This window comes from Protomyctophum bolini (genome assembly GCF_963924005.1).
Source record: "Protomyctophum bolini genome assembly, chromosome: 22".
Classification (NCBI taxonomy): domain Eukaryota; kingdom Metazoa; phylum Chordata; class Actinopteri; order Myctophiformes; family Myctophidae; genus Protomyctophum; species Protomyctophum bolini.
The window spans coordinates 14689412-14755106 of NC_137883.1; the positions used below are offsets into that span (position 1 = coordinate 14689412).

At 43.1% G+C, this 65695-nt stretch overlaps 7 protein-coding genes across 7 annotated transcripts in view; 4 read left to right on the forward strand and 3 right to left on the reverse strand.

The window, feature by feature from the left end:
* The window catches only part of LOC308309649 (uncharacterized protein), a gene marked incomplete at its 3' end in the record, with an annotated part of 131007 nt that extends 121660 nt beyond the window's left edge, over positions 1-9347 (forward strand). The window contains exons 39-42 of the mRNA XM_080755559.1: positions 5132-5789; positions 6503-6701; positions 7807-7878; positions 9279-9347. Of these exons, the coding sequence (XP_080611685.1) occupies positions 5132-5789; positions 6503-6701; positions 7807-7878; positions 9279-9347 (998 nt within the window). The remainder of the gene's footprint in view (positions 1-5131; positions 5790-6502; positions 6702-7806; positions 7879-9278) is intronic.
* An 8492-nt stretch (positions 9348-17839) lies between these two features.
* On the forward strand, positions 17840-19781 carry LOC308309478 (eukaryotic translation initiation factor 4E-binding protein 1-like). The gene is made up of 3 exons (XM_080755349.1): positions 17840-18182; positions 19241-19432; positions 19612-19781. The coding sequence occupies exons 1-3, from the start codon at positions 18050-18052 to the stop codon at positions 19635-19637; spliced, it is 351 nt and encodes a 116-aa protein (XP_080611475.1). The 5' UTR covers positions 17840-18049; the 3' UTR covers positions 19638-19781.
* A 1686-nt stretch (positions 19782-21467) lies between these two features.
* LOC308309650 (nodal homolog) lies at positions 21468-23191 on the reverse strand (the record flags this gene model as incomplete). Its single annotated transcript, XM_080755560.1, has 3 exons — positions 21468-21620; positions 21765-22537; positions 22861-23191. 3 exons carry the CDS (start codon positions 23189-23191, stop codon positions 21468-21470), a joined length of 1257 nt encoding a protein of 418 aa, XP_080611686.1.
* A 10340-nt stretch (positions 23192-33531) lies between these two features.
* On the reverse strand, positions 33532-34080 carry LOC308309651 (CD9 antigen-like; the record flags this gene model as incomplete). Its single annotated transcript, XM_080755561.1, has 1 exon — positions 33532-34080. The coding sequence occupies one exon, from the start codon at positions 34078-34080 to the stop codon at positions 33532-33534; it is 549 nt and encodes a 182-aa protein (XP_080611687.1).
* Positions 34081-35025: 945 nt separating this feature from the next.
* Positions 35026-41069, forward strand: LOC308310482 (uncharacterized protein). The gene is made up of 3 exons (XM_080756841.1): positions 35026-35136; positions 35565-36044; positions 37276-41069. The coding sequence occupies exons 2-3, from the start codon at positions 35677-35679 to the stop codon at positions 37736-37738; spliced, it is 831 nt and encodes a 276-aa protein (XP_080612967.1). The 5' UTR covers positions 35026-35136; positions 35565-35676; the 3' UTR covers positions 37739-41069.
* A 3531-nt stretch (positions 41070-44600) lies between these two features.
* htr1ab (5-hydroxytryptamine (serotonin) receptor 1A b) lies at positions 44601-45890 on the reverse strand (the record flags this gene model as incomplete). Its single annotated transcript, XM_080755562.1, has 1 exon — positions 44601-45890. The coding sequence occupies one exon, from the start codon at positions 45888-45890 to the stop codon at positions 44601-44603; it is 1290 nt and encodes a 429-aa protein (XP_080611688.1).
* Positions 45891-46907: 1017 nt separating this feature from the next.
* On the forward strand, positions 46908-60648 carry LOC308310225 (E3 ubiquitin-protein ligase RNF180-like). The gene is made up of 8 exons (XM_080756442.1): positions 46908-47013; positions 50031-50202; positions 51514-51609; positions 52181-52712; positions 52889-53208; positions 53573-53704; positions 57218-57425; positions 60482-60648. The coding sequence occupies exons 2-8, from the start codon at positions 50119-50121 to the stop codon at positions 60610-60612; spliced, it is 1503 nt and encodes a 500-aa protein (XP_080612568.1). The 5' UTR covers positions 46908-47013; positions 50031-50118; the 3' UTR covers positions 60613-60648.
* Positions 60649-65695: the final 5047 nt, after the last annotated feature.

Sequence of the window (65695 nt, forward strand, 5' to 3'; positions counted from 1 at the left end):
CACATGCTCATAGTGTCTATTGACTTAATCCACTTCAGTGTTGGAAAAGTTACCCAAAAATGGTAATATATTACGGTACCTATTACTAGTTAGTTTTAATATTACCGTATTACTTTATATTACTCCCTGCCAAAGGTAACTAGTTAGTTACTTTACTTAACTTTTTTGTACCCCCAAAAGTGTCACACTTGACACTACCCAGTTTGTTCCGGACAGTTTAAGGCCTGCCCTTCTGCATCCCATCTTCTTCTGTCGTACTGTATGTCCTGCTCCGATAATTAACACGTACAGGCAGGTGCACATCGTTTCCATATCAGCTCTAGAGTCTAGATCCAGACTGCAAAGCAACTCCATCAAGTTAATTTTGGAAAATATTAACATACCGGTATTAGTAATATTATTACTCAAAATGAATTAGTTTTACAGTATGTATTACTAGTCAGTGGAAAAGGTAATAATATTACTTTCAGTAATAACCTACTTTAGTTATACTTTCCAACACTAATCCACTTATAATAAGATTACAACATCATAAAATTAACATGTCGCTCTGATCAAATTAAATGACTAGTTCACCCATTAATATTTACTTACCTATTATTTAACTAACTATTATTTACTTAAATTATATCTACTTTTATATCTACTTGCATATACCTTGCATATAAATAATGCATTGGTCCAAAAGTGCCCTCAGTTGAGGCTCCATGCTGGATTGTTGTAGTTTTCCAATCTCCCCCGGCAGCCGCCGTGCCTCCGACACACATCACTACGTACTGTACACACCGCCGTGTGAGCAACACATTATACAAAGTGACAAATATGCTGTGATCTTTGCATATGCCTCGTGTGAATGCAACATTACACTATTTCACTCACTGCTATTCTACTTAAAGCAAGATGACTTTTCATGAACTCTATGAATTAGTCTTAGGTACTGTATGTATGTTACCGGCTTAATGGTCATTAGGCTATGCATTCTCTGCTCAACTGTAGTACTGTTGAACCATAATGTTCACTTGTTAGGTACGACTTTGTTTTTTGCAAAAGGATATGTTATAAAAAGAACTGGGACAGGAGATATTGGTTATGGTAGCTTGATGAACAGTTGTCTGAAAAACGTATGTTGCTACATAATTAAAAACTAAAATGACAGATGTTTTCCGGATTGAATGGGAAGTGCAAGATTAACATCTGTGCATAATGTGTACCAAATAATAGATTATTGTTTAGAAACAAAGATATCGGGGTGAAGTATAGTCCTTATTTTTATTTTTTATTTTTCTGCTTATGTTTAGCTGTTACATGTTATCAGAACTCACATCATAAAATAAAAAAATACGAATAAATGTCTCAAATTTGCCCCAAATAAGGAAGCCAGGTAACCTGGCTCAAGCTCCTGAATTGCTAGCCATGGCCATAAAAAATATATTCTTTGTTGCAATTCAAGGGTCTGAAGATTCTGTGTTTCGCAGGGTTTTCTTTCCAGGCCAATCAACATCCTTTGAATAAGACATTTCAAAGCCAGTCAGACAATTCAAAACGATAATGGTGGCGGTAGCATTAATTATCCGATCACATCGATGTACTGTAGCTATCCAGGCTGTTATGACTAGAATAACAGGAATATCAAATATGAAGGGTGTATTTACTAATTGTCCCTTGTTTCGTGGCGTGTTCCCTCCTCCGTGTCATCAGTGTCCATACCCGAGGCGGGGTTGGCGAAACCTTTCTGTGTGGAGTTTGCATGTTCTCCCCGTGTCCCCTAGGGTAGGTACCCTCACAAAAACATGCAGTAATCCTGGTCTCTAAAACTACCTCCCCCTGGCCAGCTGGGGCGCCTGATGGAGGGGAAAGGAACTGGTTGGAATAACGTGTTCCTTCCACGTGCTACGTCTGGCCAGGGAAATTCACAACCGTCGGGTGAAAAGAAGCAGCTTGGACTCCTTATGCATAGAAGGAGGAATAAGGTCAGTCCGCTGCCCCCCCAGGTTGGCAGAGGAAGTGTAGCACCCAGGATTACATTAGATAATTGGCACTGGGTGAAAAAACTGGGTTGTAAAATCGTGGTATAAAGATTATAAGAAAGAAAAAGAGTCTAATCTAGATTCAGCCTTTTATGAAACATCCCACATCTATAAAGTTCATGTAATCAAGGAAATGACCACAGGATTGTTATCAGAGCATTTCTTCTATTAATTATTTGGTATTTCAACCATATACTGATACTATCTAGTATTGGATTCATTGCAAACCTACCACTAGGGAGTGAGCCCAACTCGTTTGCAATGTTTTTTTTAAACCATTATGTCCATAACTAACACCAATTTATTTTATTTTTATAATATTACCAAGGGCATAATTGTTATGATTTTTTTACATATGAAATCATAGTTTATATAGGCATTTAAGCTCCCACCAGCCATTGTGGACGGCATCTTGAAAATGATACCTTTCCATTTTTGAGGGGCACAGCCCCTCCTATATACAGGTTTAATGTTTATTTTTAGTTCAATGTTTGTTTTAAAAAGGCCATTGACAATGAAGGGAACATTTACGTCATCTTGTCCCTAACACAAACATTAAATGATATTAACAATAAATAGAATTTAATGTTTTTTTTGTCACCTTTTGTTTTACATCACCATTACATCAGCTAATCGTAGCAACGTGAGTTAGCATTCAATATATTGGCGCCCCTCACGTCACATGGGTGTGATTTCTTTTGTATCTTATATAGCACACCCAATAATAACAGAATCCGTTGAAAAATCTCTTCTATCAATTATTTTGGGTTTCAACCCTACCTTTGGAGTCACTGCAAACAGACCACTAGGGGGTGCAGCACCAATATGCCCATACTTATACCATACCAAAAATACACTTCACCAAAACTTCACCATAAGCAGAATCTTGATGATGAGTTTCTCCCCAGCTACTTATAATCCCATTTATAATGCATTATAAACATGTTCATATAATGTATCACAACAATACAGTACTATGTACTATAAAATTGTACACTATTACTCAATTCTTCAGTTGGGTAAATTATTACAGCAGTTATCCTGCAAACTTCCCGACAAAGGCATTGTCTAGGTATCTAGGTATCTAGGTGTGTGTGTGTGTGTGTGTGTGTGTGTGTGTGTGTGTAGTTGTTTTGTTTGGGGGGGGGGGTGCATATGCATGTTTTCACTTGCAAGTACAACTGCAAGTGAAACAGCACAGCACTGCGCGTGCTGTTCCTTTTGCAGTGACTGCAAGATGCCGCTCACCTACACCTACGATTTGTGACTAGGGTTGGAACGATAGTAGCTGTGTGATACATACTGGTATTAAGTTTACTTAAATGTAACTAAAAACAATCACTAAATGTAACTAAAAACAATCACTTCATCTACAGTCTGTCGGTCCAGACCGTAGCCTACACCTTGCCTCTTCCTTGATTGGATTGTCACTAAGAAGAGTGACTTAGGTTACAAGACCGGAATATGATTTGAAATGGATCCAAATACTTATACCTGTGATAGGCATACAAAGTGTTGGATTATGTGGATAAAGATCATATGTTTATGGACATTGGTTGCTGTATTTAGCCAGCACCTCAAAACTCCATGGGTACATCAAACTATATTCTTACTGGTCCATAGGCCATTATCATGTGACATGGATGGAAAACTACCCAAACTCCCAATCCAATAATGAACTCATCTGGCACACGGGATTTGGGGGAGACCTATGTCTTTACTGTATCTGTAGATAATTTCTATACATTGTCAGAAATTAACACATGTAACAACATGTGAATTGATTTGTAGGTGATTCTCTTAAAATATCACGAAAATCCACCATACCGATTACTTGTCTTATGTGTGTTGGATATCTTCTGGTACCATTATTTTTATGTCTGAATATTAAATATCGTACCAACCCCACTTGCAACACCTAACACAAGATACACTTCTTCTCCCCTCACAGCGTAACTGTCACTACAGTATGTCACTTTTCTTTTTTATTAAGAAACTTGTCAAAGCCAATGCAGACATCGCCTTATAGAAATGAATGAAGCTCGTTAAACCCCTTTAGCACAATTCCGCTGTGTCCCAATAAATAGACCGCTTCCTTCACCGAACAACAAAAAGTCGTTCGATGTCCCTCGATGGCTACTTTAAAACTAACCAAACAAGTCAACATTGAACAAGGCAAAGGAAGCTCAAGGAAGGAAAGATGTTTTTACTGCTTTCAGTAAGGGTCTGGGCACTGCCCAGGTTATTTTTGATAATGTGTATGACCTTTTAATCTGAAAGTAATGTAAAAACATACTGTGTTGGAATTATTTATCAAGGGTATAGTGGAGTGGGAGTGCTGATTTAAGATCAGTCTGTCTTTCACACCTTGCACACTGGAGCAGCTGCATACGGCCCCTCACAGGTCAGCGGTCCTAAATCATCAACCTCGCTCCCAAACGCTTGATAAAAAAGAAAAACAAAACAAAAAAACCTCTGGTTTCTTCCCTGGCATATACTGTATTGGGACACGGCCGAGTTGCACTGTTTCGTCTCATACGCCAGAGAAACAGTCGTACCCCCAGTGGTGGAAAGTAACTAAATATTTACTTAAGTACTGTACTTGAGTACAATTTTGAGGTACTTTTACTTTACAGGATTATTTGCAATTTTCTATACTTTTACTCCACTACATTTCGGAGCCAAATATTGCACTTTTACTCCACTACAATAATTTGAAAACTTTAGTTACTAGTTACTTTGTGGATTTTGAAAATAGCAGATGTTCAAGCTCACAATCAGCTATTTTTAAAACGCATTTTGAACTTGTGAAATGGGACATCCTGCAATATGAGTAATAATAAACTTTATTTTAGTTCTTTTACTTTTAGTACTTTAAGTATACAGTATTTTGATGCAGATACTTTTGTACTTTTACTCGGGTTACATTTTGAATTCCGGACTTTTACTTGTAACAGAGCACTTTTACTTAAGTAAAACATATTTGAGATATTCTTCCACCACTGGTTCTACTACTACTACCCCCCGGTCCCCCGTCCGTCCTTCCTTCCGCTAGAGCTTGGCTGGGTGTTCTATCTCTCCCCCCATGTCTTTCCCCCTCCCAGGCTACGGGCTGGTGCAGGAGGAGCTGCTGTCCCCGGCCTCCCTGCAGTACAGCCTGCCCTCCCCGCTGGGCGCCGAGCCCTACTGGCAGGAGGTCTCCAGCCTGGAGTGCGCCCCCATCGCCACCACCGAGGAGGACACGCTGATGGAGATGTCGGACAACGTGCAGGTGTGGCCGGCGGGGCTCAGCCCCTCGCTGGTGACGGTGGAGGACTCGTCCCTGGACGGCGGCGGCAGCAGCCGCGGCGGGGACGACAACTCGGAGGAGGGAGCCGCCACGCTCTCCCTGCCCTACAGCAGCCTGGGGCGCCCCGGCAGCGGGGCCAGCGGGGCAGGCAGCTCCATCATGGAGCTGGAGGAGGAGGAGGAGGAGGAGGAGGGGGAAGGGGAGGTAGAGGAGGAGGAGGAAGGGGAGGAGGTGCCGGAGGTGGTGGACAGGGTGAGAGCCAGTGGCGCCGTGCCCAAGGTCAACTTGAATGGCCAGCTGGGAGGTCAGAGGTCGGATGTGCGGAGAGGAGAGGCCGCGGGAGGAGGAGGAGGAGGAGGAGGAGGTGTAGGGATGATGGGTTCAGAGGGGCTTTCTGTCGTTGCAGGCCAGGACGTTTACGCTCAGCTCTGTGAGATGTCGGGACTGACTGCCGAACACAACGGAGACAACAGGTAAACCAATATCACACTTATACAAAAGTGTGTGTGTGGTGTGTGTCTGGTTGTGTTTTGGTTGTCAAAGAAAAATATAATAATCTTGACAAATCTTCTTTTATTGGGGACCACAGCCAAATACATATCTGTTTGGGAGTGCGGCCGCAAGATACCGTTTGGGTATCCAGCTGCCTTGTGTGTAATTAACGGGTAGAGGGTAGTGCCCAGGGATAGTGCAGGGTGTAAAATAGGGCCCTTAAGGTCTCTTATCTATCACCATCCCCATCTTCACTTCAACTACATCATCATATCCGGAAGTTATTCACAAACATCCATGTGTTATGAGCTACTTTCTGTCACGTTTCACAAACATCCATGTGTTATGAGCTACTTTATGTCACGTTTCACAAACATCCATGTGTTATAAACTACTTTATGTCACGTTTCACAAACATCCATGTGTTATAAACTACTTTATGTCACGTTTCACAAACATCCATGTGTTATGAGCTACTTTCTGTCATGGAATTCCATGCAAGTGATAATTATTCAGTGTCAGGGTGTCAGAGTTTGGAAGCGCTCGTTTTCTATAACGCAACGTTCTGCCGCCTCCTGCGTTATGTGCAATTTAGAAATAGGTGGTACGCAGGACTGTTGAGTGATCCCGGTGGAAAAGTGATACATGTGCATACTCTCTAAACCCCCCTCCCTCTCTCTCTCTCTCCATTCAGGGTGGTGGGAGGAGGGGCGTTCCAGCCCTACCTACCACCACCAGATAAGGACTCGTCGGTGCAGGGATGGGTGGCGGCTGCTGCCGGCTCCCTCCACCACCAGACCACCAGGACGTCCTCGTCCTCGTCCTCGTCGGGGCAGGACGCCGGCGGCATCGTCCCGGGGCTGCGCGTGGCCCAGGAGACCCTGCTGACTCCGGTGTGTGACACGGGTTACTCGCATGTGCTGCGCACAGGGCGCCTCCTAGAGGCCGGCACCGCGGCCGCGCAGCCCTATGAGCGGGGCGTGGCCTTCTCCCAGCGGGTGGAGGCGGGGCTACGTGCTTCTTGGGCACAGGAGCGGATGTTGATGAGGCGGGAAATTAAGGTCAGGTTGTCAGCTTTTTGTCACGCCGTCGCCAGCGACCACCCCCCCTCCCCCCCGCCACCGCTTCCTGTTGCCTGGAGGACATTACTTCCTGGTGTCCCATGTTTATGCTTGGCCTCATTTATTTTTCATATTTATTCATTTATTTTGATGATGAATATAAACAATGGCATTCAATTCTTTGAGACACATACAGGTATTTCGGGTGTGGCCGAATCCGCCATTCCTTCATGGGGTGAAAACAACACAGATTACCGCTGGAATTGCATTAGGGAACATTACATGTGGTTACATTTTATACATTTTTTACAACACAAAATGTTTATTTCTCTTACATTGTAGCGAAAAGGCCTTGTGCACACCTACTTGGACAGGTGCGTCGGAGCCGGCAACCAAATGCGAGTCATGAGAAGAAAAGGGTCCCACACACTGTCTTCACTCACGCAGTAGTTTAATTCAGATGACAACGTTTCGGTCTAAACGACCTTAATCAGGTAACTCAGGGTTACCTGATGAAGGTCTGTTTGCATCAAGATTCAAACTGCGATTTAATCACGATTTAAATTGTCACCAGTTTGAATCTATTTGAATCGATTTACAATATATCGTTATATTGCTTACTATTCACTCATACTAGGAGATGACGTATGTGTAGTCGGAAGAATTTGAATTCATCTTCAGCCATCAACTATTTCAATGCAGCCGAATATCGCACATCAGAATTGCATCAGAGGAATGTGTTGTGTGGTTTGGTGCAACACATGCACCATGCACAGGATTTGCCATATCCAGTAGCCAATGTTTTTTTTGTTTGTTTTTTCACATTCATTGATTAAAGAACAGTTCAATCTAATCTAAGTAATGTGAGACATTAATTTCAATTCATTCCTAATCATAAGAAATGTGTGATATTAATTGTGTATAAATGTTTTGACAGAGTGAAGAGAAAGGTGACTATGCAGCTGTGGAGCATTTTGTTGATGAACATGGAAGTGAACTCCCTCGGAAGGCGAGTATAGTAGTTGTTAGGGCTGGGCGATCAAATATCACAATTTATTTGACCAAATACCTTGATATCGACATTGTAATGATAATATAATTGTAACGATATTTATTTTTGTACGTTGTCAAAAATAACAAAAATGGCAGAACTACAGTACAAGCTCACAACAAGCTTGTAAATCGTCTATTTCTGCACATCTCTCCATTTTTCAAAGTATAAAAAACCATGAAAAGAAAAAACTTCTTTTGGCCAATTCCCGTTTGGGATTGCCACAGCGGTTCATCTGTTTCCATCATATCTTCCTATCCTCTGAATCTTCCTCGGTCACTCCAGCCACCTGCATGTCCTCTCTTTCTTCACCGCATCCATAAAGTCTTCCTCTTTGCCTCTTGCGTGGCAGCTTCATCTTCAGCTTCTGTGTCCTAGTAATACAAATCACTAGTCAAATTTCAAACCATCGCAACCTCGCCTCGATAACTTAATCCCCAAACCTTCCAACCTGGGCTGTCCCTACAGATTTTTTACTAATTTCAATAAAAGGAGAGCAAACAAAAGACATGTTACATGTAACATATAAGATTAGCTTTTAAAGGGAGAACCCCCCATTAGAGTCTAGATGCTAGTGGTGGCAGTGCAGATGAATCTCTTTCCTTCTCAACACTAAATGATTGGGACAAGGTGGAGTTGGGGATGGAGGTGGGTTGCATGTTGCATGCTGAAAAGACAATTTTAAGTGTTAATCTTTAAGTGTCAGAAGCACTGATATTTAAAGGAGGAGTCCAATCGCCTGATTGGCTGACTGCAGATTGACTGGCTAGAAGTGCTCACCTCTCAAGCTGTGGATGACAACAGAGATCTTCCTGATTTACACTTAGAGCTACATTAATTCCTGATCCTGTTCATCCCCGTCACTCCCAATGAAGAATCTTGCCCTATCTTCAGTTCTGCCACTTCTAGCCTGTGTATTTGTCAGTGCCACCGTCTCCAAACCGTACATTATAGCTGGCCGTGTACACCTTCCCTTTCACTCTTGCTGGTTAGTTACCCTTCTGTCAGAAATCACTGCTGACATTTATATTGCCATATCACAATATTACGATATCCAAACTCCCAAGTGATATCTCTCATATGACAATATTGATATAATATTGATATTGCCCAGCCCTAGAAGTTGTTTTTACATTATTTGCATTCAGCCATATTCATGTAAACACAGAAACATAGCGAGTTGCAAGAAGGCTAAACACTTAGCACAAGTGGTGGGAAATTAATAACAGCCACACTAACCAAATGATTCTACGTTCTGGTTGTTTCCTGCCCTGCTTGCGTGTCGAGGATTCCTACAGCAGTTAACTGGTCAGAGTCTTGTCTCCTTCCCTCCTCCCTAACTAACCTCCTTGCTCCAGGTGAGGGTGGAGGTGAGAAAGGGTGCTCAGTCAGTGAAGCGTGCCAGTCTGCGGAGAGTAAAACACTGAAACACATACTGCCCAGTCCTCCAGGTATGGGACATACGTGTAGCAAAGCACTTGAGCATCCCAGTGCTTGGGCACAGGACTCTAGGTGGATTTAGTGGTCTCTTCTTGTCCCAAGACCTCAATAGAATGGATGTGCAGCACCCAACTTCACCAGGCATGCTTCTGCTTGTATCCACTGGACATGGCAGATGGCATTTATACAACTAGATACTCATTTTTCTTTATTTTTCTTTAACGTTTCATACCTCCTAAACCTTGTTAACCACATGAACTCTAGCGTCCCTATTCTAGGCAAACATTTGTCCAAAAGAGGTGAACATTCAGAAAGAAATAGCCGCTCTACAACATTGTGAAGCAACAAATAGTGACCTTGTGGATGTACTATTTTCTCTATTTGACTCACAGCAAAGTACATAGGGTTTAAGTGGTTACAGTTGGGACAGTGTTGTCACATAGAACTCTCATATAAGTGTATTTTGTGCTTTGGCAAAGATGTGTTGTGTGTGTCGTGTCACATGAATTAACCGAAACAAGACTAAAGGCCTTTTCAGACAAGGAGCGACTGATGCGCCTAGTAATTCATTTTCAATGAGAGGCGTGAGTTTATTTTGGACGATTTCATTACGCAAGTGTATTTTCACCGGCGTAGTCCTGTAAAATTGTTGCGCGCATGCTCGTTTCGTGCATACGCCCGCGGGCAACTCCCGCACCACTGTGTTACTCACTCCCCGTCAGAAAGGACCTTAAGAGAGTAAATCCACACTAGCAGCCCCTAGACGCCATGTTTGCACTAAAATTGCATGGCAATCTGCCCGTTTGATTTTGAGATATCTTGTGTGCAAGTGGACGTTTTGGCCCATTGGTCAAATGGGCCAAATGAGCACATTGCTGTGCCCATGAGATTCCCTAGGGTAAATCCCATGGGCACAGCATCCTCGCGGGAGCATGAAGGTGCGGGCAGGAACTGGCGGTCAAAAAAGCAAACAGTGGGTCTTGAAATGCTACTACTAGTCATCTGGAAATACACGAGACATTTTAAAGACCACAATTTGAGCTTCAAATAAAGTCATTCATACCCGCGTTAGGCTATCACAGCATATCACTGTTATTGCTAGTACATGTCAATTATTGTGAATTATTGTACATAATGTTTGAACACGTTTTTGTAGGCAAAAGGCAAAAATTTGTCCTGATTATTTTTTTATTTATCTTTCTATATATCATTTATCTTCTTGTGTTTAAATTATTTTGTTTAATTCCATTGAGTGGCTTTGTATCTGTAAACGAGGCATCAGAGGAGTTGTAGATGTGGGTCAACCTAATATATAAATATATACTACAGTTTTGTCGATTGATATGTCTCTCACTCTTTCCATCTTGTAGGGTCGGATATCCACTGCCAAACCATCCTCCGCAAAAACACAACCGGGACGGAGAGCGAAATGAGGGGGAAAGAAATGAGAGAACGGAAGAAGGATGACTGACACAAAGACTAAGAAATGCAAACTACAAAATTACAAATAAAATCATCTTCAAACAGAACATGGAACCCCTACAAATGAGAAGAGGCGGGGAAAAAGAGGAATGGAGTTCTACTTGTAGTTTTGTAACATTTTTAAAGGAAAACAAAAAATCAACTAGACTAGGGCATGATAACTTTTGTATTAAAACAAAAGAAACGTGAGAAGAAAAAAAAACAAAGAAGAAAAAAAAAAGCAACAAAAAGTGCTTCCTGTCAACTGTAATCGCATGATGACTGCCGGTGCATGCCATTTGACCTTTGAACTGTCATTATCTACAGACTGAAGGGGGTACAAGGTTATGGGCCCGTCCCAAGGGCCACATTTTGGACCTTAACCCCCACCCCCCACTCCCCGCGCCCCAAATGGAGTGGTTTGTGACGACTGACAACACTAAAGCTATAAAAAAAAAAGCAACAGTCTTTATTCTCCCTCGATGGATTGCTGTGTATACAGATACGCTTACGCTGAGCCTACCGATGCATCGTTCACCGTCACCGGACCCTTCCTCCCTATTATTCTCTATGTGATATATGCACTCTTATGCTATGTCGTGGAAGTGTGTCGGTGTGCGTATGTGTGCGTATGTGTGTGTGTGTATACTTCTCTACCTACCTACCTGCCGCATGTGTTTCTTGCTTCTGGCTTATTGGCTCTGGCGCCCCCGCCCTATGATTGGTCCGTAGCCCCCCTGTGATGTCATGGCGTGCTGCTCAGGGCTGGAATGAGAAAGCTGCTTGTGTGTGTGTGTGTGTGTGTGTGTGTGCGTGTGCGACGGCGTGTGTGGCATGCTGATGTCTTTCGTTTGTGAACGCTACTGTGCTTTTCCTCTATTGTTTCTTTGGAACCTGTCCCACCTTCGGTTTTTGTTTGACTTTGGTAGAGCGAACTGAATATCTTTGCTCCCTGGGTTCACCAGGGTGATTTTTCAGACACAGAGGATGTTTTATCTGGAAAAGGGGGGTTGGTTTGCTCGATAGCATTGTGTGGCAGCCAATGGATTCTATAACAAATGTCTACACTTTTATTGTCCTAAGATGGCAGATAGGTCATTGTGTGCTTTTTTGTTGTTTTACCTTGTTGGCACTCAGCATGTTTAATCCAAGATCTGGACTTCTTGGTCTCTTGTACTGTGTAGAATGAACACGTCGCACAACAGAAATCCTCTCGTTGGTATGCAGTGAACTCAACACTCCTTTCTAGGGATGCACCGATGTATTGGCCACATATCTGTATCGGGCCGACATTTGCCGTTATCCGTCAATATCGGCAGCGGCAAATAAAAATTAACTCATGGCATTAGCGGATATTTATCTGTCGTTGATATTGGTTATCTGCAGCCTACCAAGCTGTAGATTCTGAACATTTCTTTCTTGAAGTTGTGTTTGTTTCCCTGGCACAAAAGGGGAATATAAAATCAACAAAAACTAAATAAACACATGTATCGGCTATCGGGCTGAATTGTTATTTTAAATCGGTATCGGTATAAGAATTTCCATATCGGTGCATCCTTTCTACTCCTTTCCATCGCCATCTGTACCGCCGACAACATCAAATGTTTTAAACTTGGTGGTGTGCTCTTTCTACTTCTGTGTGCAGTGGCTGGCTGTAGCACCTCACTCACTCGTTCCTGAGATGGTTCAGGGTTTTGGTATGGAAGGCCTTCTTTGTGTGGTGATCTGGTGTCGCCACAGTGGGACTATAGCGTTGTGGTTCAGGAACCCTGCCGTGCAGACAGACAGACAGACAGATTGACAGCACTGTGATTGTTAAGACTTAACACTGACCCCAGACTCGTGAACTGTGGCGACACGCATGCACACACACCATCTTCCAACTGTCCATCGTGTACGATGATGACGACGCTTGCTTCAGGGAGGGGGTTCAGCGATGTCGCCACTGATGCGCCTTGATGTAGCTGTCGAGTCCGCAGGTGGTGCAGGGGAGCGCGGACGTTGGAGGAATGCCGGCTTCCCTCTGGTGTCGCTGGGCATGTCTCGAATCTTCTTTGCTGGTTGCTGTCATGAATTTGTGAGATTGCCCTGGCACAGGTGACCTGCCAGGCTGAGCGGTCAAGTGGCAGGGTTTCAAGCTGCGTGGGGTTGATGGTTGATGATGCTTCAGCAGGTCTTTAGTATAGTCCTTGTAGAGCCTCTTTTGTCCGCCGGCGGCACGCTTTGAGTTGTGCAGTTGGCTGTAGAGGACTTGGCGGGGCAGGCGGTGGTCAGGCATTCGAATGGTGTGTCCTATCCACCGTTTGGCCACGGCTGCTTCCATACAGATGGAATTAGTGCTCTCCAGGATCTCAGTGTAAGGGCGAAAAATAGCCGATCTACAAGCTCGCTTATAGAACTGCTATATTCACTAGTTTGGGGTTCAGGGCAAACATCTGATCTGATTGGGAACCACTTGGTTTATGGTATCTACAGTAGGCTACCACAGCAATAATCACACATATATAACGCATGCACGCACTCACACACACACACACACACACACACACACACACACGAACACAACGTGTGTGTGCGTGTGTGCGCGCGTGTGTGTGTGTGCGTGCGTGCGTGCTTGCGTTTGTGAGTGTGCAACTCCTCTGTTATTTGCCAGTGAGCTCTTGACGTTTGATTCGACTGACCAAAACGTGGAAGTGGAAGTGGAGTGATGAGGCTTTATAGTGATGAGACAGTATGATGATGAGCGTACGTGTTGTTGTAGCAGAGGGGAAGTGGATCAGGAAGGCCCAGAGTAAGATGGCTTTGTTGTTCAGCATATAAACGTAGCAGCATATAAACCAGGATTATGTTCACTTTCATACACTGTCTGTCTGACAACTATGAATGAGTCTATCGCTGCTGATGGGTAAAAAACACAGCAACTGCACTTCTTCTTTTTCCATCTTCTCTCGAGTCAGTTTCAAGGTCAGATATTCATTCGGGCCTTCTAATGAAGCCTGACCTATATATTTGTCGTATGATGGTGCCGTCCCTCGTGCATAAAAATAATACATTGAATATAACCATTCTACAAGCTCACAACACGTCGCCCCGTGATCTGTTTGTAGATTTTCGGTGCTCTACACGTCTTACGTCAGGCCAATGAGATCCAGTTGAAAACATACATTGTATATTTTCTATAACTTGGATATTGGTGAATAAATTAGCAGTATTCTCATTTCTAAACAGATTTGAATGTTACTTGTTTGCAGTCATGTAGTTTTTGTCCACCAGCAGTACTATGAATGAATCGTGTCATAGTAGCATATTACATTTCCTGGATATATATATACACCATATTTATCCCATGAGCACTGTATATATTACTCATATTAGTCATGCACTGTAACTTGAATGAGTAAAGACAATGAATGAATGAATGAATGATCCTAGTTCAGGCACAGATTAATTCACACGTGTTCCGTGCCCTGTATAACTGCACATGAGAGCCTCATCTGTGATCTCGCACATATCATCACATGTTTTCCACTCTTAACGTCACTCAGGTTTTCAGTTTTGCTCTTTCGGGATCCAAGCTTTGCCCTTTTTATTTTTATTTTATTGTTTTATTTATTTATTTTATTTTATTTTACATGAGTGCTTCAGAAAAATGGGATGGGGACAGGAAGGTTATCATTATAAAGTGTGTGTGTGTGTGTGTGTGTGTGTGTGTGTGTGTGTGTGTGTGTGTGTGTGTGTGTGTGTGTGTGTGTGTGTGTGTGTGTGTGTGTGTGTGTGTGTGTGTGTGTGAGTGCGTGTGTGAGTGCGTGTGCGCACATTCAAGTGGTGAGAAACTGGTGGATGTACAACCAAAAAGGGAAGCAGTTTTCTCTGGAAGCCCATTTCTGCTGCTGAGGACAACGTTATGAATTATGAGTTTGTTCTCACTTTATTATCTCACAATAGAGGGTATGCGCAAAAGTGTGTGGCAAAGAGAGTTTAACGTCGTTTAATACAATCAGATAGGACTTTTCTGTTTGCATGTATGGGCTGTCAAGGCCAGAAAGTAGTTTTTTGCCACTCAGTATAGGCGCTCCCACATACCTTCCGGGTATGATGATGATGTCACGCGCATAGCCTCTATTCTGTTTTTTCCTCACAATTGCATATCTGACATTTGTGTGCAGAAACATGAGGTCAAACCTTAAACCCACCCTACTCTATAGACTTGAGGGGCCTAACCTTAGCATGAGGTCAAACCTTAAACACTTGAGGGGCCTAACCTTAGCATGAGGTCAAACCTTAAACACTTGAGGGGCCTAACCTTGGCTTGGTGCCCTTCTTTTTCCCTCTACGACAAATCTTTCCCGACAATAGCTGATCTACAATCTCTGTTGTAAAACTACTATTTCCAAATGTTTATTTTCAAAATTGTACTTAAGTACAGTAGCCTACTTAGGTAAATGTACTTTCCACCACTTCGTGGCAGGCAGCAATGGGCTTCCATATGTTAACTACTGACTCTGCTCAGTAGTTGAGTGGGATGCTTTGGGCTTCCATATGTTAACTACTGACTCTGCTCAGTAGTTGAGTGGGATGCTTTGGGCTTCCATATGTTAACTACTGACTCTGCTCAGTAGTTGAGTGGGATGCTTTGTGGAGAACTGCAGGGACAATTAGCACCTTGTGGTATGAAAGTACGGTATTAGTTCCTATTCAACAGACAACAATGTGAATCATAACCAAAAGCACAGTTCATTGCAATGAATTGTTGCAAACATTGTATTGCAATGAATGCTGTTGTGCTTACTTCTTATATAATATTGTGCTAATATTGTGATATATATTCCAAGTAATCAACACTTTTATTCTGAGATTTGAGTGCAACAGATATAATAATTATTATTAAACATTAAGGGATTAGTTGGATTAATTTACTTAAATGGAATTATTGATAAGAGTGAAACTCTCAAGCAGCACACCCAATTCATGCCACCACAGTTTCTATTATTTAATTTGTTCCTTGACAAAAATAATACAATTAAAAATTATTTAGGCACAATTTTGCAATAAACACTTTGTGTAATCCAATGAGAGCTGGATTATGAAACTAGTATGTAACCATGTTAGAACTGGTTAAGTATATAAGTATATTCCCTGCACAGAAAATGTCAAATATTGATCATGAATTGATCATAATTTGGATTTAAAAAAATATATCCATCAGCAGACATTTGGCTTGCTTAATTAATAAAAAAATGCATATTTGTGTGGCTTAATATTGGTAAACTGCTCCAGTTGGAACAATCTGTTAATACCTGTCCGAAGCTCTGTACTGTGACAAATACAGTGTGTGTGTGTGTGTGTGTGTGTGTGTGTGTGTGTGTGTGTGTGTGTGTGTGTGTGTGTGGGTGTGTGTGTGCGTGCGTGCGTGCATGAATGCGGTTCAGGATTTTGAAACGAGGAGTCGAAAACGTTTTCAAAGTGGATACGACGTGACGCGAAAGGATATTTAACCCAACGAAGATGTATTAAAAAAAGAGCATTGTAAAATGTAAAAAAAAAACTGTTGCGAAGAATCACCCTGTATACTCCCTTTAGAATGGATACATGACAATGTAAACGCAATATCATATTACTCTATCCTAAGGAATGCAACTGCGCACATGCACAAGAAGAAAAGAAAAAAATGTTTTTATGAAAATATATGTATAAATATATGACAAAATCTATTTAATTAGAATGCTATGCACCCTCATAGAGTTGTTCTGGATGTTCTTTAAGCATTATGTAGACTTAACGTTATAGGCAAACACCCACATCATGGGGAATGTAGGGGCTTTGTAGCTATTATCACTCGTTTTCTTTCCTTTTGTATATCGTCCTGGAGAGAGAAAAACTAAACGTGAATAATGTATACAAGCCTTCCAATCAGAAGTCATTCTGACGTGAAGATAATGTATAGATCATCTTACTACCCTGTACACACCAGCTCAAAACCATTTACACACAAATTAATAAACAAACATGTGACATACTGTACCTTCTTGTTGTGAATGATGTGTATTAGAGCATACATGGGTCCTGCAGGTTAATATTCGAATACTGATGTATTATTGATTTCAGCACGTCCTTGAGATGCAGATCAGATTGATTAAATGTCAAGTATGAAGTTATTTTCAATCTGCCATACTGGAAACTACTATTCTCAAGTTTTCATCGTGACACTATAGGCTACTGTACTGATTTACATATTTACCGCAATGACACAAATGTAAGTAATGTAATTCAGGGGTGCCTTGGCTTGGGTGAAAAGGTTATTTACAGGGGTGACCTATAGAGACAAAAGAGTTTGAGAACCACTGGTACAGTATTACACCAAATAACCTGCCAGTAATACTATGTGGTTAACATAAGTGGGTCTGTCAGTGTTGCCAGATTGTGAGAGAGAAATAAGCAACCAGGTATGAATACAAGCCCAAAAGAAGCGAGCCCTTGCCCCTTTACCATTAAACGTGCACATACAGTATAGGCTATTATCTGATAATAGCTAATCTAAAATCTATAAATTTAAAAATGATGTGGAATCTTTTAAACATTTTACCAACGCCAATCTTGGGGGGTTGCATGAATGTTTTCAGATGGGAGTCCGCAGACAATATTAATTTGGGGGTCCTTGACTTGAAAATTCAACACTGCATGGTTTAAACGGCAACAGCAAGAAACAAGCCCCAAAACCAGCAACTAGCAATATTTACAACCAACTTCACAGAAAAAACAAGCCCATAAAAAGTCGCTTATAATAAGCGGACATGGCAACACTGGTCACTGTACGTGTGTACAGTATGTACACTATATAGTTACCACCAGAGTAATCTAGTAAAAGATCAAAGCGTGTCGCTACTCTCCTACTCTGGTTACTACAGTAGGAGTAAGAATGACGACGCGCCCTCTCTCTCAGCCAATCAGAAGCTGGTCCGTCCCTCGATCACGCTGTTTACACGGAAGCCTCTCTGGGTTGTTTTGGAGAGCGTGTGTGGGGAACACGTGGTAGCTCGAGTGATACGCGAGTGACAGCAGCAGGTCGGAACGTCAGATCTCCAAAACTTTCCCACAGAAGGAGCACCGTCTTTTATTTGTGTCTACGTGGTCTGGTAGCGTGTTAGTAGTCTACTAAGGGTATATACTATAGGCGTTTGAGACGGTGCAGTGTTGTTGTTGCTGCCTGTTAACAGCTATTATATAGGACATGTCAACTCAGACCACCACCACAAGTCAGGCCATTCCTGCCACCAGACGAGTTCTCATCCACGATGCGGCTCTGATGCCCCAGGATTACTCCACTACCCCTGGAGGAACTCTTTTCAGCACCACCCCGGGAGGTAGGCTAAGAATCCCAGCTGCCAGCTGTGTGTGTGTGTGTGTGTGTGTGTGTGTGTGTGTGTGTGTGTGTGTGTCCGGAACTCAAAATGTACTTGAGTAAAAGTGCATGTATAAAACATCTGGTGGAAAAAAGCAGATCTACGAGCTCACAATGCACATTGTGAGCTTGTAAAAGTATTGGATATTGTAAATGCTCCAGTAAAGTAAAAGTACCTCAAAATGTTACTTAAGTACAGTACGTGCTTGAGTAAATGTACTTAGTTACTTTTTATCTAAAAATACCTGTCACTTTCCACCACTTAGCACAGTAGTAGCCTATTAGTGAATGTCAGAATTCAGAGAACCAAATGTTAAGGCAGACCACATAGATACTGTATATTTAATGTAGACTATAGTATTTGTCAGTATTTTGGCAGTTTCTCCTATTGTAGTAGCTACATCGTATTTATATATCCTGCCCTAGGCTACATGCACCTTTTAACAAACTGCAGATGTAGCCTATTTGCTAGTCCAAAGGCTCACTGTCACTTACAGTAGGCCTATTTTAAATTAGCATGAATGAACTCAATTCATTGAAGGCAAAACGCTTAACATGTAATTGTATTACTGTGTGTTTTTTTAACTTCTGTTATAGCTTGAGTCACACACTGCTATTGTGCAATTCAAAGTCGTCACATGCTACTGTATCTTGATTCTTATATAACCTACAGTCAGTTCACATTTTGTTTTGGAATGTGTCCAGCTCTAAAACATCTCACATGAATGGTTTCCTTTATTACTGCAGTGCTAAGAAACTGATGGCAGAAAAAGTTGTTATTCGTGTTCACATGCGCTCCATTGAATAAACTTTATACAACTTATTTTAAAGGTATTGTCAAGTAGGCTGTTGAAACAGTTGGACATGACATTCAATTTGCAACGGGATGCCACAATCCTCTGAAAAGTGCCCATGGTGAAAGTGGTGCAATGTAAATACATAAATAAATAATCATCTTCCATTTTATTTTCTGCCCCCCCTGTGTGAATCCTGCAAACGACTGAACTTCCTGCAACCCAGGAACCAGAATCATCTATGACAGGAAGTTCCTGCTGCAGTGTCGACTGTCTCCCCTGGCGTCCACGCCGCCCATCCTGCCTGATATCCCAGGCGTCACAAGGCCACTGAAACCTGACTGCTCCAGCTCCACACTGCCAGACACCGTTGCCCACCACGATTCAAACCACAGCCCCCTGCCAGATGAAAGTACAGGTACATTTCTCACTGCACTATATATTGTATTTTTGTGCAGGGTTAGAATTAGAATAGGCTAGGGTTATGGTGTACAGTGGTGATGGTTAAGATTAGGGTTAATAGAGGGCGAATTGAATATAACTGTACGTGTGTGTCCCTCTGCATTCGTGTTTACTAAATTAATTTTCTTTCCCCAGATGCCCAGTTTGAAATGGATATTTGAAGAATCAGCTACAACATGCCTTGCTAAGCAAGACAATTACTTGTACAGTATTTTTATTTGTGTATGGAATGATTTATTAAGCATAAATAAAATCAGTGACAGTCCCAACAGAGTCAGAGACGTGTTTGCATGGTGATTAATGATAATAAGTAAGTAATAAACTGTAAGACGACAATGTAATATCAACATGACCAAAACACACTCTGCCCCATTTCTTTCCTACCGGCGGTTCTTGTATTCGTTTTACTGAGGTTATACGGTTAGGAATACTTTTGAGTTTAGGCATAGTTTTACTGAGGTTAGGTTGAGGAATAAGGTTAGGTTAAGTATTAGTTTTACTGAGGTTGCATTTAGGAATACCCTGTGCAGATTTTACCCGCCTTCTTAGTCTTTCTATTGACATAAACACATACTAGAAATATCCTCAGGTTTGAAAAGGTTTCATAGACCCCACGGTTATTAAAGCTGTTGTTTGTGTAAACTAAGTTTTACATGAGTGATTTATTCAACGTGTCCTGGCTGGGCCGAAAATAGCAGATCTATAGATTTATAAGCTCACAAAGTGCTGCTTTTGTTGCTGTTTTCAGTTCATGATAATGTTGTACGACAGAGTTGGCTTCAACATCACCCTCTGTACTTCTGGGTTCAATGAAAAAAACTGAACTCCACATGTCGTCAACATGACTAATGTTGTGACAAGTTGTGACTTTGTTGTGATCTTTAAAGCAGTGAACTATTATATTTTGCTGCAGATGTTTCCGCGGTGTGAGGACTGAAGTAGAAGTGACCTGCACAGTACTGCACATAAAAACAGCAATAAAAAGTACCACATCCTTTTACAGCTAACCTTTTTGTGAGGTTGACTCAAACACAAATTGTATAGGGATGCTATGCTTGCAACAGGGGAATAACGGTTGTTTTGTGTACTGTCTGTGTGTTTGTGTAGTAAGTAACCATATTATTCTCATTATTCTCCTTTCCTTACCGGTGGAACAGCTGTGTCCGAGCTAGGACAGAGAGAAATAGTGCTGTTTTGCAAAATAGTTCATGGGCAGCAGTGACTCAGGAGCCCCAGGACCCCGTTTGGGGTTTAAGTGAACTAAACCCAACTTGCAATTAAGACACATTACATATAAGACATAATTAAGTATTTATTTCATGGTCAAAATTGCATTACATAGCAGAAAAGATAATAAAGCGCTTGTTATATTACAATTGTTAATTCATAATTTACATAAGTCATTGGCATGTCTTCAAACCTTATGGAGACACAAAAATGTACAGGAGTCTGGTCATTTTGACCTTTAGTGCATCTTGTCTTGTTGGTGTCTGTATTTGTCACTTCCTGGCGCCTCAAACATCGAACATCAAAACCCAGAAGAATCCTAAGGAGCAGTGTTATCTAACATGGCATAATAAATACATTAATTGGGCTAACTACCCATAAGCATAATTAGTTTGTTGTCACAATTTAACACCTGTGATGTATTTGTTCCCTGCTATCCAAATCCAAAGCCCAGTGTCCAGCAGCATATGGTTTGTCCTTCTCTGCCCTGCCCCGCTGCAGTGATCCGTTCTACCTGGTGTCACACTGACCATCTTTGTAAAGTGCATGTACTTCCATGTTGGGCCCTGTTGGGTGTCTCAAGCTTCATAGGCCTTGTTTTGCCGAACTCAGTCATGCTCTATGTGGCCGGCAAACACGACAGGCCTGTGGCCGCCCACATGTGGCTTCAGACCACAATTGGCCTATGGATTAGCAGACACAAGTTCTCTGTAGACCTATGGGTAAAGGCCTAGTAGTGGATTTACAAGGGCATAAGATCCCTTCTAATGACAGCCACACTCTTGAACCACCATGCCCTCGTGCTGCCTCATCACCATCTTCCCGTTTTCAAAGTACAGCATGGATAGCGAGTCCAGGCGGGTTGGCACACAGGATGGGCATGGTACCCTGTCTGGATGGTGAAGCTTCAGTAGACTCTGGAGAGGGAGAAAGAGAGGAAAAAAGCACTGAGTTACAATCAACATCCACATTGGCAGAAATCATGGTAGAAATAACTTGCAGCAACGAAATTCATTATAGTTGAACAAAAACAACAACATTGCACTCTTCAACGATCTTACCTGCATGTATGCGTGATTCGTTGGCGTGAAGGTCTCGTCGACCGGAGAAGGGCAGCTCCCCTCACAGCGGTAGGCGTTGTAGCGTTTGGGATAGATGATCCAATCGCTCCAGCCCAGTTGGTCAAAGTCCACCCACATGTCCACTTTCCGGCAGAGAGGTCCCGCCTCGCTCTTTTCTTTCTCCAAGGGGGATTCCACGGGAGCCGCCCCGGCGACTCTCTCTTTCTCGTGGCCGTGCCTCTTGGTTCGCCGCGCCCCACGATGCCTCGCCTCGGGTCCGGCGGCCCCGTCCCTGTCCTGCAGGGTGACGTATTTGGACTGCTCCGCCGTGTGGATGAGGGTGGTGGCTCCTCGCTGGCCTCTCGGGCTCTGGCTCTGCTTGGAGAAGACCACCATCATGACCCGGTCGGCCGTGAGGTGCTCCACCAACACCTCTTCATCCTCCTGAACCCCCTCCGGGACGTCCTCTCGTGGTGGTCCGGGCGCAGCGGGGTTACCACCCTGCCCCAGCCAGCCGAGGAGCAGCCCGGTGACATCGATCACCTTCCAGGAGGAGGATGAGGGCGTGGAGCTGGGCGTGGCGGAGGCGCGGCCCAGGAACTGCCTGGTCGTGTGCTCCTGGCCTCTCTGGGCGTGGTAGACGTCCACGGTGGCATGGGCGGACTGGCTGAAGGCAGGCAGGCGGATGCGGAGCTCCGACAGCTGCACTGCCTCGCTGGCAGCCATGGACATGTCGAAGGTGACTGACCACCTCTCGCCGTTCTGTTGACAACCTTAGAGGAGAAAAGAAGAAAGATATTAGTCTTTTGGCCATATTTATTTGTGAACAAAAAAATGTGTGAAGCAGGCCTAATATTGGCTCATGGTGGTTTGCTCCGCTATAAGATGCATAAAATGAAGATTAGTAGGCTATATATTTTTTTAATTAATGCAATAACTTGCACTCTTGCAGTAGGCAATAAAATAACATTTATCGCGTTTAGTTAACGTCCGTCAAATGTAGGCTACTTAAATGATATGAACAAATACAATTCTAAACAGTACACCTGACCTGAATATAATAATTATCTCCAATATGCCTATAATGACTACTTACTTTCAGCGACGAGGTTGACCACGGAGTCGGCGTGATGCAGACGCGGGTTATCCTCGCTCTTCGTGCGGCTGGCGCTTGGGGCAGCAACGGCCCTGTCGTCGGCCAGCAAGGTCCTGTAGAGCTGCATCATGTACATGGGCAGTCCGCCGTGGGAGTGCCCGTGGCCGTGCACAGCGCGGTGGCCGTGGCCGGGCCGGGAGGAGAGTCCCCGCATTCTGTGCATGAGAGCGTCCCTATGCTGGCTCCTCGGGTAGCTCTCCGTGCCGGGTGGAAGACACACCAAAACCACCAGAAGCACGCAGAGGAAAGCCAAAGTTGGTCCTCCTGCCATTATTATTCCACGATATAGCTCCAAAAATGTGAGATCCAAATAGTAGTAGACTAGTAGTCAAGCACAGAAATAATCCAAAGTAGCCCAAATAGCTTTAGTCCGAATTCCTTTATAGTTGAAAAAGTGATGCTGGTGGAAGTATAGCTAGAAGACGAGGAGAGGTCCTTGCCTTGTCGCTGTCTGGTATGGACTGATGCTGTGAGCTGGACTTTAGAGAGGTAAGCCCCTACCTTATATAAGCCCATCATTGTAGGACTTCAGTCAAAGCCACGGGCCTTTGAAGTGACCGTGTGATCCGTGGCTGTACAGATAGACCTCAAAGGGTTGCTCGTATCGAAACCAATCGGCCATTGAAGATGTGTGAAAACTCTAATACAAGCTTGGACTGATTGTCGTTGTTGTGCATATTAGGGATCCTTTTGATATGGACACATGACAATAATATTAGTTAAGCAGATTATACCTGGACACAAAGCGCTGATTAATTGGGGACCAACGCAGGAGTTAATCATGAGTTTGGAAAACCACCTCCTAAACTAATTATAGGCTACGACTCTATAAACGAGCCTTTTGCTAAAAATAAATAAATTGATGTTGGCTTTTCTATGGGACTAATAATTGACATGTTTTCTCCTGGGATTATTTCTTTTTTTGCCAATTAACATTTTCATGAGACTTTATTTTTGCCTTTTAATATCAATCATGAATCATCGTATCATTTTCATAACCATTCGGACGAATCGTAAAATTATCTCGATCTTCATATCGTATAGGATGTGTAATGTGTTCGCTTTCATTTTCTTATAATGGCTTATATGATTGGAAACTGTCTATATATAGGAAATATAAGACTATAGGCTGCGGCATATGGATTTATTATGGTCAATAACGGGCTAATTCATAAAATGTAATAAACTGTTCTGTGCTTTGTTTTTGTGCTGAAACAATAATAAGCATTAATTTAATAACAGGTTTCACTGATTCCGAATTTTATATTGTCTCATTCCTAACTATTATTTCAATAGGAAACAGATCTGTGATATTATGATGTTAAAGTTCAAAGGCTGCGTTCTTATGTCAGAAAAATCACAAGAACGACATCATATAATTTATACAGCAACAATGTGTTTACCTAAAAACGAATGTTATTAACTAGCCTATATGTAATAAAAAATAAACACATTTGATAATATTGACAATATAATATTGTTCACTTCTGTCCAAAAAAAAACAGTGACAGTGACAAACATCTGACACTGCCCCCATCATGAGTTTATCATTGCATCATTATAGCTTGCAACCAATTTTTGCATAGCATATATAGATTCGATTTTTTTTAATAATAACATGACCACAGCATGAGCGTGAGCATTAAAGCTATATTAGCTGCGTGAATTCTTATAGCTAAGAATAGTGTTTGCTTGAGCATACAACTTTCATACAACTTTCATCATCACCAGTCATTTGATCAATGATCAGTAAAAGTGACTAAACTATTTAATTCTATTCCAGACCTCAAGGCTATATTGTCTGACAATTTGAACACCGGAAAGTTATTAAAAGGCGTTTGTCCTCTTTGGTACATTAGTCATTGTATTTTATGTCGTTGCATGCACCATGCCTACATAGAATTATATGAGCTATACTGGGACTGAGGACCGCATGCAGGTCATCTACGTCAGGTGGTTCACAAGTGTTCACAACTGTAATACAAAACGGATTCCTTTTGATGTATACCTTTTGATTGTGTTGAGGTGCACAATAAAGGTTATGCAGTGCATTGTGTGAATGAGACTTCAGTCAGAACTGTCCATTTAAGTTCTTTGATTGTGCAACATGAAACGGACTTGATCCCTCACTGTGTGCTCTTAATTGGTTTTGTTTGATTAGGATGAAAGAATATAGGATCAACATTGCAGCTTAATAGGTTAAAGTGGTTAAAGTTTCATCCACTTTTGATCAATTGATCAATTGCTAATTCAGTTTCATCATGAAGCAATTGATCAATCATCTTGTACTTATTTTGATACAAATCATTTAATTAGAAAAGATATAGAGAAGACAACGTGTGATTTGGTTGATTAGACACTGTCACATTTGCACTCATTACATGCTTATGTTTTATCCTTGTAGTAGGCCTATATCCTTATTGCATACATTTAAATTGGATTACAATACCTTATGTAGGCTATAGGCTTTTGACTATTTTTGTTGTGTGGACAATAGAAATGCTGAGTATAAGGCTAGGCGTGGTATTTGTGTATGTTCTCAAACATTTTCATATAGGCTAAACAGATCTCTCAGATTAATATGTAAGGCTATTTGGCCGCGGACCCCAATCTAAAAATATTGTATTACAAGGGGGTCCCCGGACCCCACTTAGGCCTAATGTTGACCAACTGAATCCTTTTCACTCTCACACCGTTTTAACTTCATCCTGGCCACTGTGTGCAGTATGTCTAAATGTGGCACACAAATGTCCCACTATAGTAGTGGGCCATTACCCGGGCTAAATCCCGTACCCGTGTCTTAAATTGGTTCATGTTGCCATTTTATTATGCTGACTGACTATTGTAACCTGTATTGTGAATAGGCATAGGCCTAGCATATCCCCTAACTTGAGAGTTGACAGTTCCACTTCCAAATAGGCTACTGTGTTTCCAACAACACCCGGCCTAATTAATAGGTGTTGATGAAGCACGCGCAATACATGAATCACGTGATATGGTCGCGGCGAGATCAAACTATATCCTTGTTGAGTTTGCCTGAGAGAACAACAGCCCATTGAGTAGAGGTCGTGTTTTTATTCCCCCTACTCAGTCTGGATGTATAGCGCCGCGGTCCTTCCTACATGTGTGGATGGCAGTTCAATGCTGCTGGTGGCGTTGCTGCATGCTGCTCCTTTTTAACAGTGTTACATTTAATACAACTTTAAAGCATCATCACATGTCATGAGGCCTATAGTTCCGTACGAGGCAGCGGGTGGAAGTTGCCCAACAGTCCCTATAGTCTGGAGTGAGTGGATGGGTGTCACTGTCGATGGAGGATCTTCAGCCTGCGGATCGAGAGCCTCTTTGAAGACGGTGTACTGCAGGCTGGCAGCTGCTGACATGATGTGACCACTGACCAGCTCAGAGAGATCCTCGCTTGTGCTGTGTGAACCCAAGGAACAAGCTCCGTTGTAGGTTCCAAACCAAACGGAGCTAAGGAACATGAAGATGCTGTGATGTGAGTGCCTGAGTGGAATAGGCCTATTTCTATTTTCCTTTTCTGCGAGTGGAGTTGAGTTTGAGACTACGCGTGTTTGCTATTATTTGCTATTGCTATTGTTCAATTGAACAACCACAAGACTGATTCAATTAATTGTTAAACTGAACTGAAGTAGTAGTTGTAGTGATAGTGTTTGGCCACTGAATGTTCTATCATAGTTTCCTATCGTTCATTGTAGCGGCAGCCTACATTAAAATTAAATACAAAAAATAGTTCGACAATCGACGTATCTGAATTTGGTCTATAAGTACAATTGTCATTCACAAGGAACTTTACTTTCCATTTCAGAGATTATACTGTAGGCTATGCCTCCTCATAAACCACTGTCAACACAAAATATAGCCCCATTTATCCAGCAGGGGGCAGTATGATTCAACCATCTAATGGTAGGTGAAGATTAGATGAGAACAGCACCTTCATTAGTGTCTCTCTCAAATCTCTCTCTCTCTCTCTCTCTCTCTCTCTCTCTCTCTCTCTCTCTCTCTCTCTCTCTCTCTCTCTCTCTCTCTCTGTGTCAAGCCCATGGCATAATTCACAGATGTTTAGTTTTGGGTGTGCGTGTCTACACTGAGTTCCAAAGTCTGCACACTAACCAGCTTGTAAAGCTCCCAGTCAAGGCCAAGGCTTTATTCAATTATAACATAGCCAAGTTGGCTTTCACCCAAGGCTTTATTATATTAATATACATCCTTGACTGGGATTACATTGTGCTGACTTCTATTTTTTATATTGCCTTATCCACTTGGTGCTGCACCTGCTATCCAGCAGATGTGCCATTCTATTCTTTCCTTAGGTTAGTGTCTACAGTTCCCAGTGGTGGGAAGTAACTAAGTACATTTTCTGAAGTATCATGCACTTATAAGTACATTTTTTAGGTATTCTTTACTTTACTGGAGTGTTCCAATTGTCAATACTTGTACTTCTACTGCACTACATCTCTTACTGCACATCTCAGAGGCAAATGTACTTTTATTATTGATTGATTGATTGATTGAAGTAGCCTATGTATTAACAGTTTTCAGAATGGGTACATTTCACATGAAAGCAGCACAACTCAATACAAAGACTGTTACTGTGGACGACACAGTGATAAAGCATTTTTACAACAGGGTCCAGCATTTTCAATTAATCAGAAATTACAAAACATACATTAACCACATCAGCCCTGTATACATTTTGGCCATTTGAAAATAGCCGATCGTACATTGTGAGCTTGTAGATCTGCTATTTTCAAGAGATGTTTACATTTTAAAACTTTAAAGGGACCTTCTGCATAATGCCTACTTTTCAGTACTTAAGTAGCCTACATTTAAGTACAATACTTTGGCAATTTTAGTCAAGTACATTTTGAATTCCAGACTTTTACTTAGGATATTTCTATATTGCAGTATTGATACTTTTACTCAAGTAAAACATTTGAGTAGGTTACTTTTTCCACCACTGACAGGTCCTATAACTTCACAAATCTAAGCATATAAACTTGATGTGTGATCTAACAGGCTCTGTCTTTGATCATTGATCAATGCAATGCACTATACTTAATACACACTTGCTCTTCTGATGTTAGTTTGACTTTCATCTGGTTAATTTTGGTTAATTTGTAACTGTAAATGCTTCACTAATTGCTTTGGCTTAGATCAGTGATTCTTAACCTTTGTAATTTTAAGGACCAAATGTATTAAGGTTTGATATGCAGATTTATTTTTATTTTTTAAACTATTACTCTGAGAGAGTATACACAAATGGGACCAAATATACCCTTAAAGGTCCAGAGGCATGTTGTATAACAAATCAAGTTTATGATACGAACACAAAATTATTTTCCAGACTGTTATGCACCTTCGTAAACTAACAGACAAAAATCTTTTTTTTCTTCTTACACACATCCAATATTTTATTCTCTCTCTCTCTCTCTCTCTCTCTCTCTCTCTCTCTCTCTCTCTCTCTCTCTCTCTCTGCTTTGGTTGATTAGACACTGTGTCACTGTCACATTTGCACTCATTTATTACATACATTTTAATTGGATTACAATACATGATGTAGGCTATAAGCTTTTCACTATTTTAGTTGTGTGCATGTGGACAATTTCTTAGAAATGTTGAGTAAGGTGTGGTGTTTTGTGTGTATTTGCCAGCTATCTACAGCAGTGTTCTCAAACATTTTCATATAGGCTAAAAAGGAGTCTCAGTCAGATTAATATGTAAGGCTATTTGGCCGCTGACTCCAATCTAAAAAACAATTATTACATGGGGGTCTGTGTTTGCTTTATTGTGTGATCTACTGTAGCCTAGGAGGCTACGTGACTTAGGTGCATTTTATGATTTCTATAATGTTGACCAACTGAATCTCTCTCTCTCTCTCTCTCTCTCTCTTTTTTTTACAATTGTTTTCTCTTATCCTCTTTTCAATACAGTAGCAAATAATATCTCACATTTATTTTATTTTTTGCATTGAGTAGATTTGACAGCAGGAATAACCAACCACAAGTTCCACAACACATAATGTGTTAAGCATCGGTTAAGCATCTGACATAATTTATGTCAGATGCTTAACCGGTGGCGGTGGTATCCTTATTCCAGGCTTGTCACAATAAAGTGAAAATAGCTGATCTACAAGCTCACATTGTGTCACAACACTACAGCGAGGGGATTTATATAGAACAACATCAAGGCAATATCCAATGTGCTTTACAGTTACATCAAACAAAGGGACACAATTACACAAAAAAGCACAATTAGAATGCATAAGTGAGTACATTATATTTATATGGCACACTTCACAGAGAGATCTTACACAGTGCTTTACAAAAGAAGTCCAAATTAACATATACCGTATACAGAAAAGTAAGATTCATATGGTTAATGTTTTGAGCATGTGTCCGTATTATTATTATTATTATTATTATTTAAAGGAAAGCTTGAGCACTGCCATTAGTATATTGGTTATGATATTGATTATTCTAAGCAAGTAGACATCAGGCTTAATGAGCCTGATTGTTTGCTTAGCCTTACACTGTTTGTTACTGTATATTAATGGCATTGGATCATCATTGTACTGGATAATTGAACATGCCATAGCAGCCATAATGTACTGTATATTATACACTGATTAGAGGCAGAGACTACTACACTTTGATTGTGAGCAATAACCCAATCCTGTAATGCTTGAATTTCCCCTCTGGGATCCATGAAGTCTCATAATCTCATTTAGCACTCATGCCAGAATCCATAGGTAGGAGGGCTTCTACCATTTTTGGATTGGCACTTTGGCAGCGATGGTTGCAATGCTTTTAGTGAGGCATATAGTGAATTATGCCTGTCATACTCAAGTTAGGCCTGTCATACAATTATTACATAATCATCTAATCGCAATCATTTGAGATAATCACAATTATTTTGTCATAATCGTCTCCATGTTGAAATATTTTGAATACATCTTTTTAAACATATGTCAACATATTGATTTTTCTTTACAACATAGTATTTTCAAAGCAATTATTCACATATATGTTTCCCCCCACAACCACAAACAACAAACGGCACAAATACTAAACAAAATCTTGAAAGAAACATCAGGTAATGTCCATAAATAAATAAAATGTAATAATAATAATAATAACAAAAAAACACACATATATATATATATATATATATACATATAGTTAAACAAACGCATGCACAATGTCCCATCACAGTTCCTTACCCCCACCCTACAGCTGACTACTCCAATTAACCACAATACATCCAAAGCCTCTTCAATATCGCCTTGCTTAATGAAGTCCAAGAACTTCTCCCATATCTTATAGAAAGGAAGGTTTCTTCCTAATTACATACGTTAGTTTGTGCCAAACTGGTCGTTAAATTCCTCAGCCAAAAGCCGATCGTAGGGGCATTGACATTCTTCCAATATAGCGCAATTGAGCGTCTGGCCTGTAACAGGCAAAGCTCAGTCATTTTTTTCCCTTTACTATTTAGTATACAATTTAATGGATAAATACTGAGTATACATAATTTAGAACAAAGAGGAACTGGACCTGACGTAATCTGAGATATAATGGACCACAGACCTCCAGAATGTTTTAATCTCCTCATATTCCCATAAGCAATGGAATAGTGTACCTTTATGATCACTACATTTATAACATAAATCAGGAATGTTAGGATCTCATTTATTTACTTTCACCGGGGTTATATACGTTCTCATTATCTGAATTAGTCTTAATCTAGTATTGATAGTTTGTGTTTGTGCCTTGGAACATATTAAACCCCAATCAATTTCTGAGATTTCCACTTGAAGGTCCTGTATCCATTTTTGTCTTATCAAAGTCATCTTTATGAAATCCTTACTGTATAGGCTACCATACATTTGTGAGACCAACCCCTTTCCTAAACAATCCTGTGTGGAAAACCTCTCAAGCACGGTTAAAGGAGGTTGTTTTGTATTTCTGACACATGTAATAATACAATTTCTGATTTGCAAGTATTTTTGAAGTGGTTTTGCGGTACATTATATCTCCTCCTCAGCCCCTCAAAAGACATTATATTGCCATTCTCATATAGATCCACCACTTTCTTTAAGCCTTTATTACTTAAAGCACCAAAAGTAAAAGTACTCATTATAAAGAATGTTTGCAAAATGTATACAAATCTTTTGCAAATAGCAGATCTATGATGCGACACACTGTGATCTTGTAGAAATACTCCAGTAAAGTAAAAGTGCCTCAACATGTTATGTATAGTAAATGTACTTAGATCACTACATCTGCAGCGATTCATTCCATGAGTGGGTGATGATGGGATCGAACGACCCGGCCGTATAAATATACAGTATATACAGCCAGCCTTCTACCTCATTCAGACACATGATTTCTCTGGAGGCTGGCTGCAGAGAACATTGTCTTTTCTAGGAATACACTCTATACAGTCATTCCAGAGGCAAGGGTTGTATGTCTGGCAGGCCCCCCCCCCCACACACACACACACACACAGACACTGATGGTTGCAATCAGTGGAAGAAGACAGAGAGGGCCGCTTAAGAGGCTAGCTCGTCAGCCCTGATAAGACTTCTTGTATTGAGTCTGATTGGGTTGGAATACTTGGAAGGTCCAGGGGGGTGGGTGTGTGTGTGTGTGTGTGTGTGTGTGTGTGTGTGTGTGTGTGTGTGTGTGTGTGTGTGGGGTTTGAAGAGGTGGTCTGGCACAGGCACAGGTTGCGCTTATAGTGATTATGCTTTTAGTTTTTCAGGTTTGATGACCCTTAAGCTTCCCGGTCCTATCCTTCCTGGTGCAGATGACTAGACCCCATGGTGGTGTCTCCCCATGTCAGGGGTTATGTGAAAAGAAAACACACTCGCACCCCTCTGCCTGGCGTTATAGGGGGTCCTAAAAAATATGGACCCAGGGGCCCTTGTGGGGGTTAGTCCATGCCTGTTGTGCAACATTCTGTGTCGTGTGTCGCTGTGCGACGTTGCGTGTTGTTCTTCAGTTTGTTGTGAAGCGCTGATTGACATCAGCCAGACAGTCACTATTCAGATGAAACAAAAACATTAATGTTTATGAGTGGGTGCTGAGGACTATAGGGTTCAATTAAAGGCAGAAAACAGACCTGCCCCATTCATGTTAGTTTCAACAGTGCTTTTTCTGTCCGTAATTTCGCCTTACATTGCCTGTGAGAAAACCCCAAAACACAGTCAACGTGAACAAGCACAACAATTATTAAAGCACAGAAGCTTAGAGAACCAGAAATACATTTCAAATGAAATCAAAATACATTCTAAACGATTCATCCCTGTCGGCTTGGAACTCGGATGGTGTGCTAGTTGACACGCGAGACCATTTTGTGCTGTGTGTGTGTGTGTGTGTGTGTGTGTGTCAGTGTGTGTGTGGGTGTGTGTGGGGGGGGGTGGTTGGTCTGAGGTTCAGCTACCAAGTGGTGTTCAGTGTTTCTCTCCAACAAGAGACAAGAACAGCGACACCAATTTCCATCCAGGCCAGCCGATGATTGCCATCGAGTGTCTTCAACGATGCACTTTTGCACTCCACTCGCCCATCAAGTCTCTATGCACTGGCGCCCTCTGTGCGACATGATTGTTCATCAAGTGATTCTCTCTACCACCATATTTGATATAAACACAACGCACAACAAAGACTTAGTAATGCATACAATAAGAATAAACATGTGCTCAATTTGTTAAAATACTACTTAGATGTAAAGCAAATGGCAACAATAGGCAATCTACAAAGTCACTTCACAAATCGCAAATCGTGTGCATCAGTTCAGTGATAGCCTGGAACCAGGAGTTCAATACTTTTATTAATCCGTATTTTACCGGATCAGATTAGGATTTTGGGAGTTCAAAACGAAAGATCTGGATTGGGTAACACGCCAGGTTCGCTGCTCACAGACAGACAGATGGACAGGGGCAAAAACATCATTTCTACCAGCCTCCCTTTGGACCTGCAGGCGCACATCAAAAAATCAAGAATGACACGTGTCATTATCTGCTGGTGCAACAAGCGCTGTCTCCATTGTGCATCTTTCGCCCTCTTTTTTTCTAATATTATAATTTTTGAGTGTTGCAACCACTCCGCTTTGTGTGTCTCTGGCTGTGTCCCTGGGTCCCTGTGTCCAAGCACGTTTTTGTAACATGCATGTTTCTCTGTCACAACCGCCCGGCCGTTATTTTCGTACTTTATTTTCGTACTTTTGTTGGTTCAATCACTGCTTTGTTATGGCTGGCACAAAATACATTTTGTGCCAGGTGTGCCTCACTTGACACTTGCCTGATGGTGCCTGATGACCCACAAGCATGACTTTTACTGCTGTAAACAAGTTGTTGTTACTGCTGTTGTATTCGGCTACTAACTGACCGGCCAGTGAGGAGCCCCCACTGAGAGGACGTAAAGCCTTCGTCCAACTCCCTGCAGACAACCTGTAATAATACGTACAGTGAAAATTATCAGCCTCTCCGCCCGGGTTCCCGGGCCAATTGTGTTCGCATGGACACTCGACAAAGCCAGATGCACCACAGTGGATTCGAAGCCCCGGCTTCAGTGGTGGCAGACAGGCATTTTACCATGGTGCCCCTCGAGCACTTTTCTTGATATTTCTGATGAGCATAATGGTAAACATCAAGGCTGCGAGCAAAACGGCTCCAGTTCCAAAGAAGATGCCCATGACCACAGACGCTTTGCTCTCAATGTCACTTGCAATGACTGCAGGGCAGGCGGGCATGATCTCCCAGATCCCGCTCGGTTTGAGGCAAGTCTGTTTAACCTGGTTGAAGTCCCCCACCCCCAGCATGCCACAGCAATGGAACGCACTGTGGAAGCGCGTGAGAGTGACGGCAATGGCCGGGTCATTCTCGGCCAAGTACAGAGCATAAACAGTGCTGTAGAACTCCAACAGCTGTGCTTCAACCTCATGCCTTCTGAGATAGGCGAGCCCTCCGAGTACTGCCACGGACCCAGCCAGGAGGGCCAGCAGAGCGGCGAACAATTCAATGCCCCGTCGATTCTCCTTGTGGGCACTAAAGGCTCCGAAGGCAACCACACCCAGCAACACCGAACCCAGTGTAATCAGCACAGTCGCACCAATGACAAATGCACTTGTGTTGACCATTGCGATTTCAAAAAAGCCTTTGGTGCTATTGCTGAATCTCAGCCACAAGCCAAGAGACAACATGGTAATCCCCTCCAAAAACAACACAGTGTTGAGAATGAGGAGGATCCATTTGAATAGCTTGCTGCATGCACCCAGTGCCATAATGATAAAGATCTTTCCTTCTTTTGTTCTCTGTCTCCTCTCAAGCGTCCTGGGACGGTCTCTATCACAAACAACAAAAAGCTTATTAGCCACTGCTGGAACAACAAATTGCTTAGAAACCTTCTAATTTAAAGCTAAAGGGCATATGTTGTGATGTCGTTGCATAATGATGTGATGTCATTATTACGCACAATGACCAAACTGGTCGAGGCCACCTCGGCAAAAGATATTATTTGAACTGCTGATCCAAAGGTGATGCGGCGAGTTGGAACTCTGTCGGCTGCAAATGCCCATATATGGAGTACCCTGATGTCATCAATAACCCCTAAACGACGACTGTGTCAAATTTGGCACATACCAGTAAAAAAAGAAATGTAGCGTATAAAATTAAAATTTGTAAAATCTTTAAAATATCTTTCAATATTTATAATATAATAAATGTAACAAATGCTCAAGCCAGAAAGTTTTTTTAAACTTGTTTGTCATGTGGTGGTTCTTTTCTATAATAATTTTCACAGAATGTTTACATAGGAGAGGATATAGCACTCCCTCAAAAAAGAAAACAATGAGGGGGGGTGTATGAAATGTGCACGAGGGCCTGAGTCAGAGGGTGGAGGCTTGTGTTCCACCTCACTCTGAGCTATCCAGAGTAGACTCCCACCAAACACAACCTTGACCAGTTTCCTGTAACCATGGTGATGAGGAGCCGTGTCCAATCAGATCTCTGTGTTGTGTGTCGGGGAAGTGCACGGTTTCCTGCCCGTTTGGCTGATTTCCTCCCATTGGTGAAAGCTTGGAATTCTTTCATTGGTCCAGGAAAACGGCAGCATGAAAAATGAAACTGTTGCAACATTTATTCATTGACTTTTTCAAATAAACCTTGAATACAACCATCAGTTCAATGTGATTCATGTAAGTAATTTTTTTTTTTTTTATGTATGCAAACTTGCATGTTTTATATCTGGGTGAGCAACCGTACCTCTTTTTAATCTAGCAGGTTTTTTATCTGTATATTTGGCTATGGAGGTGATCAATTGAGTTGATCAAAAACAACCATTGTTTGATGTGCATAGAACTTTATTATTCATATTAAATAATTGACTCGTTCTGTTCGTTTTTTTTATTTCTTTATATTTATGTATTCTGTTGCTTATATTTTAATTAGCAGCCTACACGCTATGATAAGATGTAAATGCAATAGAGTTTTTATTTTATTAATCTTTTTCACATCAGCCTTGGGAAATGGCTAAGTGATAATAGGGGATTTAAGTTAAATAAAAATCAGTTAAAGGTAAGAAAACGTATACAATTTAAATTATTTTCTTTTTTACATCTCACAGCATATCAAGCAGCTTCCATAGGCAATTTAGGCATGCATGCCATGCCATGGGGTGTTTATTATCCGCATCAGACAGCCCTTCTTAAAAGCAGCGTCCACCAGCAGGATTAAACATGTCGACAACAGTTCAGGCTGGCACCAGTCAGGTCACCAGCAGCAGCACTGCTCTCCAAATCCCTCCCCAGCCGGAGTACGAGTCGCTCAGTGGGAGGAACCGGAACCAGCACCCGGTCCTCCTGGTGATGGACACAGCCGCAGTCCGTCCGGTCGTCCCTCCTCGGGGCATCATCAATCCTAAAAGCCGGGGGATGGACGGCTCCCTGGAGGCCCAGACGCCACGCCCCCCCAGGGCCTGTAGTAACACCCCGGGGCCTACTGGACCCTGCTGGAGCATGGACGAGAAGGTGGCCTTGGTTCTGGTGACCGTGGCCGGAGCTTTGATCCTTCTGCTGCTGTACAGACTCCTCCAGATGAGGCACAGGCAAGTATATTGTATGCACTGTCAAACGCCACCCTTTTGTGTCTCTCCACCTCTTCTCTTCAGTAATACTTCACCTGTGTATGTTTACGTTGTGTTTGTTACATTGCAGCCAGTGACTTGTGTTGCGTTGTGTTATGTCGGCACTAGCCGACAACCGGGGGGGTTATGGGGGCTGTCACACGCACAGCATGTGCATTGTTTTGAGCCGTGCTGCCGCCCCAATGCACATAATGTTGTTGACATCACCAGACATCATCGTTGTGATGAGGCACCGCTCAGTTCACACGAGTGTGATTCTTTAAATGACCCACAGAAGCTGAAGTCCTTGTCATGTTGTCTGTCTGTCTCAGTCTCTCCTGTTACACAGACCACCACTGACCACTGAGGAAAGACACCAAATGTTTTTTTTAAACTGGCAGTCTTGACCCCTTCAATGGTGTTCTGTGGTGCTCTGTTGTGCTATTGGGTTGTATTATGTCATGTTATTTTGTGTTTGTCTTGTGTAGTCTTTCCGTGTCATGTTGTGGATGTCGTGTTGCGTCGTATCGTGTCGTGTTGTCATGTTTCATCATGCTGTGTTTTGTCATCTCATGTTATGTCATGACAATAGAGCGTCAGTCAGGCGCCAGGCCCAGGAAATAGAGCGTCACAGTCAGACGCCAGGCCCAGGAAATGAATCCAAATGCATTTTTCCCATAGACATTTCAATTTTTTAAATATTTATAATGTATTTATTTATTTAAAGACCTTACAAGCGTCGTACAAAGCCAACTCGAGTCGTGACAAATCATGACAACAAACACAATATTTTGGACCAAACAAATAATTACAAAGAAGAAAAACCAAAGTGTTGTAACCTGCCGTTTTTTTCAACAATAAAGATTGTGTTTATTGTCATGATTTGTCACGAAAAGAGTTGGCTTTGTCCGCGGCGTAAATGTCTTTAAATAAATACTTTCTGAAAAGTCTATAAGGAAAATGAACAGGGATTTATTTTCCGGGTCTCTTAAGTGGGCGGGACTGCGACGCTCAATAATGTCTAGAGACAGACTGTTGAACGAAGAGGGCACTGTTTTTCCTTTTTTTTGCCGATGGGTATCGAGATTGAGTTATGACATTTTATCGTATGTTGTGTCCTGTCGAGTCGGGTTGTAGTAGTAGTCATGTCACGTTTTGAGTTTTACCGTGTTGTGTCGATTCATGCTGTGTTCTGTTCTGTCCCGTTTCAAAGGTTGAAACTGGCCAGGGCCAGGAACGCTCTGCAGTACTACAGCTTCTACCATGCCGCCACATATACGCTTCAAGACCCGGGAGGACTGCCTCACACGTTGCCTGCCAAGAACGGGGACATCCCAGAGGCTATTCCGACGGGCCAAACGGTAACCGAGGCAGCGACGCCTGTCGCCATCGCCCCGCTGCCATCCCCGCCGTCGCTGCCCTTACCCCCTCCTCCCGTGCTCCCTCCTCCTCCTCTCCACCCTCCACCTCCTCTCCATCCTCCAACTCCTCCTGTCCGGATGAGCCTCCCTCTGCAGCTTCCCGTCATCCACACCACCCCGCCCAGCCCCCACCTGTCCTGGGGAGCCAGCTCGGACGCCGACGTCTACTCCCGCATAGGGGTGTTCCGGCCGTCGCGTCTCTCCAGCCTGTCGGGCCGAACACATGTCATCCTGTTTGAGCACTCTTCCCTGTGACTGCTCCCCCTGTGTGTCTCTCTCTCTCTCTCTCTCAGGGCACGGAACTCCATTTAAAGGACAACAAATCCCAGGAAAAAGAGAAAAAAGAATGAGTCTAAAGCCAAATTCCAATACCCAAAATCTCGGCCGCTTGCACACTCACTCGATCACTCCAACATGGCAGTGTTATGGTGACATTGGTGACCTGCCAAAATATGTGACCATCTTGTGGAATTCACACAACTTACATGGAGGTCTTTAAATACGTGGCCTAAATACTGGTTGAACTCTGCAAATAAACAAACTATTTACATTCAGACACTGACATTATGTGATTGTCTACTACAGTACGATTGTCACATATTTCAGCAGGTCACCAATTTCACCATAATACCACCATGCTGGAGTGACTGGAGTGTGAGTGAGAATTCTTTAGTATTGGAATTTTGCTTATGGTTAATCACCCGGAGAATGAAGGACATCATTAAAGACAAGATACTGAACAAGAACAAAATCTTCTACTGCTGCTATGGCAAATTAATTTCCCTCTGGATTATTATAACCACTTGAACCCTCTCTAGACTTGGACCAGAGTTGGCTCTGTACATGGACCGCTTTTTTTTCTCCATCTACACCAAATCGCTGTAGACAGCACTTATGTTATGCATATTCAATGTACTGTAAAAAGATCTAGATTCAGACCTATGCGCTCTCATTTCTAAATTTGAAGAGTCGTGCAGCACTAGTTGGCTGTCCAATTCATTTTAGTTACTCTTTTTCGTAACTTGTTTTTGCTACAAGAGAGACTTAAGAGAGGTTTAAGTCAAGCACTGACTGTGATGTTTAAAACCATGTGGCTAGGGGCCACATTTTGAATGGAGTAATGTTCAGCAACTAAAGACAATAAATATTATTTAATGGAAAATGTTGAATTGTGCGAGAAAATAGAGATTCACATTTGAGCAAGAATCATGCAGCACTAGTGTACAGTGGGTACAGCAGTGTCACACACACACACACACACGCACAGGGGCGAGTGCGCGCACACACACACACACACACACACACACACACAGGCACAGACTAACAAAACAAAGGCCCGAGAAAATGGGAAGGTCTTAGGCCTGCTCAAAAATGAGTGAACTTTGGCCATTACGGAAAAAGAAAGTGAACAATATTAATATAGAAAACTGAAGTTCATCCTTTAGTATCTGCAAAATAGAAAGCTTATATCTGTAAACGTTTTATCGTTTTAACAGTCATCACAAAGAAATAAAGAGGCATATAGATGCAGTAGGCCTACTTGGTTTTTATGTAGTGTTCTTCTTTCTTTTAAAACGGGGATAATTCTGACGTTTTGGATATTTGCAATATGTGACTATTGTAACCTGTTGGTAGAGCATGGTGACTAAACTTACTTTGATCATTTTGCCAGCAAAAGACAAAAATACAATAACAGGTCATGATCATCAATAATTTTGTAAGAGATTAGGCCTAATGGTTTTCCAAGAGAGGCTGTCATTTTAGAATAATTTGTTATGTCCTATGTATCTCTCTGTTAGGCTGTCTAGACAGTCTCAACAAGATACCGTAGTGGTTTATTTGTTTGTCTTCTTGTGGTTTGTTCAGTTTTCTAAGTGCTGCCCTAATGGTTGTAAAGTAACTAGTCAATACTCCTCACTGCCTTTTTAAACCTGTACGTCCTTCTGGTCTAAGAACTGCTGTGGATCGTCATTAGAGACAAATATAAAGGATATAGCTCATAGCTCAGGTCTCGTGAAACTGAGCATGCTGAATCCAGCATTGCATTTAAGAATGCTCCAATTAAAAAAGATATCCTTTAAAATGGTAAATGGTGCATTTACTTATGTAGCATATTGTAGCGTACTGTAGCTATCCAGCCGCTCTACCGGCCACTCTACCCCTGAGCCACTGCCACTTTATAGCTTATCGATTGGATTAAAGCTCAACCTTAAACTCGTAGGCTTTCCGCAATTTGGCCACTTTCTTCCTTAATAGTGATATATGTATTCCTATTCTTAATATATTGTATCGTCTTGTCTTGTTCTTGTATAATATAATGACAGAAATCCAGTATCATCCAAAATCTGTTACGGCTGACCTCGTGATATCCTTAGAAGGGAGGCATTTCCTGAGGTGGTTTTCCTTGAAAGGGACACTGTTGATTTCACTCCCTTCTGTGTTTCCTTTCATTCTCTCTGTTTCTTTTTCTCTACTTAAAGGGAGATGAAACTCCCACTTCTGTTTCCTTTGAGTCCATCCTGCTAGTTGCTTTGAAGAGAGCAGCAGTTGGAAAGGGAAGGGAAGCTGCAGGCATAGGAAATATCAGTATCTCAATTGTTTTACTTACGTAAAAGTATTGCAATGTAGATTACATGTGGTTAATCTGTTACAAGTTGAAGTCCCATATTCAAAACGTACTTGAGTGAAAGTACTTCAAGTATCAGCATAATGAAAATTAAAATCTCAAGTTTTCAAATAATTGTAGTGGAGTAAAAGCACAATATTTGGCTCTGAGATGTAGCGGAGTAGAAGTAAAAGCATAGAAAATTGGAAATACTAAAGTAAAAGTACCTCAAAATTGTACTTACTGTAAGTACAGTTTAGTAAATGTACTTAGTTACTGTTCACCACTGGGAAATATCTCTACCCACATAACTGTTATAGTGGGTGCTTGAACATTTTGGATACTGTGGTCATTTCCTTGGACAAAAGTCAAGTGGTTTGGGCCATACGCTGTTGTTGTTGTTGTTGCATGTTGAAAATAGCAGATCTACAAGTCCACATCCACAATGTGTCACAGAATCAATAAAGGCGATGCACATATACTTGCCAGAATATTTCTACCAGTAGAGTTCCATTGAGCGACACATGGAAACACTTTTTAAATTATGCATGTGCAAATGTGAAACGAAGACTAAAAGGTTATGTTTCAGCATAGAAGAGTTAGCCTATATAAATAAACAATTATTGACTGAGAGCATACTGAGTTTGGCCTCTGTCTCTCTATTCTAAAAGCCTGCTAATTCAATCTAAACATGCATGTGACACGTCAGACGCTATAGCATTGAATGTCCAAAGCAGGAATATGAGCAGGAATAAGAGTCAAATGAGACAATGTAAACGTGTTTTCTGTGTATAAAATGATAATTTGATCAAAACTATTTTTATGTCAGTTATAGGCCTATCATTTTCAGTGGTTATCACATTATCCAAATGCCTAATTTCAGAACTGAACACAATCCTTTGTTTGAGCCACGGCCCAGGCCAATACTTGTGTATATTTAAAAGCAAGTATAGGTCCACTGAGCACTTTGTACTAAGTACAAAATTGACCGAGCAACATCCACTTGTAGTTAAGTTGAGTAATATTTTTAAGTATGCTTTGACTCAAGTACTGGAGGTACTGCATGGAGTTGAATCACTTTGTTCACCACTGATCAAGTATAGGCCTATCAGGCAGGATGTCATTGACTTGCCCGGCCAGCACAAAGCTATAGAGTTAAAAGCCGGCTTGTGCAGAGTTGAGTCACAGTTTGTTGTTGACCATTTTCTTGTATCATACATTTGAGCCCAGCTCCAGTCCAGTGCGGTATAATGACTTTGTTTGCTTCACAAAAGCCCTCTGCAGAGATGCATGGTAATTGCATCTGCCGTGCTCTGGCATTCTTCTTATCTCTGCAGTGAAAGCGAGAGCAAATGGGTGCTTTGAGCGTTGCTCACAGTGCCTGTGTGTCCTCTGTGCGATGCCAAAACAAGTGTTTTATTTGTGTATACTGTACCCAGGTGGCAATGAACATTTAGAGAGGAGTGTTTGTGGTCCACGAATACTGCTGCTTCCTACTTCCTATTCTCATATTGTCAAAAGGTACTGAAAAGGTTAAAAGGTTAAAACCTTACCAGCCAAATTGCTCCATGGGCATATATATACACATGATCCAATAAGACTGTCACTAGACACAAATACATCATAATCATACATTGTGTTATTGATGGCAATGTATGTGTGCATTAACTTAATGTATTCCTAAACAATGGATTTTTTGCTATGAGAAGATGTTACAGATTGTTTTTCTAAACGATGATCAATTTTGCATCTAGGCCAACAAAAAGATTGACTAACATGATGTCCTTAAAATGTAGATGATATTATTAGACAATAAAATAAATGCTTTGACTTTAATGTGCAGGAGACAAAGCTGAACACAATGATTTAGGATATTCATTCACATAATTAATTCATAAACATTTTGTTAAATGTAAATAAACATTTTGTTTCATTTGTTCTTCACCATTAATTCTTCATTCTTGTTTTCACAGTTCTGTCTAGGGCCTCAGTCCTACTCCTCCTCCCAGCCAACACTCCCCACTGACAGGTAGTTACCCCCTTACATCAAAAGGGCGTGTGAGCTCAAACCCACAATTCAACATTTAGGTTTTAAGATGTTGATATTCATTTTGTATTCAACCTTAGGACTCCAAATCACACCTTGGAAAGCATGAGTGTCTATTTCAAACAAAGTGTTTTTTGACAGGGGGGGGGGGGGGTCATATTTTGACAGCAGGAATTGCCCCCCAGTAATAGGATGTTGATATTCATTCATCAGCCAACACTCCCCACTGACAGGTAGTACCCCCCCCAGAGAGGACGTATAGGGCCTTAGTCCTATACTCCTCCCAGACAACACTCCCCACTGACAGGTAGTTACCCCCCCCCCCCCCCCCTCCAGATAGGACGTATAGGGCCTTAGTCCTATACTCCTCCCAGCCAACACTCCCCACTGACAGGTAGTTACCCCCCCCCCTCCAGATAGGACGTATAGGGCCTTAGTCCTATACTCCTCCCAGCCAACACTCCCCACTGACAGGTAGTACCCCCCCCCCTCCAGATAGGACGTATAGGGCTATAGTCCTACTCCTCCCAGCCAACACTCCCCACTGACAGGTAGTTACCCCCCCCCCCCCCCCCAGAGAGGACGTATAGGGCTATAGTCCTCCTCCTCCCAGCCAACACTTACTTGTAACAGAGTATGTCTATATTGCAGTATTGATACTTTCACATACACATACTTTTTCCACCACTGCCCTAGCTATACTGTATAGGGCAGGCTACTCTAATCAAGTAGAGTCATAGCTTTGATCTTCTGCATGAGTCATGGCTGAGTGACATCAAGAAGACAGCTAGGGCAACTGTAGCAGTGCACCTGCAGAAGTTTTCAAACACCAGACATCGTGTGTATGTCACTCACCATCCCTTTGAAGCTTCCACTTACCTGTAGTATACACACAAACCAACTAAAAGCGCTGCAGGTTGCTGATGTGGAGTGCAGTGGCGGTGGCCAGCATGTAATAATGCCCAATTTATGCTCTTGTTGCCACATGTCACGTGCACACGCTTGTGCGCACACACGCACACACTGTCCTGCACCCCTGACCATATAGATACACGCATTTTACAAGTTATAATATATGTTAGTTATACGTTGTACACATCATTCAGAGTATAGGCCTATACAACTGCTACACCATATAGGCCTATACTTAAAATCACACCCATGTGAAGTGAGTGGTGCAACTCCTTGTGGGGTCGGGGGTGGAAGTTCCAGACCCACAGGAACACCCAGGGAGCCTCCCCGTGTCCGAAACGGTTGAGAAATGACAGAGTATACCGTGTGGGGGTCCCTCTATTGTATCCTCTATACTGTACTGTACTGTCACTGTACTGTACTGTACTGGCACACCCGAAATCACCATACAGTTAATATGTGCGTGTGTGTTTGTGTGTGTGTTAGGTTGCGCACAGGTGGTGAAAAACAACCATGCTGTTTTCGTGCTCAGACGCACCCAACCACCCACCCACACATGACATATAGCTCCGTAAGGGAGTGGTTGCACCACTCAAACATATTTAGGCTATATGTAGGCTTATATCTGTTCTAATTGCCACATTTTGTGAACATAAATGGGGTTTTGTGTATTCTGCAGAATGAATTGAAACTAAATGAAAGGATCTTGCTAAATGCTGTCGATTTAAACACTTGGGGGCAGATTCCTTCATGTTTTTGAGGGCCCCTCCTATATATACAGGTTTAATGTTTGTTTTAAGTTCAATGTTTGTTTTAAAAACGCCATTGACAATAAAGGGAAAATTTGGTATGTCATGTTGTCCCTAACACAAACATTAAATGCCATTAACAATAAAGACAATTTAATGTTTGTGTTAGCACTGTTTGTTTTATATCACCATTACATCACCATATCAACATGAGTTAGACTTTAATATATTAGCGCCCCTCATCTGCTTCTGTTCTGAATCTGAAATCTCTTTTGAAATGTGATTTATATAGGTCTCCTTCATGTTACAAGGCAGATAATTCAGGTTTGTTATTGTATTTAGTTAATTATGCTGCTGCTTGGCCTGTCTTATATGGTGCCTATCATCAATTCAAATCAATATATAATGTAAATAATTAGGGGGGGGGGGGGCATAAGGGCATTGCTACAACAACCGAAAGAAAAACACTGAACACATGGTGGATGGAACAAACTTATTGTGTCGCTTATTTTATTTGATGGATTTTAATGGCCTAAGTTGACTCTTAATAAACACCATGAACCACATTTGAAAAAGCAGGATGAGTGGCGTGGATTTTCAGTCCAATAATCACAACTGTATCTAAGACAGATATCTATATATTGGCGATGATGGATAATGTTCCAATCAATCAAGCACTTCCAAAAGAATCAATCAAGTCATTTTAAGGAGGTGCACAATTTGCTTATTTTGCGCTGTGGTATAATATAGGTCGTTGTTATTATGTACAAACAAAAAGCCCGTTCCATACGCACTGCGCTCTCATCATGGTCTACAGTAATGACACTTGATTATTTTTTTGAACGCGCTTTGGAAGTCTTTGTTGAAGTACGCGTAAATGATGGGGTTCAGTAGAGAGTTGGAGTAGCCCAGCCAGTTGATCACGTCCGCCAGCCAGCGGGGCATGTAGCAGGACTCCAGGCAGAAGGGCATCACCAGCGCCACGATGAAAAACGGCAACCAGCACAGGATGAAGGTGCCCATGATGATGCCCAGTGTTTTCACCGTCTTGCGCTCCCGCGCCATCGCTATCTTCCTCTTCGCCTCTGTCGCCTTCTCGTGTCTGCTCTCGAAGAGAGGGCCGGAGTTGATCGGCGTGTCGGGCAGCGGAAGGTTGTCTTTCGAGTGACCGTGGTGCACTTCGATTATCTCCAGAGATTCGCCGTCGTCGGCGTGATGCCTCACCGCGCCGTTTACGCACAGAGGCAGCGGCTTGGGTTCTACGCTGCTGCTTTTCCAGCTCGTCTTAGACGACGCGTCCACGCCGCCTCCGCCGGTCTTCTTACGGAAGAGAGCCGGGGAGAGCGCCGGTGGGCAAGAGTCGGACGTCACTTTCTTTCTCTCCGTTTTGCGCACGGTTCTCCTGATTCGAAACCTCGCCGCTTTGAAGATCCGCCCGTATAGGACCAGCATGAGAATCAGCGGGATGTAGAACGCCGCGAACGTGGAGTATATCGTGTACCAGGGGTCTTGCCGTATCTCGCACTGCCTGGGGTTGGCGCGGTCCTCCGCCACGCTGCCGGGCTGGGAGCGCATGATCAGCATGGGCGGGATGGAGATGGAGAAACCCACCAGCCACGTGGCGCCGATGAGCGCCGCCGCGCGACGCGGCGTCCGCTTCTTCATGTAGTCGATGGGCTCGGTGATCGCCCAGTATCTGTCCAGCGCGATGGCGGACAGGTGCAGGATGGAGGAGGTGCAACACAGCACGTCCAGGGAGATGAAGATGTCGCAGGACACCTGGCCCAGAGTCCACCGGTTCAACACCTGGTTGAAGGCCGCCATGGGCAGCACCAGCACGGACACCATCAGGTCGGTGACGGCCAGCGAGCCGATCAGGTAGTTAGCCACGCTCTGGAGCGACCTCTCCAAGCCGATGGCCGCTATGACGCACGCGTTCCCGAATATGGCGCACAGAAGCAGCGCTACGAGCAGGAAAGACGTGATTATTTGGTAGCTCAGTTTCACTTCTTCCTCCTGCTCGGCTGATGCTCCTGATGTTTGGTTCAAAAGGTTGTAGGGTTGAGCCGTCGTGTTGTTTGTTGTTCCATCCATGTTGGTATAGCGCAACGAACGCGCGCAGCCTGGCTCAGGTAGCAGCAACCGGTGCAGTGCGCACAGCCCCGCGCCACGTATCAGAGCGCATGATGGAATGTGTGAGCATCTCCATGCCGTCCGTGCGCGCCAGCGGAGTGCAAACTCTGTTTCGGTGGGTGGCGACGAGTGATGATCGTGTGTATTTATATATCACATGGTGCATAGGCTATACGTCAACTGCCTGACTGACTGTCTGAATGCCTGACTGCCTGACTGCCTGACTTGCCTGACTGACTGACTGACTGACTGACTGACTGACTGACTGACTGCCTGCCTGCCTGCCTGACTGACTGACTGCCTGCCTGACTGACTGTATTCTAGGCTATACAGGGCGATATAGTTTTAAGCAATATGTTTCGTGTCAACTCTTACATTTACATTTAGGCTATCAATATACAGCATAATATAGGTTACAAAGACTTGGTTATGTGGACAGTTGGTTTAGTTGTGTGGTTTAGTCTGTTATCTTATCCATGTGAAACAGAATCTATATATAATTATCAATAGTTTATAGATCATACTGTACAATACATTACCATGCTGAGGTTTGGATCAGCACCATGGTCAGCGCCGGTGTTGCTAGGTGCGAGCGTGCTGCCACCTGCTGTTGGCAAGCCTATATTCATTTATGGAGTTGGTCAGCCTAATCCAATGTTTTCAAAGTGGGGTTCAGCCGTTCAGGGACTCTTGCGGGGGTTGCAAATGGAGCCTTTCCATAACTTGTGGGTGTTTAATCTAGCTGTAAACTAGCCTTGATAAAACTGTCTGAAGGCCGTCTTGATCCAGGGCAGGGCTAGATGTAAGCAAGATGAAAAAGATTGCAATTAAATCATTAAGAATTGGTGCTAAGACTATTAAAAAGACTGCATACAGATTGAAAGTGCCCAGTACTCTTCATTTTAAGCATGGAAAACCTGCCTGTATTTTGGTCCAGTTGACTTTCCGTAGCTGCTCTGTTCCAGTGACGTCACCACCTGTGTGTGTGGAAGTGGACATGATCACAACTTGATGTTTTGTTTTTTTAAAAGCCTTTCTCTCTAGATTCCCGGTGGTTTTGGGAGGATTACTTTTAAACACCCCGGTAAGTGACTTGTTGTGTGCACGAAGAAGACGTGTCGCCCTCGTTCTTATTGTAACAATCTGTTGTGATCTTTTACCCTCTGCACGGGTCTTATTCCACCGTAACGTATAGGGCTAGTGCGCACCGAAAATAGCAGATCTACAAGCTCACTGCCGTCGCGGTGAGCTTGTAGATCTGCTATTTTTCTAAGTCTAAGAAGTAGACCTACCGTATTTTACGGTACATCGGGCTTTTGCTTTTAAATATAGCCCATAATACAGGATCCCTCGACCATGCATCATTTATAGCTTACTTTTAAGTTATTGTTGCCACAAATATGTGGCTTTAGGATATGTTATTCCACTGGTTCTCAACTTCTCAACGTCAGGGTCCGGGGACCGGGGGACCACTAGCCCTGAAACATGACTGCCATGAAGAACCATGGCTAGGGGACCACTAGCTCTGATCCATAGCCTTCTACTGCTTCTACGATTCTGCCCTGCGCAGAGAGCTATGGACCAGAGCTAGGGGACCACCAGACCATTGGCCCAAATGGACTCTTATGGCCGGGTGACGGGTCTGTTACTTAATGATCTATATGATGTTTCTACATAGTAGTAGTCACTAGTCATTAAAGGCTACAAATGACCCCAATGGAAACAGACCTTGTATCGATCTGTACTTAGTTCCCTGTGCCTTTTTCTGCAAACTGTTCAAATCAACCAATCAATCAAATGGAATGGAACCAAATAATATAGTTCCATTTTGTATACTCTCAGAAGTCAGAACACAGGATTTTACAGTGGGGTCCCATATTTTTTAATTCATAGGATACATAGATACGGTAATAATTAATTTGGCCTATTAAATGTACTTTGAGAGACTGAGAGTCACTGTGTTACTCGTCCCTAGCTAAATAATGTAGTTAGGAATCAAATGGATGGACTCTTATGAATCTGTAACTCGTCTCGGAGAGAACCAAATTGACCTGTTAGGGTCCATTTGGTTCCATTTGTAGAGTTAAATTAACATTACACATTAGCCTCGGACACCCAGGCGATTTTATTTTACAATATAAATTGGGGGTCCCACCCAGAGATAGAAATGCCACTAATAGGTCCAAGGCCTAATGCATGTCAAACTGGGGGTACCTGAAATTAAAATGGTTGAGAATCTCTGATGGAGCCGTAAACAATCTTCTCTCATGGGGGTCCCTGGTAGCCTGACACTCAGCCTGAATTTTCATTTCGTTTCACTCGCCTGAGCCATGAACATATTTTTTTAATGGCCGTGGCTAGCGATTCAGGGGCTGGAGCCAGGCTAGGTCCTGACTCCCTAGCTTATCTTTTCAAATGGGGGTCCGTTGGATTAAGGGTCAATTTGGGGGTCCTTGACATGAAAACGTTTGAGAACCACTGCCTCAGCCCATTAATCATGCAAACTTAGTTACCCGGGTCATTTCCTCGTTGTGCTCATGTTTTTGTTGCAGTTCAGGCTTTGCTTGTTATTTTACCACAATTAAAATGTAATGGCATGTCATTTTAGTTTACCTGGTATCCTATAGTTTCAATGTAACCTACAGATTATTATATTGTACTTTAGACTGATGCTAGGTTATTGGTTTATCCTAGTTTACCGAGGCACTGCTGCACTCTGTCTATGCATTTGATGTGTGTTTATCTTCTTGAATTGTTTTTTACTTGTCAGCAGTTAGACTGCTGAACAAGGGCTAAGTCTGATGACATTGAACTGAATTTGTGTTTTAATAGAGACTGCTTTTTATAATTCTACTCATACATTCATTACCTATTACCTAAACTTGGCTTCACTTTTTGGAACCAAGTAACCACAGTATACTGCTAATCAAATTACAACTACATACTCTGTATGTAGTTGTAATGTGATTTGTAATTTGTAAATCTGTGCCTGGTCTGCTGGGACCAGACTACACAGATGACCATATCTCTTACGTCATCACTGAGAGCTAGTCATACGTATACACACCATGTACTCTGGTCCCAGTTCTCAACGATGACGTAATGTTGTAACTGGTCCCAGCAAACCAGGCACAGACTTACGGTTGAAAAAAACTTGGCTTCACTTTTTGGAACCAAGTAACCACAGTATACTGCTAATCAAATTACAATGTAATGTGATTTGTAATTCGTAAATCTGTGCCTGGTCTGCTGGGACCAGACTACACAGATGACCATATCTCTTACGTCATCACTGAGAGCTAGTCATACATATACACACCGTGTACTCTGGTCCCAGCTCTCAACGATGACGTAATGTGGTATCTGGTGGGACCAGATTACACAGATGACCATTTCTCTTACGTCATCACTGAGAGCTAGTCATACATATACACACCATGTACTCTGGTCCCAGCTCTCAACGATGACGTAATGTGGTAACTGGTCCCAGCAAACCAGGCACAGACTTACCGTTTAAAAAAACTTGGCTGTCACTTTTTGGAACCAAGTAACCACAGTATACTGCTAATCAAATTACAACTACATACTCTGTATGAGAGCCCACGGTAATACACACCATGTACTCTGGTCCCAGCTCTCAACGATGACGTAATGTGGTATCTGGTGGGACCAGATTACACAGATGACCATTTCTGATGACGTAAGTCATACAACATTATGTTTCTGGATTGTATAAAAATCACGCAAATGTCAAAAAGTTAACCATTAAGCTTAACGTCGTTGTAGTATATAACTAACTAAACCAAACAGAACTTTAGGATAAAGGACAGAAATCCATACCATTTCAGAGAAGAGAATTTTTCTACAGAACTGACTACGCAGACTACTTTCTCTCTCGAAAGTACTTGCGCGCTCTGCTTGCGCACTAGTAGGCCATTTATGGCCTACTAGTGTGCAACAAGCAAGTATGCACTCGGCAGAGTGCAGTTCTAGTTTTAACTGCAATGATGAGCCTGCACAACTACGAATTTCACCCACCTTACTTGTAATGTGATGTGACAATATCTGCTAAGTGTGTACATTGTGAATTGTAGCCTACAGGTCAGGACCATCCATCGTCGACCGCTTATCCGTAGTTGGGTCGTGGCGGGGGCAACATCTCCACCAGAGAACTCCAGACTACCATTCCATGGAGGGCCTAATAAGTGAGTTGTCCACACTGCGCTGCAGGAGATGTCGCAAAGCCTTCCTAGACTCCTCCTGCCTGCATCTGGTGAGTGACACATTCTTTATTAGATAAATAGATAGATACCTTTATTATCCCATTGGGGAAAAATCAGTCGCCCAGAGCAGTTAAGGTTACAGCTTACAGGTAAGAGACAGTATGAAAAAGAAAAAGTACTGTTGTGTACAGCAAAATGAGCAAATACGAGGTAAAATAAAACAAAAAGAAGCATCATCAATAATACAGAGCAAAGGTAAACGAAGGTAAAAATGAAATAAGGTGTCCATTACAGCCAGTCAGTGCGTAATATGTTATGATAGATTTTTCTTTGCTATGTGTTGTTTTGTTGTGGGTGTTTTGAACAGACTGAAGATGAATATCCTTCGGGACAATAAAGATTATTATTATAAGTGTCTCACTGTATCTTGTCATAAAAACCAAAAAATAAAGCTTGATAATTGAAGGTGCTCACAGTGAGAAACAGCATTAATGTTATAGCTGGCCAAGTTACGTGTGCCCAGAAATGTGGCTTTCAATTGGCTTCGTGGAATTGGAGGAACCAGGTTATTTTCCGTCATTCACATACAGTTACAGGGTTAGGGTAGAGGAGCGCAGTATAGAGCTCCATTCTGCACGCACGCACGTGCGCGCACACACACACACACACACCACACCACACCACGCACACGTACCTGCACACGCACACACCACACACCAAACACACGTATGTGCACACGCACACACACAGACTGATATTCCGCGCATCACCGGAGTGTCTGTCTTTGACCTGTAACATAATGTATTACTATGTTATTAAATGGCTGTTTATACAGTAGCACCATTCTTAAGGTTCTGCTTTGTAATAGTGAGATGTTTGTATCAGGAACAACAGGAACAACCGAGATTTCCAAGAATGATATAGCCCAGGTGGATGATCCCCAACTAAATTATGGAGAGTTTGTAACCAAATGGACACTTATAGATCAAGAGTTACATTATTTTTTAAACATCTGCATTACTACATTTACAAGAGGTCTACACAAAAACTGGCATTGGTGTTTTACGAAAAAACAAGGCTTCCCGTCATGCACCTGTAACCGACTGTAGTTCAGTGTGAACCTCAACAGTGCCACTTTAGGTCAGCCAGGGGTATTGCGGTACTGAAACATACATACATACATATGGACAGGCATACATAGCTGTGCATAGGAGATGGTGTGCCACCGCTCTAAAAAAGTTTTGGGTCTGAGAGGCAAAATCTCATCCGTGGCTTAATGCTGAATAAATAATGGGCCATGGTATCAAAAGGGTTGAAAACCACTGATACCGATGTTTAGAGATGTTTTCCTCTTCAAACAGCTGGCAGCCACAGATGAGAGTGCAGCTTCCCTGTGCAGCGTTTGGCACGTGAACCTTGACAAGCTGCCAGAATGGATACTGATGTCTGTTCAACAGGTAAGTGTGTTCACCATAGCGGTGGCAACAGTTAATCGAACTACAATATATAACAGATAGCCATCTGAAAGCAAATGTGAGTAGCCTTTCCAGATCGGATCAAAACATGTTATACAACTTATTGTATGTGGAATTTACATTACCTGACATTATTATTTTTCATTTTATATAACTGAATTACTTATTATCATTGTCAATAATACTCTGAAGTTGTCAAATACAAAAAATGCCTATTTTTACAACTGAATTAACGTAACCTACGTGTTTTGGCGCTTGTCGCTTGCCGACAATTAACGTACGCTACGTTTTTCGGTGGGCTAACTGTTAATAAACAGAAGGTGCATTTGCACGTTGGGATACCAATTTCATCCAATCAGGAGACAGAACTCATACAGGATGAATAAGTGAAATTACAAGTGATGACACGAAGAAAAGAGCAGACAGAATTGGATGTAGAACACTATAAAAGTGAACGTTAGCTAGAGTTCATGTGGTTAAGGTGTTTTGCGCAAGTGAATGCAAGCCAGTTAAGTGTGGCAAATGATTGTTTTAGTAACTCTGTCTCTCTTAGGCCCAGTGGACTGTGGGGAAGTTGAACTGCCAGAGTTGCAGTGCTCGTCTGGGCGGCTTCAACTTCATCAACCACGCCAGCCGGTGCCCCTGTGGCCAGATGAACACCGCCATCCACATCAGCAAGAGCCGTGTGGATCTTGACCACAGACACTCTGTCCAGCCGAGCAGGCCCGGCAGGCGGCAGGGAGAACAACAGGGTTGTCTGCGGGGCCAACAGCAAGGCGCATGCCGCCGCAACGAGCAGGACAGCCCACAACTCCACAGGAACGTATCGGCCGGATCACAGTTTGGCTCTGCCGCCGGGTCCCACGTCGTGAACCCTCAGACACCCATCATCACGCCCCACGCCGGGGACTCCTCACGCCGGTCGATGGACGCCAGTGAGGCAGCGCAGTCGCTTCTCCTAAACGTCTCCTCAATGTCCAGCGTCTCTAGTGGGAGGAGGTGCATGTTAGGTGACGACGCCTCCTCAAGTGGCCCTTTGGATCCGTGCCCGGCATGTCCTGCTGTGGACAAGACGCACTCGATGAGTAGGCCTGTCATAATTGTTACATAAGCTTGTATTCGTGTCGTAGATCAACTGTTTCTGCTATTTTGTCAATTATTTTGGAAGGAAAGAATGATTAAATATGTCAGTGATTTCATTGTATAGCGGTAGCCCATTTAAGTTATTTGTCTTATCTGGCCAAATGTGTAATCGGGACAGCCCTATCGATGATGACAGGGACGGTCCAATGTGTCCCACGTACTTCGCCAGCGGCGCATCGCAGAACGCAGCGGATTGACGGCGTCACCGATGATGCGTTGGACAGCGTTCCCCGTCGCTGGGCCGTTCCTAGAGGGAGACGCTCCACGCTGGATCAGGAGCACACATCGTCCACCACCGTGGAGGGTGTCGTCGTGTCCTCGCCACTCCTTCCAGCGCCTCCCGAGAAGGCTGCTGACTCGCCCATGTTCCTGCGAGGGACGACCATCGCCGACAGCATCGGGGAGGAGGCGGGACACGAGCAGGAGGAGCAAGTGTTGGTAATAATAAGAATAATAATGCTTTTTATTTATAACTAACTACTAACTATATTATAGTTATATTATATAGCTATATTATAGTTATAGTTTTATAAAAGAAAATAAAACTTTATTGTCCATTAAATTTACATAAAATGGAAATTTGTCTTTGGCACACCGGCAGTCAGTTACAACAATAAAACATTACATAAAATAGCTATATTATTATAGCAACTAACTAACTTTCACCAAGGGAACAATAAAGTTAAATTATTAACTTAATTAATTAATTAATAATAGTCATTTATCTTCTCTTCGCATTGTACCAAGCACCTTATTTGTATTTTGTGGTGCACAATTTCCAAAGCTCTGCTCTTCCACTCAGCCCCAGCAGCAGCCCTCTGGCATCTCCTCAGCGGCACCAAACAGGCTGAACAAGAGGGAAAGGAACCGTCTGAAGAGCTACAGGAGGAAGCAGAGACGAAGGGAACGCTGGCTCCACAGTCAGCTGGAGCAGGTGAGACACCAGGCCAGGTCCTGGTCTTCTAACCAGTGGTGGAAGAAGTACTCACAATCTTTACCTGACACCAGATTCTACAAAAAAACGTATCGGTGGTGCTCAAACCTTTTCATGTCAAGGACCCCCAGAATTATCTGTATTTGGCCGCGGATGCTCATCTGAAAATATGTTGTTCCAGGGACCCCCAGAATTAAATATATGAGGCCGTATAGGTCGTAGCACGGCACTCAGTGCCACACTATGAGCTTGTAGATCTGCTATTTGTCAATAGCTAAAGTTTAAAATAATGGTTTAATGTGGTTAAGTGACACATTCGTTCCCGGTCTTAACAGGTAAAAGTATCAATACTGCAATGTAGAAATACTCTGTTACAAGTAAATGTCCAGAATTCAAAATGTACTTGAGTTAAAAATACAAAAGTATTGGCTTCAAAATGTACTTAATGTACCAAAAGTAGAAAGTACTCATTATGTTGAATGTCCCGTTTAACAAGTTTTGTGATCTTTTGACATGACACATTGTGAGCTTGTAGCTACAGTATGTGTTTTGTAAGAATAATAATGAATAATATATTTTGTAATAATTATCAAAATCTACAAAGTAACTGTAGTAACTAAAGTCGTCAAATAATTGTAGTGGAGTAAAATTACAATAATGCCTATTTGCCAAGTACAGTACTTGACTACATGTACTTAGTTACTTTCCACGGCTTCTAACAACTGGTTTTGTGCCGAGAACAGGGCTAAATGTCACACAAGAATTACGCCTTTGCAACTTGAAAATGTGGTTCTGTGTATATCAAGGGATTAGAACATAGACCGTTGAAAATGTACACTGTTCAGGTTGGTGGTTCTGTGTATAAAATGTACACTGTTCAGGTTGGTGGTTCTGTGTATATCAAGGGATTAGAACATAGACCGTTGCAGTAGTGGCGTATTAAAACTTAAACACACCATAGCAGCAGTTGATGAATTGTTGATGGCTTATACACATAAAACATACCATACAGGTCCAAGTTCACTGTCTTTCAGCAGACTGGCAGAGTACAGTATGGGGCTTGCCTATATCTTAGATTAGATATTATTGATGGATAGCACGAAGCTTAAGGTGCTGTTTCCACCAAAAGTGTTTTCTTCTTTGTATCTTCTTTTGTTTGTTTGTGTAAATGGTGATGTGCTTTGGAGCTCATGTCCTGAGTGGTACACATGCACCTCTTCCAAAAGATGTTAGACACCGAGATGCTCTGTGCTAGGAAGAGGAGTGCTCCGGTGTGTCTTTACCTTAGATGTACTGTATTTGGTTGGGAATTGGGATTGAGCAGGCCTTGTCAGTCAGACTGTCTACACTGAAGGGAACTCTGGATGTCTGTCTTTCTCTTTTGTGCACAGCGCAAAAAAGACACACCACAATTACACCCATACTGAGTCTACCACACAGATTGGTTAAAATATGAATTGCTGCTATAAGAATTAATCGCCAAGCATTCTAGATAACATGTCTCTGACTAAAGCCATTTGGATTCTGACCAGAGAATTACAAAATCCCCCCTCTGCTTGGCCCAAGCCAAGGACAGCCATCTACATGATAGGCTGTTCTCATTTGTGATGTGGGAACTGGGAATGGAATCAAGGATAGATATTAGATAGATAGCATAAACACACCAGCTGCAGAATCTCATGGCCAACTACTAAGAGGTTTTCAAACTTTTGTCAAAGTTATTAACGCTGTTGTAATTGTTGTTATTGTTGGTTTTGAATGCAACATTTTGTGTGGCACCAAGTACTAACTTGTAAATTGCGTTTTAGTTAATAGTTTTGAACATTTTAGAAAAGTTCTGAAAACTTTAAAAAAAATTGTGCCTGACAGGGTGGGTGTGGTTAAACGTTCAGAGACGGGAATTCCTGTGAAGTGATTACTCCTTCAGAGTTCTGTTGTCAAGGGCTTTGTGTTGGCAATACATACTTATCTTAAGTAGAGAGTACGTGCAGGACAGAGAACATAATGTAGATACAATACATGACTATTGTAGAAAGAGAAGACGATGGAGCAGCTTGGACAATTTAAGCCTTTTTATTTAGGTGCTAGTATAAAAATAAATGACTAACGTTTCGACCTATACGGTCTTCATCAGAGTCATGTCATTGCGACAGTAGGTCACAGATTACTATAAAAACCTGTCAGTCGATACGTCAGTCACGCCACCATATATGGCCGTCAGTCCGTTATGCCTTGTGACACGTCACGCCACCATATATGGTCGTCAGTCCCTCACGCGTGATTATGAATCCCACCAACGTTCGCAACAGGCATAGTTTTACTGAGATTAGGGTTAGGTTTAGGTTTAGGTTTAGGTATAGTTTTACTGAGGTTAGGTTTATGTTTCTGGAGGAAACCGGCCAGCAACTCTACATCTGACCTCAAACCAATCGGCTCCATATATGGAGCTGACCTGTTCTGACATGCCATATGTTGATCCTACCCCACCCGTCCTTCCTCTTCCATGTCTCCCTTTTGACTGATACCTGTCCATTCAAACTCTAGACTGGCCTGCCCCAAAGTTATTAGTGTAGCCGCGCCCGGCAGCCGGCGAAAACTAGAGTTCTCAACAGGCCTGAAAATGAAGGCCCGACCCTACCTGGGCCCTCATCAAACCCTGTACACTCAAGACACTGCCTCTGCTGCCACCCTTAGATCTCCATATGTGGAACTGACCTGTTCTGACATTCCATAATGTTGATGTGATTGTGACCTCATCAAACCCTGTACACTCAAGACCCGCTCCATATATGGCAGGACCTCATCAAACCCTGTACACTCAAGACACTGCCCCAGCTGCCACCCTTATACCTCCATATTGATTGTTGATCTGACCTCATCAAATCCTGTATACTCAAGATGCTCCAGATGCTCCATATGGCCAGTACAGAATTCATTCCATAAGTTGATCTGACCCCCCATGCCAAAGCGCCAGCGCTCGCCCAGCAGTCTGCCGTCACCCAGGCGGATACGTGCACGTCTCACCCTCAGGGTGTCTACTGGTGTCATTAGACTCATTACTCTGACCAAGCCCATATGTATAGGTCAACACGTTAGTAATTTCTTTTTATACTAGCACCTAAATAAAAGGCTTAAATTGTCCGAGCTGCTCCAGTGTCTTCTCCTTCTTCTAGAACTGTTGCTGCGTCAACTTGGTAGATTCCTTTTGTTCTCACAGAACTATACTTGCAGGGTGAATTATCTTGTTTGAATTTACTTAATTATAATGTTGATAAAGGTAGCCACAATTGACAACCAGAATTACATTTTCAACCACATTTTCAAACCAGCCTATTTTGAGCATGTCATATGGTATTTATTTTTGATACATTTTTAAAAGATAGGAAAAAAGTAGATCTACAAGCTCACAAAGCATCACACGATGACACCATGTCTATTTGTGTTGTTTGTTAACACCATCGCGTGTGCATGCATGCATGATTGCATGTGTGTGTGTGTGTGTGTGATACACAGAATAGCTTGTTGACTGACAGCGAAGAGGAGGACAGAGAAGGCTACACGTGCGCCGTGTGTTTGGAGGTCTACTACAGCCCGTACAGCTGCCATCCCTGCGGCCATGTGTTCTGTGAGCAGTGCCTCCGCACCCTGGCCAAGAACCGGAGCACCAACACCCCCTGCCCGCTGTGTCGCACCCTCATCTCCAGCACCCTCTTCCAGAAAGGTCAGCATCCTCCTCCTCTAGGACAGACGGAAAGTACATATTTGCATTGGTGGAAAAAGTACTGACGTCGAAATTAAAAAAAAAAGTCTTCTAAATAGACCTACAAGACCTACAAGTTCACAGCGCACCACTCTGTGGCGCGCTATGAGCTTGTAGATCTGCTATTTTTCAATAGCTAAATTATAACATAATGTTTAAAACACCAAAAGGGGTTCCCGTACAAAATGGGTTAAGTAAAAGTACTGCAATATAGAAATACTCTCCGTTACAAGTAAAAGTCCGGAATTCAAAATTTACTTGAGTGAAAGTACACAAATATTGGCATCAGAATGTACTTAAATTACCAAAAGTAAATCAGTACTCACTATGCAAAAGTAAAAGTACAATATTTGGATCCAAAATGTAGTGGAGCAGAAGTAAAAGTATTGGAAGTTGGAATTACTCAAGTAAAGCACATACTTTCCACCACTGCATATTTGTAATGCTGGTTTTGGTGTGGGACGGAGGCTCCTACGTTTACAGTAGGGATGGTTTTGGTGTGGGACGGAGGCTCCTACGTTTACAGTAGGGATGGTTTTGGTGTGGGACGGAGGCTCCTACGTTTACAGTAGGGATGGTTTTGGTGTGGGACGGAGGCTCCTACGTTTACAGTAGGGATGGTTTTGGTGTGGGACGGAGGCTCCTACGTTTACAGTAGGGATGGTGTGGGACGGAGGCTCCTACGTTTACAGTAGGGATGGTTTTGGTGTGGGACGGAGGCTCCTACGTTTACAGTAGGGATGGTTTTGGTGTGGGACGGAGGCTCCTACGTTTACAGTAGGGATGGTTTTGGTGTGGGACGGAGGCTCCTACGTTTACAGTAGGGATGGTTTTGGTGTGGGACGGAGGCTCCTACGTTTACAGTAGGGATGGTTTTGGTGTGGGACGGAGGCTCCTACGTTTACAGTAGGGATGGTTTTGGTGTGGGACGGAGGCTCCTACGTTTACAGTAGGGATGGTGTGGGACGGAGGCTCCTACGTTTACAGTAGGGATGGTTTTGGTGTGGGACGGAGGCTCCTACGTTTACAGTAGGGATGGTTTTGGTGTGGGACGGAGGCTCCTACGTTTACAGTAGGGATGGTGTGGGACGGAGGCTCCTACGTTTACAGTAGGGATGGTTTTGGTGTGGGACGGAGGCTCCTACGTTTACAGTAGGGATGGTTTTGGTGTGGGACGGAGGCTCCTACGTTTACAGTAGGGATGGTTTTGGTGTGGGACGGAGGCTCCTACGTTTACAGTAGGGATGGTTTTGGTGTGGGACGGAGGCTCCTACGTTTACAGTAGGGATGGTTTTGGTGTGGGACGGAGGCTCCTACGTTTACAGTAGGGATGGTTTTGGTGTGGGACGGAGGCTCCTACGTTTACAGTAGGGATGGTGTGGGACGGAGGCTCCTACGTTTACAGTAGGGATGGTTTTGGTGTGGGACGGAGGCTCCTACGTTTACAGTAGGGATGGTTTTGGTGTGGGACGGAGGCTCCTACGTTTACAGTAGGGATGGTGTGGGACGGAGGCTCCTACGTTTACAGTAGGGATGGTTTTGGTGTGGGACGGAGGCTCCTACGTTTACAGTAGGGATGGTTTTGGTGTGGGACGGAGGCTCCTACGTTTACAGTAGGGGTGGTTTTGGTGTGGGACGGAGGCTCCTACGTTTACAGTAGGGATGGTTTTGGTGTGGGACGGAGGCTCCTACGTTTACAGTAGGGATGGTTTTGGTGTGGGACGGAGGCTCCTACGTTTACAGTAGGGATGGTTTTGGTGTGGGACGGAGGCTCCTACGTTTACAGTAGGGATGGTTTTGGTGTGGGACGGAGGCTCCTACGTTTACAGTAGGGATGGTTTTGGTGTGGGACGGAGGCTCCTACGTTTACAGTAGGGTGGTTTTGGTGTGGGACGGAGGCTCCTACGTTTACAGTAGGGATGGTTTTGGTGTGGGACGGAGGCTCCTACGTTTACAGTAGGGATGGTTTTGGTGTGGGACGGAGGCTCCTACGTTTACAGTAGGGGTGGTTTTGGTGTGGGACGGAGGCTCCTACGTTTACAGTAGGGATGGTTTTGGTGTGGGACGGAGGCTCCTACGTTTACAGTAGGGATGGTTTTGGTGTGGGACGGAGGCTCCTACGTTTACAGTAGGGATGGTTTTGGTGTGGGACGGAGGCTCCTACGTTTACAGTAGGGATGGTTTTGGTGTGGGACGGAGGCTCCTACGTTTACAGTAGGGATGGTTTTGGTGTGGGACGGAGGCTCCTACGTTTACAGTAGGGATGGTGTGGGACGGAGGCTCCTACGTTTACAGTAGGGATGGTGTGGGACGGAGGCTCCTACGTTTACAGTAGGGATGGTGTGGGACGGAGGCTCCTACGTTTACAGTAGGGATGCCACAGTCTACCATTTGGCGGTCCTTGCCATGCAACAGCCTATAGGAATTAGTGTCACAGCGAATTAGACCATATCAGGGTCATCATATGAGCATCCCTAACAATGGATGCCAAAACAATGGGATCATTTCCATTTTTATGTGTTTTTATATCAAAAGTCCATAAAATTTTAAAACGTGATGTCCAGTAAGAATAAAAATGAAATTTGATTTAATTCACCTGTTTTATTCCCATTGCTGCGCGTCCGTCCAAACACTGTTGCTTCTGATTACAGAATTACTCCGTTTTTAATTCAAGATGTCATTAAAGATGACATCGTCGGTGTATTACTCGTTTTAAATGTAATCATCACGCTACAATATGTATCTGAAAACATTATAGGTTAGAAATAAGCCACGAGCGTTGCTGCCCGTCTCTCTGTGACTTTGTAAACAAACAAATAAGCACCCGCGATGTTCTGATTGGTTCAAAACCACACAGCTTTCCAGAGTGAAACTTCAAAATAAAATGCCCGTATTTCACTAGGTTTTTAGCACGGAAGTAAATGTTATGTTTTTTTGAGCGATCAATATTTTCATATCTATGGAATTAATTATCAGTTTGGACGTTCTGTGAATGAGACGTTTCCATTCCCTTTCAGACCTCAACCAGACAGTGAAGACCTTCTTCCCTAAGATCTACAATGTCCGCAAGCAGACCTTCCAGAAAGCCAGCTGTGCCAAGTGGCCTCTGCCCAGCTGTCGGAAACGCTTCCGGATCTTCTGGGGTTAGATGTGATTTTAAAATACAAACATCTTGGCAGATGTCTTACAGTATGTTCTGGAGCACCAGGAGTCTTCACTGTGGGGGGGGGGGGAGAGAGCTAGAGAGAGAGAGAGAGAGAGAGAGAGGGGGGGGGGGGGGCATGGCTGAGTGGTCAACTCTCTGTTGGGGCAGAGAGAGAGAGAGGGGCGTGGCTGAGTGGTCAACTCTCTGTTGGGGCAGAGAGAGAGAGAGGGGCGTGGCTGAGTGGTCAACTCTCTGTTGGGGCAGAGAGAGAGAGAGAGAGAGGGGCGTGGCTGAGTGGTGAACTCTCTGTTGGGGCAGAGAGAGAGAGAGGGGCGTGGCTGAGTGGTCAACTCTCTGTTGGGGCAGAGAGAGAGAGAGAGAGAGGGGCGTGGCTGAGTGGTCAACTCTCTTGTTTTGTATTTCACTCTAACCTCACATGTCACTGTGTGTGACTCCAGGCTACCAGAGACAAGCGGCGGGGGGGCGGCGCTGGCACATGGGCCAGATGGCGGGGGGCTTCACCCTGGACGCTCTGGACCTGGCCGACATGCGAGGATGGCTCTTCGACATCGACCTGGTCGTCATCTACATCCACTCGGTCAACTGGATCCTGGTCTTCCTGCTGCTTTGCTTCCTCCTCTACTTCTTCTTCTCGTGATGAAGGGCCGACGATCCGCGGCGCAGAGGTGTGTTTTTTAAAGTTAGGGGTGAGAGACCCCCGGACGAGGCATTAATAATACAAAATGACTGTCATTCGGTTCACTTAAAATGATTAACAATATTGTCCTAGTCCATAGTGGCACAGTGGTGAAGTTCCTGCCCAACGATCCTTATCCAACTACCAACGACCTCAGAGGACCCACAGAATATAAGCATATTACTAAGCGGAGGAAAATAAACTAACAAGGATATTAGCTCGCAGTGTGCCTGCCCGACTCTGTATCACAAATTTACCGGTGGTGACTTCTCGGACACATCCCGCTTAAAACACAAAAAGCCAGAAAGATCGTGAGGCCACGCTTTCACGGTCTGTACTCATACTGAAAGTCTAGATCAAGTGGGCTTTCCTTTCTGCTCCATGGGAGGTTTCTGTCCTTCCTGACTGGGATTTGAATTCTCCACAGTGCCTCTGGCTCCCTTCCGTGGTGGGTGTGAATGAAGCCGGTTTGAGGAGGGTACTCTTTGTACACTGTGCATGTGTTACGTTCTCCTAGTGAAACTCCTCACTGTCAGGTGAAAATAAATGGCTGGTGCCTCCATGCGTCAGATTAAGACATGTGGTTGTCTGCAGTAAATGGTAAATGGTGCATTTATATAGCACTTTTTATCCAAAGCACTTTACATATACTGCACATTACACACACACATTCACACACCGGTGGCGGAGGAAACCTGCACAGCGGGAGCAATTAGGGGTTCAGCGTCTTGCTCAAGGACACTTCGGGCTTTATTTTCGTTCAAAACAGTAAACAGTAAATAGACTATTTGGGGATTTAGCATTGGGGAAGAGGCGTTCCCGCACTAAAGTGGCTATTTTGGTTACCTGTCTAAACCCCTAAAACACAGTGATTAGGTTATGCCTAATCGTTGCCGGTTATGCCCAGTGCTATATTGCTTCATAGCCTTAGCCCATGGAAGAGTGATGCCTTGAAATCTTACTTGTGCTGCTCCCCCCTCTCCCCCTGTGCCGTTTTTATTTAATTTTTCCATCGCGCACAGAACCAAGAACACTCACATTTGAAAGTAGTGCTATGTGATTTACGAACTTCAAGCTTTCATTTGGTATATAGATTGTGCGTGTATGCCATCTCTGCGAAATGGCATCCAGCGAAACGTAAAGCAAATCGGATTAAACCCCACTTGCTGCGCTATGGAGTGATGAAATTGAACGAGCAAATGGAATCGCACACAATGGCTGGCACAAGTCAAATAACTTCTTTGACTAGACAATTATGAACACAATGGACACAAGTAAGTGACAGGCACTCACTTCTGCTGATTATAGGAAAATGACAAAGAGATGCATAGGAACATAAGGAGAGATGAAGCAGCCTGACTCCGTGGACATCTCCATTGCAGGCGCACGGCGTGCACCGCTCTATACCAAACTATTTTGGCATAGGGCTTACGGGTGCTTTCAAACTCCACTATGCGCCTTCCCAAATGTGTGTGACCAAAATAGCAATTTAGGGGAAAGCATGCCAACATGCCCATGACCACACCAGACATGGCAACGCTGTTTGGGATGGGTATGCACAAACAAAGTGTTGAAGCGAAAAACATGAAAGAACTAGAACTGCACTCTGTCGAGTGCATACTTGCTTGTTGCGCACTAGTAGGCCATTAGTGCGCAAGCAGAGCGCGCAAGTACTTTCGACCGCTACAAACTGTCAAATCTCAGTAATGACTACTTGTGCCTGATACGGCAGTGGTGCCAGATTACATACATGTATACATAGGAGCATTACCTTTAATCCTCCCAAAACTAAAACATATCGTCATTACATCATCATTGGCGGGACGGCTGGGACGGTGCATACGAGTCCCGGGCGAAACTAGTACTTGCGCGCTCTGCTTGCGCAAGTAATTATGTTGTGTGAGATTGGCCCTGGACTCACGGACCCCCTCCTAGACCGTTTGGCTCCTAGAAGTCACGCTGTAAAATATATGTTGGTGTGTTTGCAATCTGAACAATGTGATGCATTCTGATTGAAATTCTAAACACTATTTTTAAGTGTTAGAATGAAAAGCGTTAAGCTTGTGTACAGAATGACTGTATGACCCAGGCCAGTACACCTGCCCTATGGACGCATTGCATTGACTGAGTAGATACAGCGCAGAATCCTGGGACTCATAGAACCGCAATTACATGCGTAACTTTCGTTCTATTTCGTCCCTGCTGACCGCCAGAGGCACTGAATGACCAATACCAGCAGAGTCACGAGGAATCCTGATTACAAACCTTAAAGAGTAGAATCGGAGGATTCGGGGAAGAGGACCACGTCCAACGAGTGGGGAGTGGCAACATTCACCCTGTAGTATCTTGAGAATGCTGAAGACCATGAGGCAGCGGCACAAATGTCCTCCAGGGGCACCCCTCTCATGGCAGCCCATGATGTGGAGATGCTCCTTGTAGAGTGCCACCGGCGTACACCCGATGGTACGGGAAGGTTACTTACTTCATAGGCGTGGCTGATTGTGTCCACAATCCAGTGGGACAGGCGCTGCTTGGAGAAAGCGCCGCCCTTGTTCACGCCACTATGGCAAAGGAATAGCTTCTCTGCCTGCCTGATGCGTGCAGTAGCTCCAATGTAGGCTCTCAGGGCCCGGACTGGGCACAACAGCTCCAGCTTGTCTGTCCCCTCCCCACGTAGGGGGTTAAACCGGGCCAGCCTGATAGGCTGGTTGAGGTGAGCATGCGACAGCACCTTTGGGAGGAACGCTATGTTTGGCCACAGTGTGACCCCTGAGCCGTCTGCGTTCCACCTCAGACCTGACTCACTGACTGACAGAGTGTGCAGCTCACTGACGCGCTTTGCCGATGTAATGGCCAGGAGAAAAGATGTCTTGCATGACACCCACTTCAACTCGGGCGCCTTTCGTGCATGCACAAAGACCATAGACTTGGCTGCCACATGACGTCACGGGGGAAATCCAGACGTCAGAGGTGTAGCGCTCCTCAAAATGTTTTGAGAATCACTCAGAAAGGGATACCTGGGATACTTGACCAAGCAGTCAAATATTATATGACACCTTGGGGTGAGAAGTTGAACGTGTTGGTGAAACACACCTTTGTTTCCTAGTAGCTATTCTGTACACCAAGTTAATTACTTGCGCAAGCAGAGCGCGCAAGTAATCGTTTCGCTTGGTCTCTTCGAAGTGAAGACAAGTTTTCTTCAACGGTGAATCTGTGCCTGGTTTGCTGGGACTAGTTACAACATTACGTCATCCTTGAGAGAGTACATGGTGTGTATATGACGTAATTTGTAACTAGTTACAAATCAGACAATTTGTAACTAGTTACAAATTACGTCATATACACACCATGTACTCTCTCAAGGATGACGTAATGTTGTAACTAGTCCCAGCAAACCAGGCACAGATTTACCGTTGAAGAAAACTTGTCTTCACTTTTTGGAACCAAGTAACCACAGTATACTGCTAATCAAATTACAACTACATACTCTGTATGTAGTTGTAACTAGAACAACTACATACAGTCTGTGCCTGGTTTGCTGGGACTAGTTACAAGTTACAAGTTACAACATTACGTCATATACACACCATGTACTCTCTCAAGGATGACGTAATGTTGTAACTAGTAACTTGTAACTAGTCCCAGCAAACCAGGCACAGACTGTATGTAGTTGTTCTAGTTACAACTACATACAGAGTATGTAGTTGTAATTTGAAATCCCCAGGCCGAAAGACCTCAACAGGGCCCCTTCACTCGGACTTTCCGTGTAACTAGAACAACTACATACAGTCTGTGCCTGGTTTGCTGGGACTAGTTACAAGTTACAAGTTACAACATTACGTCATATACACACCATGTACTCTCTCAAGGATGACGTAATGTTGTAACTAGTCCCAGCAAACCAGGCACAGATTTACCATTGAAGAAAACTTGTCTTCACTTTTTGGAACCAAGTAACCACAGTATACTGCTAATCAAATTACAACTACATACTCTGTATGTAGTTGTAATGTGATTACAAGTTACAACATTACGTCATATACACACCATGTACTCTCTCAAGGATGACGTAATGTTGTAACTAGTCCCAGCAAACCAGGCACAGATTTACCGTTGAAGAAAACTTGTCTTCACTTTTTGGAACCAAGTAACCACAGTATACTGCTAATCAAATTACAACTACATACTCTGTATGTAGTTGTAACTAGAACAACTACATACAGTCTGTGCCTGGTTTGCTGGGACTAGTTACAAGTTACAAGTTACAACATTACGTCATATACACACCATGTACTCTCTCAAGGATGACGTAATGTTGTAACTAGTCCCAGCAAACCAGGCACAGATTTACCGTTGAAGAAAACTTGTCTTCACTTTTTGGAACCAAGT

What these genes read in the sequence shown, in the direction of transcription:
- LOC308309478 (XM_080755349.1), top strand. Translation starts at nt 18,050, where the DNA reads ATGTCAACTCAGACCACCACCACAAGTCAGGCCATTCCTGCCACCAGA. An exon ending in TTTCAGCACCACCCCGGGAG is followed by an intron (nt 18,183 to 19,240) that starts GTAGGCTAAGAA and finishes CCTGCAACCCAG; the next exon opens with GAACCAGAATCATCTATGAC. An exon ending in CCTGCCAGATGAAAGTACAG is followed by an intron (nt 19,433 to 19,611) that starts GTACATTTCTCA and finishes TTCTTTCCCCAG; the next exon opens with ATGCCCAGTTTGAAATGGAT.
- LOC308310482 (XM_080756841.1), top strand. Translation starts at nt 35,677, where the DNA reads ATGTCGACAACAGTTCAGGCTGGCACCAGTCAGGTCACCAGCAGCAGC. An exon ending in CTCCTCCAGATGAGGCACAG is followed by an intron (nt 36,045 to 37,275) that starts GCAAGTATATTG and finishes CCCGTTTCAAAG; the next exon opens with GTTGAAACTGGCCAGGGCCA.
- LOC308310225 (XM_080756442.1), top strand. Translation starts at nt 50,119, where the DNA reads ATGGAGGGCCTAATAAGTGAGTTGTCCACACTGCGCTGCAGGAGATGT. An exon ending in AGCAGGAGGAGCAAGTGTTG is followed by an intron (nt 53,209 to 53,572) that starts GTAATAATAAGA and finishes TCTTCCACTCAG; the next exon opens with CCCCAGCAGCAGCCCTCTGG. An exon ending in TCCACAGTCAGCTGGAGCAG is followed by an intron (nt 53,705 to 57,217) that starts GTGAGACACCAG and finishes TGTGATACACAG; the next exon opens with AATAGCTTGTTGACTGACAG.